Genomic DNA, 72089 nt, shown 5'->3' with positions numbered 1-72089 from the left:
GCCCCCAGAGAGAGAGAGAGACTCCCATGGGCCAAGGCCAGAGGGCATAGTCTAAACCTGAACTTATAACTGCCTGGGTATGGAGGGCTGGAGGCTAGCGCAAGGGTTAGCGCAAGGCCTCATCATACCCCCAAGGGAGGAAGGTCTGCCAGGAGGACAGGCTTCTAAACCCAGCTCCTGAGGGAAATCTGGCTGAGGTCAGAGCCTGCTCAGACAACTGCAGACCATCTGAGCTCCTGGGAGGAAGGCGGGCCAGACCCCCAACGATTGCCTGGAGACATTTGCCGGTAGCTCACCTAAGGACGGTAGGCCAGGCTGTGGAAAGAAAGGGAGGCCTGCAGCACGTTTGGGCCTGTTCACTCCGCCCTCCCCTGCTTCTTTCCTTGGTTTCTTTTATCCAGGACTCCAGAATGGGCAAGCTCCAGCAGCACCCAGACAGAAGGCTGAGTTTCCATTCCAGGATCTGTACTGCAGACTGCCTGCACCCCGACAATCAGGGGCCAGGTGCATACAGGACCCATCTTACCCCAAGGGGATTCTGTGGAGGGACTGAGCCCAGGACAGGGGCCCAGCCTCAGAGACCTTCTGGACTCAACTCCAGGCTCGTCTCTCAGGGACTGTGAACACAAGATGGCTGCACCAGGTTAATTAAAGATATGATTTTAAAGTGAGCTAGTTAAACCAGTGCAAAAGGCTGTGTGGACATTCTTCCTTTGCTTTAAGCTTATTTCACTTCACTGTAGTTGATTAGGATTTGATTTACACTAAACCAAAATACACCACTCAAAAAGAAGTCTCCACACAGCCTTTTCCAGCCACTCAACTAAAAAAAATTTTAAAACTGGCTTAACTTAAGTTAATGTGTAGATGAGCCCTCAGAGATCATTGATAGGCACACACATCTTTTTCCATCCATGACAAACAAGAAGAGCTGCCCCCATGGTTCCCAGATGCAGACCTGGCCACAGCTGTCTATGCTTTTATAATCAAACAATTAACTAACATCTTACACTTATAGTGCTGAGGTTCCCAAAGCCGCTGACAAAGGGGTGAATAATTTACAGACTAGAAGTGAGGCACAGAGTTTGAGTGACTTGCTAAGGCCACACAGCAAGTCAGTGAAGGCCACACAGCAAGTCAGTGGCAGAGAGATGAAGAGAAGCCAGGCCTTCTGAATCACACTTCTCCTCCTGATCCACTAGATCAAGATACCTCTTATTTAGCACCTCCATCCTGAACTACTGCAACAACCTGCCTCTAGCACTGATCTTGAGGGCACTACGAAAGCTTCAGCAGCTTCAAACACAATTCAGTGTATCTCCAGGCTGGAATGCACTGGCGAGATAATATATCCCACTGGTGCTCCAAGTCTGCATTGTCTTCCCAGAGATGACTAAAGCCTCTTTAAGATCTTCCTCCTTATATACAAAGCCAACAGTGGGATGGGTCATGGCTACTTCAGGAACTGCATCTTTTTACACAACTCACCAAGAATATCACAAACAGGTGCATTAATACTGATGGAGTCCGCAGCGAAATTCTTGAGAGAGACGGTATAAGGGAGTTTTCAATAGTAGTGCTCAACTGTGGAACTCTGGACCATCAGAGATCAGGTAATGCCAAGATTTCTTAGAGAAAGCCAACCCCCATTAGATGTGTCCTCCCACACCACACGCGCGCAAGGATAGGAGATAGAATGGGTCTGTAGTTTGGGCGTTGGCTTAGGAGTTGGGAGACCTGGTTCTATTTGTGACTCTGGCTTAGTGACCTTGGGCAAGGTCACTGTATCTCCTTGCATGGCATTTCCCCCGTTTATAAATTGAGAATTATGTTCACCTGTTCTATAAAGGCACTTTGAGATCTTTTTTTAAAATCATGCTGGCACTGTGTTCCCTTTCCCTAGTTATCATCCCCAGCATGTCCCCTAAAAAAACGCCTCCCCAAGGGAAAAATGGAGAAACTAGTTGGATCCTGGCTAGCAGTGGTTTCTTTTAAGTGCTGTACTTTGCTCTTAAATGTTACATTGAGCGGTGTTACAAATACCCAAGACAGACTGATTGATACACTGAGATCTGCAATTCTGTAGAAATGGTAGAGGGGATTAAAATATTTAAGAGACTTCCAACTATAGCGGTTCTACTGGAAAGTACTACACTTTTTCCTGTCCCACTATCAGTGCTGTATTTATTTTAACTAATATGTTTTAGAAGGTGCCACCAAGCTTGTTATCAGTTGTTTGCAATTCTGCCTGTCAGCATAATGAATTAGCCTCTATTTATATCTTAGTAAAGTCATATGACTCCCACCCGAGGATATTCACACCATCCCTTTATGTCGAAAAAGGATGTGTCGATGTAAGTTTTCTGTGTTACTCAGCATACTGGTCCCCCGTAAACCCACATCCCAGTATCTCAGCATCTTCCATACAGAGCTTTCTATGGAAATCATGGTAATAATGCACAGCCCATTGAAAACATGCACAGGAGCCAGTTGACTTATCCATGATGAAACCAGTTTGTGAGAACTGGACCCACAGGACCAGAACCTCAACTGGTACAAATTGGCCTAACTCCACTGAGTGACACCAGTTTAGAGCAGCTGAGGGTCTGGCCCGAGGAATCTAACAGACCCAGAGACATTGCTTGTTAATATGTTTGCCACAGCAGAGAAATAACCCTCTGGTAGGCAAACAAATTTCGGTGCCTTCAGAAGCAGCTAATTTTACTCTTGAGGGAAAAAAACCAAAACAACAAAGTCAAAATTAAAACACGTTAACTCTTAGTGACATGGAGACAATCTCCTATGGCATCCCTGCGGCATTTCATTTGTTCTCCTCTCACTTTAAGGCGATAAATCCCATGGTGCATTTTTTTATATGTTGGTTTCAGGAAACAGAACAATAAATATTTAAATGAGAGAAAGGAACAGAAGCAGATTTTCACAGCATAACTAAACACTCAGCCATTCAGTTCCCTTTGATTATCGTTCAGTACACACATTTAACTTGTAAACAAAAAACTTCAAATGAACTTTAATTTCCACACTCAGAAATATTTGCAATTCTTGGCAAGTGTACATGTCTAGGACACATTCTAAGTAATCTTGTATTTTTCTAATATGTCTCGCTACAATAAGGACAAGATTTTGTGTTCGAGGGCTTTCCCTCCCAGCAACTACAAAATTGCAGCTGTTTCTAACATGGTGTGTAGCTGTTATCCCTGAATGTGGGCTATTAATTAGGAACTGTGAATGTGTGTGAGGGTGTGTGATACAGATCTATATTTATTTTAACACTCTGGACCTTACAGCTCCGAGAAAGGCTGATTAAAGGCACTGGAAGGAGCATCAACACATCAGGATTCTATTCTCTGCCACACACTCACTGCCTGTGACATGCACTTCATGTCTGTGACTTATTTTCTCCATCTATAAAACAGATAGATTGGCTCTCTGCCAATCTCTCTCCAGTACATGAACCACAGCAGAGGCCTGTCCCTCTCTAGAATGGGCCTATCTCCAGTATAACCGTTTTGTAGGCAGGAAGCCAGCAAGGAAGCCAGCCTCCCTCTCCTTGCCCACCTGATCTCAGCCTTCAGCACAGCTTTGGTCTCCAGCACACATCAGACCACACGGCAGGATGTCTCCGACCTTGGCATGAACCTTCTGCGGATGGAAAGAGCAGGTGGGTCCCAGCAGAATGGGAAGGCAGCTTTCACACAGGGTCAGCCAGGGGATAGGAGATGGTCTCTGGAAGGGGGCTACAGCATTCCCAGCCCAGCTTCTCTTCCAAGGGGTCTTAAATCCTTCCTGCTACCAACACAGCATCCCTAGCAGCTTCAAAGAAGTGAAAATTAGACAGGCCATTGCACATATAGTTCAGATCTTGGTGCATCTGACCCATGTCTGGGATCATATCTTTTTTTAATCTACATTTTACGACACTCTCTCTCATGCTATGTAGATAAAATATGCAGCAAAAGGCAATTTGGAAACAGTGAGAATTTAAACATTTTATTGTACTTTATGGTTTCCGCCTGTCTGTTTGACCTGAGGGAGGTGAGCGGGGAACATATCTCCAGATTAATTATATGAAAGGTCACTACGATATTGCCCTATGGCAGAAAAGGCTAACGTGATCCTTGGAGACATAAACCATGTGAGTAGAGAGGTGATTTTGCCTATGTATACATCATTGGTGATACTGATAATGGAATTCTACACCCAGTTCTGATATCAGCATTTTTCAAAGGTTGTTGAAAATTGGACAGGGTGCAGAAAAGAACCCCAGAAATGGCCTTGAGAAAATGTCTTCCAGTGAGAGACTCAGAGCAAAAAGAAGATCAATATGTTACTTGACTATGGTGTATAAGTACCTTCATGGAAAGAAAATACCAGATACTAAAGAGCCTTTAATATAGTGGAGAAAGGCATAACAAGAACCAATGGCTGGACATTAAAGCCAGACTAATTCTCACTGGAAATAAGGCACAAATTTTTAACGTTGAGGGTGATTAGCCACTGGAGCAAAATACCAAGGAAAGCAGGGGGAAGGGGGGATTCTCCATCTCTTGGATTCTTAATTTGAAGACTAGATGCCATTCAGGAAGAAATGCTTTAGTCAAACAAGTTATTGGGCTCACCACAAGAGTAACTGACTGAAATTCTGTGGCCTGGGTTATACAGGAAGTCAGACTAGATGATCTAAGAGGCCTTTCTGACCTCAAAAAAAATAAAATAAAATAAAATCTATGAATAAAACTTACACAGCAAAACTCAAAGGGGTCCCAAATACGTGCTCTTTGTGAAAGCATTGCCAAACTGTGAAGTTCAACTAAGGGAAAGGAAAAGGAGTGGGAATAATTTATTACCCACATATTGGCTCAGTATGTCCCTTTCTCATAGGGAACAAAGCCAAGGATTTATAGGAGATACTATAAAATGAAAGGCCACACATCTCATCCGAACATTAGTATGTGAATGAGGTTAAAGGGAGACTACAGAGACAAAATATAGGAGTTACTGTTGCGAAGGGAAGGACCTAGTAGAGCATTCATTCAGTTCACCTTCCTCCTAATGCAGTATTGCTCCTTGCAGTACCTAATATGTCTACCCTGCACATACAGGTGTAATTGTAGTGGCTAGCCCACATTTTATACCCTATCTAGCACAGGTAACAACAGCAGTGAAAATATGGTGACACTGGCTTCAGCATGGTCTACCTGCCCCAGTACAAAGCCACCAGGGTTCCTGAATGCCCACTTGGCTGCTAGCCCACTCCAGGGTCCATGCTGCTGTGTCTTCCCTGCTGTTACTTGTGCTAGCTAGATTAAAGCATAACCGTGCTATAATTACACTTCCATTTGCAGTGTGAATGTGCCCATAGGGACCGAGGCAAGTGGTGTTACTGCCTAAAAAGTTCTGATAGGAATAGTTACAGGCCACAGTGGTACCTTTCAAGAAGCCAGGAAAGTTACCCTAGGAGTGTTATCTAGGGGATAAAATACAGGATTGAGAGTCAGGAGATGGCTTCTATTCCTGATTTTAATACTGATTTGCTGGGTGATCTGGGGCTTTCTCCGTGCTTTTTTTTCCCCTCCCACCCTTTGTCTGTTGCCTCCTGTCCCTTACTATAAGTTTGTACAGCACCTAGCATATGGGGATTTCTAGGCACTACTTTAATTAAATGAAATTGATCAGCTGTGTGGCCACACAGCTGACACCATGCTTGAGAGTTCCATTCATCCTACCTCTGGAGGCAGGTAAAGATCCTCTAGGACTTTTAACGTGAGTATTGGAATGTGTCAGCATCTCCTAATGCAGTCATACAGGTGTTACTGCATGTGAACTGCTAGTGAGTGCATAATGGCTGCTGCACTTGTCTGCAAGTCACTGTACACAGAGGTAACTTGAGAATGGGAAAAAACCCACCTATATAAAACTGCATTCTATGCTGTCCAGCTAAATGTATTCAGTTACTTACCCCTCAGCCACTTAACGCAAACTAGAAGAGACCTGACAAATCTTAGCTGGGGGAAGAGGGAGGAGAGAATCCAGTCTCAGCCGCTGCTCAGGCAACTTCTGAACTTGGGACCAGATTCTCAGCTGGCAGAAATCAATGAAGCTTCACTGAAGCCAACAAAGCTATATAAATTCTCCCCAGCCAAGGATCTGGACCGTCACTAAACTGATAGCATAAACTTCCTCAGAAATGAATTTCCTCTTCCATCAATAAAAATATCACCTCCTTTGGGTTCCAGAATTTATAATATTGTCCTCTACCTTCTGAGATTAAATATAAATAGGGTAACTGTGATTTATGGGGCTATAATTCTCAACAAAGTTCTGGTGATATAAACCCCAAGAGCAAAGCGCAGGTAGTGTCTGTAATCACCAGAACCCTTAATTCAAAGATGTGGGCAAATTGGAGAAAGTCCAGAGGAGAGCAACAAAAACGACGAAAGGTCTAGAAAATATGACCTATGAGGAAAGATTTAAAAAATTGGGCTTGTTCAGTCTGGAGAAGAGAAGACTGAGGAGGGACATGATAACAGGAGGGAGAAAAATTGTTCTTGTTAACCTCTAAGGACAGGACAAGCAGCAAAGGGTTTGAATTGCAGCAAGAGCCTTTTAGGTTGAACATTAGGAAAAACTTCCTAACTGTCAGGGTAGTTAAGCACTGGAATAAACTGCCTAGGAAAGTTGTGAAGTCTCCGTCACTGGAGATTTTTAAGAGCAGGTTAGACAAACACCTGTCAGGAATGGTCTAGATAATACTTAGTCCAGCCTTGAATGCAGGGGACAGGACAAGACGACCTCTCGAGGTCCCTTCCAGTCCCACAATTCTATGTTCTCTTGGTTTTGCTTGCATACAACATGGCTCAGAATTCCAGCTCCATGTTCTGGAAAGGCCACTGCTCCTTCTTGCTGACTCCTCTTCTGCCCACACTCTGCCCCTCCTTTCTTGCCTCTTCCTACTCTATATTCCTCACTTCTCCCTTAATGGTGCCATCTTCCCCACTGAACTCTACCACTGTCGCACTCACACCTCTGCTGCCACTGCCATGACAGCTCTCACCTCATTAATTATGGTAGTGTCTTGAGGCCCAGTCAAGGATCAGGTTCTTGTTGTGCTAACGTGCTGCCTACACAATGAAAATATGACCCCTGCCCCCCAAAAGCCTTACAATCTAAGCAATCTACAGTCGTCTGCTTCACTTCACTTCAGCTTTGTCTTGCCGCTCTGGCATCTCCCCAGTGCTACTGGAGCAGTCATTCCAGCATTATTGATTTGTGACGCTCAATAATTCACAGATGTTACATTAGACTCAAGAATTATGAGATCAGTGTTATATGGATTGTAATGTTTAACAGCTGTCTATGCATTCCATATTGTTCCCACATGTAGGACCAAATTCTGCTCTTAGCTGCTTCCATGCAAGCCCTTTGACTTCAGCAGGGATACAGGAATATAACAAAGCAGAATCTGATCCTCTGTCTTTTCACCCCAGAGAAATCTTTTCCTCTTTTTTCAAAAGAGTTGGAGGCAATCTATTTTCTCTCTCAGTGTGACGCCACTTAAAACCAAGATAATAAATGAAAAGTTCTTACAAATTAAGAGTACTGAAGGCCCTGATCCAGCAAAGCACTTAACATGTATACCTTTAGGCACATGAGAAATCTCATTGTTTTCATAGGTCTATTCATATGCTTAGGCCTTGATCCAGCAAAGCATGTGTTTCAGGAGTAGGTTTCTTCATAGAAAGGCCAAGAGCTTCCACAGGGCAAGAGTTTGCTATATAAAGAAAGCCCTGGAAAAAAAACTAGCCAAGCATTTAAGAAACTCTTTGCCCCAAAGCTCGACAATTTCAGTTTCTGGGATACATCTACAGATGTTAAATCCAGAATGATAGTTTTTAATCTCACAGCCACACACATTGTAGTTCTGCACTCTGAGCACAAGAGTCACGTCATTCTGCTCTCATCTACGCTATTTCAACTCACTGATTTCACTGGAGTTGTACAGCTCTTACCCCATGTCTTGAATTCAGCCACCAAGGCTTACTCTACTCATCTCTTCCCAGTACAGAAGATAAGGAAGCCCTAACACCCCCGTAAGCTAGAGTGCATCACTGTTTTCTGGGAAAGGCCCACCTCCCACTACTTTTAAGTCACCATCTCTATCCCATAGTCCTCAAGGCTTTGAACTTTTTTTGTATTCATTGTTTTTGACAAGCAAACAGGCCATTGACAATAGTCTTATGAAAAATAAAGTGCTATCCATCTACCCAGAAATAGTCACTAAACACAAAGTGCAGAGATACCAAAATCTCCAGCCACATGAAATATAGGAGATTTCACCCAGGGGCAGAACAGCACCCTCAAACATCCACTATGACTGAAAGAGAGCCATTTCTCCTAACAAGAGAAAAAAATGCCAAGACCCTGGAAAGGACTCATTGCAAAGTCTGCCCACAGAAATATTAAATCCAAGATCTGCACTTCTAGCAAGAAAAATATGTTACCAAACTGCATGTTTGGTTCAAGATATGCTGAGAGGATAGATACAGAAATCATGGGACAGAACATGTAGGCTTAGCTGCGTAAGGAGCAGTCAATCCACTAGAACACTGTAAACTAGGGTATAAAATTGCCAACCAACATGGACATAACTGGGTTGGTGCTAACCTTCAGCTTCCTCAGACATGCTCATCCAACAATCAATAGCAGCTCCTGCTGGGGAGGAAAAAGCTATTAGTATAAAGGGGGCAAAAAAGAACTGATTTATAGAATGTGGAAGGAGAACAGGATTATGTTACAGAAAGAGAAAACTTTAATTAATTTGGATAAATCCCACAGCTGTCACACGGTGTTTGTCTACACTTCAGTCAGGGGTGTGAGTGCAGTATGTGTAGACCTACACAAGTTACCTATGCTAGCTTGCTTAAAGCTATCGATAACTATGAAGCCATGGGTGCTGTCTTGGGCAGCTGGTCCCTCACTGGATTCCATGCTGCCATGGCTTCACAGCTATTGGTATCTGAGCTAGCTTGACTGAAGCCAGTATGAGTGCAATGACACTTCCACTTGCAGTGCAAACAGGCCCAGTGTGATGCCAAATGAACTACCAGTAGTCCAGGCAGCACAACATGTAGGCTGAGCTTTTCAAAGGTGCTGACAGGGTTTGGACAGCCAATACACATTCAAATTAATGGCACTTCTGCATCAAATGCAGCAGAACATTGCCTGACGGGCCATGTGCCCAGACTGCTGTGTGTTATTATGTGAAACCTGAGCAATGTGGACACAATGATTCACAAGGGAAGTAGGTTAACCAAAGCCGTGTGGACATGCTCTGTCACTGTAGTTAGAGCAGAAAAACACAGTGAAGAAAACTTTCCTGTGGAGACAAGCTGTAGAAGTGACTCACCAGGTGGCCCAGCCTGCTAGCCAAGTCACATAGCATGATAGTCCAGTGACCTCATGTCAGGCTCAATGGTCCAGACATCCTTTCGTCAGGTTTCACACCACCATCCTCAGGCTCTCCCTCTACCCTGGGTTCTCATCCAGGGACATTGTAGAAGACCGCTAAGGACTGATTCCTCAAATGCCTTGCTGTTTCCCTGGGCCACTTCCTAGCTCCACCTGTCTCTAGGCCCTTTTCCCCAGCCCGTTGCTGGGCTCACTCTTCCACAAACTGACTCTTCACCCCTTCCCAGGCTCGGCAGAGTTCTTCCTGGCTCTTGCCTGGGGGGCCAGCTTCTGTCTGCTCCCCCCCACACCCGGCTCTCGGTGTGTCTTTGTCTCTTCCCTCAGAAACCTGACTCCCAGGCTCCCTTCCCAGACACTGGTCCCTTGGTCAGTGTTCGCCACAGGGGCTCTCTCCGTGCCTGTGGCTTCCCGGTGCTTCTCTTGGCCCTTTACAGCTCCCTTCTGAGGAGAAAATCCCAGCATCTACGCTCCCTCCGGCCTCCCTTCTGCGCCCTTGAAGTCTGCAGAGGAATTTAGGCGTGCACCCCAGGGCCCTGACAGTGGCAGAGCGCTCCACCCTGCACGAGCACAGCTGGAAGGGGGTCGGCTCCCCCTGGGCTGCTTCCTACCCCATCCTGGGGTGTGCCTGGGTCCCAAGGTCGTCCTCTGCCTCCTCAGGGTATACAGCCAGTGGTAACCCCAGCAGTTCCTCAGCGTGGGGTGTCTCCGGTGACTCGAGTAGCTTGGCGTCATCCCTGGAATGGCCGGAGTCGCTGGCGGGCTCCAGGGCCAGCAGGAGGCACCTGTCTCCCTCAGCATCTCCTCCTCAACTGAGGTACAGGGCCCGCCTCTTATACTTCCTCTTCCTGTCCCGCCCCTCTGCTTCCGGTTTGGCGGGTGTGGACTTCCTGGTTCCGCCCACCAGGGGGTGGATGGCTCTCCCTCAGCGTCAGTCTCGGAGGGAGGCCACACCTCCCCGCTACAAAGTCCTTCTTTTATTAGTCACCCAGCTCCTCCCCTGCTGGGCCTAATCTAAACTGGGCCTAATCTAAACCAGGTGCAGTAATTGTTATGTCTTCTGTGAACCCTTTCTCTAGTTGTGTAGGGTATACAAGCCACCAGCCAAGACCAAAGTCCCTCAGGCAGCTTTGAAAGCCTCAGCTTTGATTGCCCACTTTTATGTTCAAGTATATATATATACTTAATATATATATATATTTAACCCGCCCTCCCCTCAAAATGCAAAACCTACATTGGCCAGATTCTGCAACCCTCACTCACACTGCCGGCAATGAGATGACTCCACTGAGCACAAGTAAGGGTTGCATAGTCTGGCCCTGCATGCACTTCTGGCTGTAACATTCCCAAATCCTGTAGCAAGAAAAAAGATAAGCACCAGAGAGAACTGAATGGAAACAGTCAGACTTCAATATTTTAGTCAGCACCCTGCATTCAGCCACCTCCACTTGTTATTAAGAATTGCAGGATGCTTCTGCTCCTACAGACACTGAAGAGACACCTCTTCCCTCCCCTAATTGAAGGATAAATCACTGCATATTCATGAGTTGGACGTTTGGCTGTAGGTTTGTTATTCAGTAATGCTGTGGGATAGACCAAGTAGAGGGGACAATGACTCTTAAAGCAAAGTGTCTGGACAGTCTTGTTATATTTGGAAATGAAAGATCCTGCAGCAAAGAATGGATAATTATCACATCTCCCTGACCTACTTTGGGGCGAATGAAGCTGAAGGTACTGGTAGTCCAAAATGTTGCAAAGTTTCACACAGCCCTTCGAATACACAGGCTTCTTCTCTTTTGTCTTATCCCTACAATCAATGATACATATGCTGCAGATCCCTCAAATAATTCCTCAGTTCCTTCCGTTGGTATCTGTGTCCTTGAAGAACTCACAGGGGATTCAGGAGTGGTCACATGTTTCGGAGGAGTGTTCACTGTTCTGGATGTGGCACCAGCCTGTGGTGTGTATAGTTGATTGTGTTCCCCTCCTCAGTTGCTTCCAGTGATGCAGGTTACAACTGAGGTTTGTGCTCCATATATTAAACCAATAACTTTCTCTGTTTAGGATGTTAGGTCCAGACCCTCAGCTGCTGTAAATGTACATACCTCGGATGACTTTAATGGCGCTGCACTGGTTTACACCAGCTAAGGATCTAGCCTTCAGTCTCTGTTTCCTTAGTAATACATAAGCAGGAGGACGGCAGAGTTAAAGGAAAGAGAGGGTTATTAATTATGGGGAAGAGACTCTGTAGTTTGAAAGTTAGCAGCTTGGCCTCTGCTTGCATTGCTGAGCCTCCTGGTGATACAGGAAATAAAGTCTCTCCTGGAAGCCTGACCCGCTTTCTCCACTTCCATTCAGGGCTTGTCTACACTGCGGGCTCCAAAGCAATCGATGCAGCAGGAAAAACAAGCTTGAGACACTGGAGGAGAACTCATGTCTGGACCCTGAAACAATCAGCTATTGAGCAATATAGTAATGGAGTCCCTCTGGGGTAGCAGGGCATTTCTTTTACTTAGAAGAGACTAATTAGGCTAGTCCATACTTAACGGTTTAGCCGGCATAGCTATTATATTGGCTAAGAGTATGGGCAAAAGAATCACACCCCAAACCGAACAGCAGTGTTGGCAAAAGCCCTACTGTAGGTGCAGCTATTAATTCATTCAGAGAACTCATCTGAGTTACATTGGCAAAAGAATGCTTTTGCTAGTATAAGCTGTATCTCCACTGGGAGGGTTTGCAGGTATAGCTCTGCTGCTACAGTGTAGCTCTAGTGTAGCAGTGGCCTTGTCTACAGGTGAAAAACTTTCCCCTATAACCTCAGGTGTGAATTTAAACTGAGACAGTGGCACTGGTACAGCCTCCCAGGTGGGCACTCTTATTCTGATATTTTTTCCAACAATGTGCAAGAAGCAACGACACGTATAAACGATCTTGCTTTATCGCATTCGCATGAATTGCATGATTCCAAAATGCAGGGGAGGACCCTCCTCTTTACAATCAGCTCTCACATTTGTAACTCTTTCTGATTTATGGTAGGACCATCCTCCCACTCCCGCAAACACACCTCACCTTAACTCAGAGTTCCCTGCTGCATGCTGCAGCATCTCTTTCTCCTGCCTTATAAAGGGGATCTGTGCCCGTTTGATTGGAGTAATGTTGCCACTTCCACTTCAAAGGAAAGAGTTGTTGAGGCTTCTACTCATTTCCCTTTGAAGCACATATTTCCCCTTGCATACTAAGTAGAAGGAACAAGCAACTTAAACTCAGTCCTGCAACTCAGCCTTGCCTGGCTGCTGAATAAAGAGAGTGAATATGAAAGCTGTTAGCTACATGGAGCTTTTGCCAGGCACGTGCCTGTTGAGAAACCCAGTGTGGCACTTAACAATGGGTGCTTGGCAGATTCACCACATCTTCACAGCAGCACTTGTTTGTGGACTCTCATTCAAGAGCACGCCAGGCGTTCCAGGCTCAACCAGTATAAAAACCTGCAATTATTCCAGATGCTTTTTCCTTTCTTAGTTGCTGTGGAGACAATTGTGGTCTCTGAGCTGAAGTGATAAAACAGACATATTGAACAAGTTTTAAAACCCAGGTTATTCAGCCCTGTTATTTATATATATTTCAGGACACTTAATTACACTTCTTTAAAAAGGCAGATGTCTATATTTAGCTTGGCATAGAGGCTGAGGTGTTTATTCCTGAGAAAAATGATGTGCAAGTAGGCAGCATTCAGGGTGTGTGGCTATAGAAACTTGAGTGACACCACGCCATGCATTTGGGGATCAGATTTATAAAAGCATTAGGAATGCCATTACTTGCATATACATTCCCAGCACTCCCTTGCTAAGTCAATTTCCACTTCTCAAGTCATTTCAACAGCAGTAAAGATAAAAGTCGACACCTTATTTTTATTTAGTAACTGTCCCTCAACCCATCACTTTAGCCACATTTCAGATCTCCAGCGGGGGGAGAGTATTTTCGTCAAAGGCCTTATCTTTCTCCTTGATGGAAAGAACAATATTAGGAGCACATATTCACCATGTTCACTTCCAAATGATGCAGATCATGGACCACATGAAGATCTTCTGCAGGATCTTTCTCTTGCAAAGTTAATACAGATGGAAATCCACAGTCCAGGCTGCTGGCAGAAGACACTCTGCAGCCAAGAAGATCTGGGTAGTGCAGAGAGCACTACTCTTAGAAACCAGACTCAATACATCTCAACAGCAAGATGTCTGAAATCACAGTAAATACATAGATAAAAACCAGACTGAGAACTGATGGCTTAAATGTCTTGGTGGCTTCAGTACAGGATATCAGTGGTAGGCCTGGGTTGGAAACCAGTGCATTAGTTACATTTCCAGCTGATGCTAAATTGATGGCGAAGTCCTCAAAGTTTTCCTGTTTTCCCACCAGCATGTCCTCCATTTTACCCAAATTCCACTTTAGCCAGAGGCTCTTTATCCAGGCACTGATCTCATTGAGACACTAGCTCAGCTGAGAGATGGCGCTGTTTACATTTGATGCGAAAACTTTACAGAGCACTTTAATGTCTGTGTGTGCTGCCTGCATTGAAAATGAGCTCTCCAAAGGGCTTTCACACACGTCAAAATGGACACAGAAAGAGGATAGAGCCTTGTGTCTGTAAGCAAATGAGGGCTCTGGAGGTGGAGGATTATGATTATGATACATTGGGATGAGTATTTCAGGCAAGATTTAAAACCTATTAAAGCCTGATCCTGCTCCCATTGAAAACAATAGAAGCTTTGCTGAGGTCTTCCAACAGCGGTTAATGCATTTCCTTTCATGCACATCAGCAGCATCTCACGACTGCTGTTGAGTGCTGGTGAAAGATACACTGCTGTGAGTTATCAGTGTTTTCCCATGATGGATCCTCGGGGATGTCAATGGCAAAGATCAAAGACATTGATCTGTGCGATTATAAGATACAGCCCAAGGTTCGGTACAAAGAAAAGCAAGCCGAAAGAGGGGGAAAGAAAAATGAGAAGGGAATCAATTAGAAGGGAGTCTTTAGAGCATGCCCATATCTGCTTATGTTTATGAGCGCTGAGCAGGCCTTCGGAACTATACTACAATTACTAACACTAAAAATACAGGCATTGATTCAGGAAAGCACTTAAGCACATTCCTATTCATTCCCACTTGACTTCAATGTGACTCAAACGTGTGCTTATTTAAAGCAAGTGCTTATGTGCTCTCCTGAATTGGGGGCATAATGATGACTGATCAAGCTGTAGATAGTATGCATATATTTTAACCCTGGCAAGGAATTCAGACTCACCCTTTTCTCTAGACATGTACACAGATACATCTAAGTGGATACACTAATGGGTGAAAATACATTTCCAATATAACCTTTCTGGAGAGTGAGAAATGGTCAGAAGGGGATATTTGGCAGTCTATTGCTGAATTTATCACTGGCTATTCGTTTTGTGAGTGGGTGTTTCTTTCGCACAGCAGACAGTCTGTATTTTTCGCACTTGATTCAACAAAGGGAACATGACCTGCAAACTGTCCTGCGGACTGCCAGAGGCTGCTATCTGGCCAGAACAAATATTTAGAAATCCAATAAACAATGACGATGGTGGTAACGCCCTTTTCTAACAAAGAGATCAAATGGCATGAGAGCAGGAAATACATCACAAAGACAAATACAGGAACGTGCACTATTGCCTCATGATCACAAGCATGAAAATAAAGCAGAACGGGGCAGGACTAGGACTCCCGCAGGACAGTGGAATAGTTTGATACTCACAATGCCAGAAAATGTTAGCATACAGTATTACGTGTCAGTATTTGTTACATTCTGGAACTGTGATAGAGAAACCACAATCAGATTTCCATGTCGCATCAACAAAATGTTCTACTCCAGTCTGTTTATTTAGAGACTTGTAACGTGCCCATCCGTGTGGGATTTGGGTAATCCTTTTATAACTAGTCCTAGTTGACCCGCATGAGCAATGGTTAGAGAATAGGTCCCATGGATATTAAGCTCATAGGGTATGTCTGTACTGCAGCACGTGTAGACATACCCAAGCTAGCTTTGATCTCAAGTAACAATAGCAGTGAAGCCACAGAACAAAAGGCAGAAGCCTGGGCTAATCCTGCCCCCCTGGGACATATTGGAGTGGTGAGCCCGGGTCACTGCCCATGCAGCTGTGGCTTCACTAATATTAAAGGTAGCTCAGGTGTACACGTGCTGCATTCACACCTCCCTACTGCAATCTAGAGAGACACCCGTGCAGTATTAACTATTGGTGTTTCTACTAAAATTCACATCAGTGTGGAAGGCCTGCGCAAGGATTTCTGCACCACTAAATCCCGAGGGTCCCAATCTTGCAATGACTTACGCAGCTGCTTTAACTTTACACTCTGCAGTCAGTGGGACTACTCACAGGGCATAAAATTAAGTGTGTGCATGTGTTTGCAGGATCAGGGCCTAAATGAAGGGATGAAATGGAATTTAAGTAGCACCTAAGGCCGTCTGCATTCCCTCTGCGTGGTGAATTTCACCCTCTGTCAATACGTAGTATGATCCATATAAATAAAATATAAATGTGATCAATGAGAACCTGATTCAGCAAAACACTTAAGCAAGTGCTTCACTTTAGGTACATGCTTAAGTCCCATTAAATACATGTTTAAGTGCTTTGCTGAATTGGGGCCTAAGACACAACAGGTTCTCTTGTGCTGGGATATTGCTACATTTGAGCACACTTTTAGACGTGAAGCCAGAGGCACTCACAGCACCATAAACAGACATGGGGTTTGTGTTTGATTTTTACATAGCTACTCACTTTTATACTGGAAGCCCAGGGACTCGTCTGCATTTCCCTTAAAGAAATACCTGCAGCATAAAAGGATTTTCAAAACACAACCCAGGGATTCTGACACAGAGCCAAATCCTGATCTCCTTCTCCTGCACTGAAATCAATGGGACTGCTTGTGTTAGCAAAGTGTGCAGGATATGATCAAAAGACTATGTGTAATTATTATGATGTATATAGGTCCCTGAACTAAACAGGACTGCTAGCTTCTTATGATATGAAATATATTGTATGATTCTGCCCTGTTCACATATATACATCCTTTCTCCTCTGATACTCTCAAAGAGAAGCCTTACATTAAGTTCTTTATTTACAATACTCTACAACTCAAGTGGATAGTAAATGGAATGCTGCCACCTTCTGATCATATAAATTCCGAGTGCTAAAACATCAGACATTGCAGAGAAAAAAAAAGTGACCATACAAGTAGCCCACATGCTACTCTATTAATACCCAGCAACAGGCCTTTCAATGCCAAATTGCTTCCTGTTTTCTTCACCTCAACTGTACAAAGACCCATGTTCAGTTGCTCACTCCTGAAAGAACATGATCTATATTAAAAGGATCATGTGGCCTGCAATTACCAGGATACTACCCTTAAAAAATCTGTGCATTCCATCTGGTAATCTGTTCTCCCCGAAATGCCTGGACAGGGGTAGCCAAAGTATTTGGGATGGAAAAACAATGACTTTGTTCTAAGAAATAGTACTTCATTCATGCTAAATGTTATTCCTCATTCATCTCTTTAGCCTAGTGGGAAGGAGTTTTGCTTTGATAAAGGAAAAAGCATGTGTCACCACAGTGAAAGGAAAAATAGGAATATTATATGCTGAATGTAAACCATTACTTCGATTGGAAGTTGTTTGGGGCAGGGGTTACCTTTGGTTATGTGTGTGTATAGTGATCAGCACAACAAAACTAAAGCCCCTAGGCACTACAGCAATAGTAATAAATAATAATAATAATATCCAAAGCTTTCAAAAGTAACTTATTAAGCTATTAAGGAAGCTGAGCTCCCAGGAGAAGCAGTTTGTAGATGAGATCATGCTATCACAAATATTATTTGTGTAACCATGCATAAAGCACCAATTGCATGGTCTACCACTGTTTGACATATTTCTTTCCTGACTTCTGACACCAGCCAACCACATACATCAGGGTTTTGTGCACTGAATTGTTGTTGGAGGAAGTACAAGAAATGAGGCTATGCCCACAGGGTTTTTCCAATAAATACATAAAACCTCTAAATTCGAACACCAGTTTTTCTCTTGCCATCACCAATGGAATTTTCACACCCTAACAGGATTCTTACACACAAATTGGTTGAATTTTATCAGGAAATTCCCTGGGAGCCTTATAGGCCCAGCTGCATACTACCAAAAGAGCACTAAGCTATTTTAGACACTCCAAAAATCAGAGAGAGTTAGATAGATTATCTATGGCAGGGGTGCCTAGAGTCTTGGGTGGGCCCTGTTTTATTCCTTTGCATAAATGTACGAATAATCAGCACCGAATGCAGGGTGCTGTCAGTTTGTCAGTGTGCCCTCACGGCCAAGATGTCAAGTCAAAGGCCTGCAGTCTGAATTCTACCTGACAAGGAGAAAGTGGAACGTCTGAGTTCTCAGAACTTCACTGCTGGCCGCAGCCTGCCCGGTTCTCTGCAGCGCTCGTGATGGGCCAGAACCAGTAAAGTTCTGCTCAGGGGCTGGGTGGCCATTTGGGGGCTGAGGTGGCGTTGGCTGGAGGAGGAACAAGCCCAGCACTATATAATGCTTGGGCTTCTCTTTTGAGGGGCAGTTATTAATTTTGGGGGGTTATTTTTAGTAATTTTTGAGTTTTATGTAGATGTCCCAAAATCAGGTTTTTGGGGCTTTCTCTGAGTATGTGCAGTAATGGGGCATGGGTCCCTTGCAGATTTAAACCAGGGTAAATGGTGTCTTTAAACCATGATTGGAGGACTTCAGTAACTGAGCCAGAGGCTAGGGGTCTAGTACACGAGTGGGTTGGTGAGCATCTGTGGCCTGATGGTCCCTTCTGACCTTAAAGTCTCTGAGTAATGTATATGATAGCCATCAGGGCAGTATATACTGTAATGAGTAATCTCTTTGTCATGTTCCCTAGTACGCTTTAACATAGTACTGTTTCAAGCAGCACAGTGTTAAAACGCACTAGGGAACCCCGAGCGTGCAACATCAGGGTCTCCATGGATCAATGAATTCACAACGTTAGTGCGCTTTAGGAATCCTCCCTCATAGTCCATCTTAGTGCTCTCCATAGACAAGCCCTCACATACAAGTAACCACTTCTGGTGTTTTCTGGATAAACACTGACTGTGTAGTTTTTGTAGCGGGGTGTGTTATCTGTATAATGGAAAATAACAAACCCTATAATGCCCCCGTCTGTAGCAGAGCAAGGGACGAGTGGCAGGCGGTAGCACACAGTGGATCTGCTAGCACTCCATGGCAAAGGGAGAAGAGTCCTTCCCCTCAGCCCATGCAGGACCTCTCCCACCCCAGTTTACCCTGCCTGAGCCCGAGCCTGGCGGAAGGGGAGGCGTTAGCCCCTGGAGTGAAGTTTCACAACAGCCCAAGCTGCACTTGGCTCGTTCCAGTGCACTGAAATAATCTGGGACTCTGGCTCAGCTTCACTAAGGAGATGTTTGCTTTCTGCCAGTTTATTACCCTCAGGCTCTCATTATGACAGGAATACAGAAGGTAGAAATACACTGACTGTAAAAAAAGGAAGTGGTGTCTGGATTGTGAACATAGCTTCGAAGTCCCATCTGTAAGGCAATGAAATACCACCTGCAGGGAGCTAAAAGGCAATGAATGGTATCTGACCCATCTGACCTCGTTAGGCACACATTTTCCCAGAGGAGGTGAAAACTCAACATTCATTTTGAAATAATGGTGGTAAAAACACCACATGAAGGGTCGCACTTCCTTTCACATTTTCTTTGCTTGTACGAGGGCTTCCGCCCATCACCTGCAGGGGTCAGGAAGGGACAGTCCCCACCTCTGATGTATGTTGATGGTGCTGTGTTTTGTTTTTGTCTTCTTCCTCTGAAGCATCAGAGATGTCCACAGCTGGAGATGGAACACTGGATGGGCCAGAACTCTGAGGCGGCACCAAGCATTCTCTCCCTTGGCTGGCTGGTTCTCACTCACATGCTTAGGGTCTAGCTGATCATCTTAGGTGGGGTCAGGAAGGAATTATCCCCCAGGTTAGAATGGCAGTGACCTGGGGGCGGGGAGGGCTTTGTCTTCTTCTGCAGTGTGGGGTGCATGCCACGTGACAGGATCAACTGGGTGAACCTCACTTAATCAGTTCCTTACCATTACAGGGGCTTTGGTCATTGATACACCTTCATCCCCCTTATTCTCTGTGGCACACAAAAGCTTAGCCTCCCAAGGGTTGTAACACTTTGGTCTAAGTTAGTGTGCAGGTGCTGGGTGGTGGCGGCGGCCTATGATATACAGGAGGTCAGACTGGATGATACGGTGGTTCCTTCTCGCCTTGAACTATATGACTCTATTGTCTCATCCTTTCCCGTCTAGTTTTTCATATCCTCATTCCTACAACCCTTGAGCAAAACAGAAGGAAAAAAAGGAATCTATCATCATTTGATGTTTGCAGAAGGATGCCTATATGTGCAAACATCAAATAAAGGATTATTTTATTTAAATACAAATAGGATTGGAAGGATTCGATTTTTATCAATAAATGTCGGTAAATCTTGATTTTAACTTACACACAAACCAATCAAAAAATATTTCCATCAGTGAGAATCAACATTTACTGATAGGCAAAGTAAGAAAAACGCTACTTGAGAACATATTAGAGTTTGAGTTAAAGACTTTGATTATTTTGACACGTGATATGGGCAGTTTGTTTTTAATGGTTATAGAGCTTTAACTTTTTAGATCTGAACATGTATGGTCATCAACTAATTATTGTCTGACACCTCCCCCCCCCATAATTCTGTGCAACTGTGAACATTTAAATCAATAATCTTAAATATAAACACTGATAATTATCTGTCAAAATTATTTTTTTAAAATTGATTTCTACCAATCCTAAGTATAAGGAAGGAATCATGAGGATAGGAATGGGGAATGCTATTTTGGCAGGCAAGGAGCCATGCAAACAGGAAAGCTTAGTTTTCATTTCCCACTTCAACACATTCACTTTTTTTTTTACAAATATCAAATTAGGTTAATTCCTCGTTTCACATATTTTAGATAAGTGCCATCAACCAGTAGCCATTAGTTTGGATTTGATTCACTGAAGAACTGTGCAGCTGCTCCCAGAGGTTGAAAAGCTTCAGGTTTCCTTGAAAACACCAATTTGAACATTGCTTATTCTCAAAAATCACATTTTAAAGTGAAAACTAGAGCTTCCTATTCAGATGTATTATTGTGAAACCTAACAAGTAATGTTTGATCCACTTCACCACTTCTAATATCTTTCCTACCAATGGAAGTGCTGCTAACCACGGGCCTAGTCATGTACACAATCTAGTTTTAAATAACAATGAGCCTGGCTCTGCAGCCCTTATTCCCATAAGCATGCGATTGCTGCAACTGATTTCACTTGGACGACTGATAGTGTGGATAAGGATTGCAGAACCAGGCCCAATATCTGTTATTTATGGTAAATAATTCACACAGCAATCAGACTGCAGTAGGGTCTCTCCAGCTTTGCCATCATTTTCTTAGTACAAGGAAGACTTTTTTCCTTTTAAATCTATCTAATATTTTGTAAACTACATAGTTTAGATGAACCGATTAGACATATTTAAGAGGCGACTTTAATGAGAATCAAAGGCAGCACTCAGCACAACCAAGAGCCAGCTGGACGTACTCTTTCACATCAGCCACACGTGGCGATTTTGTTTCTTTTTAACTTTATAAATGACACAGACGTAACCTTCAAACAAAACAAAACTAGGGAGGGAAGAAATACTTCTCTTGGAATATTATTCCATATGGGGGAAGATCACCTCTGTGCATAGAACCATTGTGGATCAAATGAGATGATTTTTCTTTAATGTTTGTGTCTTATGTAGAGAAGGGCCTTCAATATTTGTGCCTTCTCTATGTGATCATTCAATCCATCTCTCTGCCAGGACAGGATTGTTACTTAGACGACTTACTTAGTGTTTTTTCTGGTCTAACTTTAGAAGTCCCAAAGGACAAACTTTCCACTTCTTTCCTTAGTAAATTATATCACCATCAAGATTTTCTTGATATTCAGTCTAATAATACCTGGTTCTTACACAGCACTTTCCATAGGAAGTCAGCTTCATTCTGCCCACCTTGCAGATGAGGAAACTGAGGCATAGAGAAGGGAAGCAACTTGCCCCAGGTTACACAACAAGGCAATAGTCAAGTGGAGGCTTGAACCTAGCTCTGCTGAGTCTCTATCCACCAAGACACACTGCCTCCCGTCCCATTGCTCCTAGCTCTACACTGAATACCACAGTAAATACCTTCTCTCTGTCCTGGTTGATTACACCCATCATATAGCTGTTGATTGCTATTTTGTTCTCCTTACCCATATCGGTAGCTTTCGACTAGCCAAGCTGCACTTATTTCTCTCTCCTAATCCTTCCTCTCTCCAGCCCTTGATCTTTTTGTTGCTCTTCTCTGAACTGCCTTCAACTTGTTGGTATCCTTCGGGTTTCACGTTGCTCAGAAATGAACACAATATTCTCAATGCCATCGCACCAGAGCCCTGAAGGGAGATGGTATTACCACCCTATACTGTGGCTTGATTCTTCTGCCTATGCAGCTCCAAATAGCATTGACCTTTTCTGCAGCCATTCTGCACTATGAACTCACGTCTAATTTCCTGTTCACTAAGGCTGAGGTTTTCACAGCTGCCAAAGGGATCTGCATGCCCAGGGCCAACCTGAAATTACAAGGCATCCGATTCTCCCATGTGGCTTTAAAAATCTCAGCCTGTCTCTTTCAGCATCACTGGTTCACAAGTCCCTCCGCTGTGACCCCATTGCAGTTGACATGTTCTAGATTATTTTTCCCGGTTGTATTAGTTTGGTTTTTTCCAAGTGCAATTCATGTTGTCATTTTCTGACCCTACTTCTAAACAGCTCCCTTTGTACTACTTTCCTGTCCTACTGAGTGTTGGCAACTCTCCCCAATTTGATAGGATCCGCATATGTTGATAGCAATGTGCTGTATATCCCCTCTCTCAGGTCACTAGTAAACTTATTAAATAAGATACAGTCTAACGTCAATCCTTGTAGGACCTGCTGGACACTTCCCACCAAGTCTATAAATCTCTGTCTGTCACTCCCTTTGCTGACAGTCTTTTAGCCAGCTTTCAGCCCACATGACAGTACTCTTAGCCATGCCAGTTTGAATTATTTTTTTAAGTGAGATTGTGTGAGACACAGCATCAGATGGTTTACTAAACACCAAATACATGACATTTACTGAATTCTCATAGTCCACTAACTTTGTAATTGTTCCTAAAAAGCTCAAATAAAAAAAACAATCAAATTTGTCTAACATGGCTCAGTCTTCATAAATCTATGTTGCCTATTGTTCCTGGTTTCATTATTTAATCATTACATTCTGCTCCTAACTAAACTGCATTAAGAGAAACCATAGTCTTCCTAATTAACATTGGGATTCTGTTTCCATACCTACTGTAATTAACTGCTGCACAACAATTTAGGAACAGTGTCAACATTTTAGGTGAAATATTTACTGTGGGCTGTGCAAATTAAATATTTGCATGCATCCTATGAAAATTCTTCTCTTTCGAATGCCAAAATGGCAACAACCAATATCACGTGATGCTCTCAATGGCAGAAGTTCCTACAGTATTTGTGGCTATACCAGAGTTATTAGAAATCTCCTTGTTAAATCTCTGGAGTGCAGCGAGAACATAAAAATGAATCTGGAAAGAGATAGGAAGAATGAGCAAGAATTATCAACTGAACACTCAGCCTGGAAAAACACAACCTAATGAATTTCAGGAAAAATAATCCAGAGCACACACATACCATCTAATGAGAAGGAGAAAGATCTAGCTATGGTAATTGTTGTGGAAAAGATCACACAGCTTCTCTTTTAGGTCAACTCGAGCAGAGCTTTATTCTGACACACACACACACACAGCTATGGCCATAGGGGAGCCCTGGACAGCACAGGGTTTCTGTGCTGCTCTCAGGAGAGCCCCCCTCCTCTGCCCCCCAGGTTGAATGGCTATGGCTTATATAGAATTGCTTATCTTATAATGATCACATGGTGGAATTTTCCTTACAAGACAAATCAGATAGTTACTTCCTTATCTATCACACAAAACTAATGGTTACCCCTTATCTGCTACAAGAATCACTAAGAGCGGCTACAATAACAGATAGTTGCAAAAACAGCTTACAGCACAATCAGCAGTTTATAGTGGGTTCTTTTTTTTCCACCCATAGTTATGCTAACTTCCATTTCCATCATTTATTTCAGTACAAGGCCTACCAGGCCTTGCTTTTGTGCTTCCACATAGTGGATAGCACAATCGGTGAGAGGCCAGAATCTCAGCTGCTGTAAGTCCACGTTATGCTGAGGATCTCGTCCCTTAGCTTGCCATGTGATACAGCATTAAAGACAAGCACGTGCTATACTGGGCAAAAGGACCAGCTCACAGAATCAAAGCCGTTTATTTTTAATATCCCGTGTGATGGAACTTCCACCATTCTCTTTGGAAAACGGCTGACAGGAAGGGAGCCTTTTTCTTTCTTTCTTTCAAGGGAAAAAAAAATAATTAAAATAAACAGCAACCCTTTCTTCCTTTTGCATGGAGGAGTAATGGTGGAGAAACAGGGTAAACTTGAAAGCATGTCTCTTTCACCAACAGAAGCTGGTCCAATAAAATATACCACCTCACCCACTTTGTCTCTCAGATAGCCAATGTCATATTGCTGGGGGAAGGCAATTCACATTCATCAGGAAACTCTGAAGCATCACCAGTGTTAGGAAAGGACAATACTGTGATTTTAGATAATGTGAGAGATAATCATGCAGCTGGGTAACCTAAGAAACCACAGAGAACTATGAGTAGTCAACCAGCCACCTCATAAACTGGAGTATATGGCAACATGAATTCTCACATATTGGTTTTCTTTCTAGGGATGACATGCCCACAATTACTACACTTATGATTTACTATTTTACTGATGACAGTGTGTATGCCACTGCACAACACATAAAAGTGAAGGCATTCTACGCTCAGAAGAGTTTCCACCATAAGAGATAGATGCAAAGAAGACAAGACACTGGGAAAACCAGAGGGAGGGGATAAATTAGAGGGGATTTTCTTTCCATAAATATAATAAAACTCACTTCTTATGGCCTCAGACCCATATAGTCTTCCTTTACTGTGAAATAGCCTATAACTCCATTGCAGTCTCATACCAGATTTGCTAGGCACTGCCTCTCCCAATATTTCATTTGCTATTAGAAATTGAGACCGCCTTCTCACTGAACATGACTTCAGACTATTTTCTCAAAACACAGATTTCCTTTATATTTATTTTCCCCGACTGATTCTTATTATGTTGTTTGCTGCATGTATTTATAACCTCTGAGTCCCTTTGTATTTTTATGGCTTAATTAGTATTTGCAACCCCTCCCAATTTAGTAGCATCTGCAATTTTAATGTATGTGTTATGTACCTCGCTCCAGAACATCAAGATGTTAATCAGTAACTGGACCTGAAACTGGTCTCTTCAGGGTGCCACTGCCATTATGTTGATGTTATTACTGTTGGTCTGCAGACAGTCAGCCAGTGTATGGTCTGTGACACACATTATTAAAAAGTGATTAGTGGTTGGTTTTGGAGTCCATTTTTTTTCAGTGAAAAATGTCCTTTTAATCAAAGTTAAAATTTTAGCAGAACATGTTCACTTTGCTTAGTTGAAATTGGGAAAAACCCAGAAACTGAAAACTGAACATTTGTTAGTAAAAATGTTCAGGTTTCAGCAAAAAAAAAAAAATTGTTAATATTTGTCATTTCAGTGTTCAGTAAAAAAACAACAACAACCCAGTTTTTTAGTTTAAAAAAACCTGAAAACAATTTATAAAAACTGTATATTGGGGGGGAGGAGGGGGGGAGGAGTTGTCGCTTTTTTTTTTTGCTGACAAAATGACTTTTTGAAGTTTCATGCAATAAACAACATGCATTTTTTATCCAGCTCTAATCATTAGTGACCTAGGATGTCTTCATTTTTAGGTTCCCAATTTGGTCCATCTTAAAGGGGTCTGATTCTTAGAGAGCAGGTGCTCAGCACTTTCTGAAAATGGCGGGCTCTTTTGTTTCCCACGTTGGGCACAAAACCCCAGATCTCTAATCACTTTTGAAGGGCTAGGCCTCTGTGACAATGCATATGGCAAGACTCACTTGAAGTCATTTTCTATGTTGGATGGAAAGATATCACATGCTGTACTAAGATCCGGATATTACATCTGTGTTCCTTTCATCTGCTAGGAGGGATCTGAATGAGCAGAAGGTTGAGGCTTGGCTACCAGTGAAGAGGAAGATGTTCCATGCATTGGGGGCTAAATGGAGATGGCTAGTTCAGTGGTAACCCCCAACTCTCTATTACAGACAGGTAGTGCTGCCTATAGGCAGGATTGCCTGACTCTTTCCAATATAAACCCCAGTTGTCAGTTGCTATTATAATTTGCCAAACTTTATCCATCCAAAGTGAAATTTTCCACACTGGTCATCTTTCTCAGGCTGAACTTTTGTGAGAAGTTTCAACTAAAACAGCTCAGAAAAAGATTAGGGGGAAATGGGTTGGTTTGCCTATCTGTCACCAGGGTTCCTGTACCAGGGGCCCCCTAGATCCTGGGCCAGGGCCCCGCACTCACTCAGGGCTTTGCAGTGTCTGGGTTTTTGAGGATACTAGTCCAGTCTTAAGAAGTTCAGCCCTCGGGCTGAGCCCCGGATCGTCTGCCCCTTTCAGGGGCTGCCCACAAACAAATCATTACAGAGCTCTAGTAAAGTTCTCTTTCCTCAAAGAGTTTCTGTAAAGCTCTGGGCAACACCTAAGCTCATGGGCTAGTATAAAGGTGTCATCCCATCACAGGTGGATCTGGAACAGGTCCTCCCTTCCTTCAGAGAGAGGCAGCAAACAGCTGTGGAGTTCCTGCCTTTAGCAGCCCTTACCCCAGAAGCACAGGACTGGAGACCTGCTTCCCTCACTAGTCTGCCACCAGCTGTGTAGGATTTCTCCCTTTTAAGCTCCTCTCTTCCACGTCTGACATCTGTTATAGGTGTGGCAGGGCAGGGCAGGGCAGCTGAGCCCCCAGTAGCTTGTTAACCCCATGTAGCCCAGTGTGGGGTTTGTTTACCCCATCACACACCCTCCCTCTCAAGAGGGCACCTGGGGAACTGGGGCCATCTGACTGTTCCCTCACTTCCCTGTGGGCGGGCGGTGGAGGAAATCAACATTTCAGTGAGCCTCTCCAGCTCTCTGCTGCATTTGGAAGGCCTAGGGCTGGAGAGACAGACACCAGCGCAGACGCAGGGGGATTCCTGTCTTTCATGGCATTTAACCGCCTCAAGGGGGCATGATCGGTTTGAATGGATTTCCTAGGAGGTAACATCTCACAGAGGACACAGCCAACTCCATGAGCAAGGCTTCTCTTTCTGTCTCTGAGTTAGTATGCAGTTTGTGGCTCAGGTATGGGACAGGGAGAACAGGGGGTTTAAGAAACCCGAGGTGACCAGAGCTAGCAAGCAGGGGAGTTTAGAGAGGGCGTGTGAGAGGCATTCCTTCCAGGTCCAGCTCTCAAGCAGAGAGCCCCGCAACACAGGGTGAGAGAGCACAAGACAGGCGGGCGAGGGAGGTAAGGAAAATTTGGCTGTAGTGAGAGTTCAGCAGCAGGGGGAGTAGGCCAAGGGACTATAACCTAACTACTAGAAGGCACTAGAAAAGCCCCCTAGAAAAGAAACAAGGGGGGAGACAGAGACACACCCAGAGAAACCCAATGCACCTAACAAATACTCTAAACTTAGGACATTAACACACCCCGGCCAAAAACCCTGCTGGTGTAAAAATAATGCAGGCAGAAGTCCAGCAGCAGAGTGGGGGCTATCCAGCTTATTGCACTGAATGCAGCTTGTACTATTACCTTCCTTGTGGGTAGGTGGCATATGTGTGCATGCCAAGCAGCGCATGGCCCTCAGAGACAGAGTACGGGCTCTTGAGACCAGAGTGGCTGAACTAGAGCAGCTAAGGGAGGCAGAGAGGTAGACAGACCTGGCTTTCATGGACACAGTAGAGTGGTCCCACCCCCAGTCTGACAGCCTCCGTGCTGTTTAGGTGGATGAAAGTCTCAGGGACGGAGCACATCAAGATGGAAAGGAGGGAAGCGATCCCATAGTTGGGACCCTCCTTCGAGATGATGTCATGGTATCCTCTTGCACTTCCTACCAGTTCTGGGGAAGCAACCCGCTACTAAGAAGAGCACAGTAATAGTAAGGGGGGATCCAATGATCAGAAATACAAGTAGTTGGGTTGCGATGACTGCGAGAACCACATGGTAAATTGCCTGCTGGGTGTGAAAGTTGTGGGTCTCACGCGACATCTAGACAGGTGTACGTGCACTGCTGGGGAGGAGCTGGTGGTCAGGGTACAATACGTGTAGGTACCAGTGACTTAGGGAAAGGCAGGAGAGGTCCTGGAGGCCGAATGTAGGACCTACACAAAAGATTGACGTGCAGGATCTCCAGGATAGTAATGCTGCCAGTTCCAGGCGCAGGGCCAGTTAGACAGGCAGCGTCTCCGTGCGTGCAGGGAGGAGGGATGCAGGTTTATCAGGAACTGGGGAACTTCTGGAGGAAGGAGGTGCCTAGGAAGGAAGGCTGGACTCCACCTGAAGCAAAGCAGCGCCAGTGGCTGGCATGCAAGGTTAAGAGGGGCGCAGAGCGTATGTACATGGCAGACTGGAGGAGAGCGGGCAGGCGCGGCGGGGCAGGCTGCTCGGGGGCAGACAGCTCCTGGGGCTGCAGGAGCAAGGGGACCAAACACTGACAGCCCTGGTTGTGAGGCAGGCAGGCCGAGGGGGCCCTGGGCCATCGCAGAGCAGCGCATGAGGAGAAGCTGAATGGATTTTGTGCCCGGGCCTTCGCTGCTGAGGGGCTGGGGCTCTTTAAAAAAAAAAAAAAAAAAAAAAAAAAAAACCGCCACTCCCAACATGGCGCCCGGCTCCGCCCAGGCCGACCCGCTCTGACCCTCCTCCCAGGATGCTTCCCGACACCGCCCCCACCACCACTTCCGGGAGGGCGCTTGGCTCTGATTGGTCGGCTGGCCGCCGCGGCCGGAAGAGGCCGGGTTGTCAGGGAAATTTAAACGTTGGCCGCGGCCGCTGGCTGTTGGCCGTGTTTATCGAGCGCGGCGAGTCGCTCGCAGACCGCAGCGGCCGGGCAGGTGAGCGCGAGCAGAGCGAGCTGGGGGCCTCAATGCGCGGTCTCCGCCCCGGGGTCCCTCGCCGCCCCTCCCCCTCGCTGCCTGAGGGGGCCCAGATTTCTTCTCGCCCCTCCCCCACTCCGGTTGCTGGGGGCGCGCTGGAGTCTCGCTCCCTCCGTGCTCCCCGGGCTGCTGGGGGGGGACGGGCCCGGCGGGGGGGCCCTGTGCTGCGGCGCCGGTCCCAGATGCTCCGAAAGCCTCCGCCCGCCGCCTCGCAGTGCGTTGGGCTCTGGGGGTGACCAATGGGGCTCCGCTCTTTAGGGCCGCTCCCCGGACTGGCTAGGGGCGCCCGAGGGCCAGCTGAGGCGCCTGTCTTCTCAGGACTCCGGGAGCTGGCGCTAAGCCCCGGACTAGCCCGTGGGCTGAATTCACTGCAGCGCCAGATTTACAAAGGCCGGTCCGGGCGCTGCCCAAATGTTGGTTCCGGCGCTCTCCCTTTGGTAAAGCACCAACCCCCCGACCTGGCACAGACGGGTGCGGACTGGCCCCATGAGCCTATAACTGTGGTGGCAACTGGAGTTACCCGGCAAACCACTGACTCTGTATAAAAACTCTAATGTAGACGTAATCCTATGTCAACTGAACCAGGTTTGACTGTGACCAGCTCTCCTGTGGTAACTCCTGTCTACACCAAGGACAGTGTTGCAGTTCCTAGCCTGGTGTCAGCTATGGATCATGACCCGCTTCTAACCTAGCGAAGGCCGGGCCTGTGCTTCGAGAGCCACTGTGAATTGAGGGTTTTGTGACCCTGGTACGTGTGCGCTTATGAGCCAACTGTGGTGTGCATAGACCAGTGTTTCTCAATTAAATTTGGCCACGGAACCCTTTTGAACTCCATAAATAATTGTGGAACCCCCCAAACTCTTAGCAGTCTTCAAATGTCGAAATAAGCAAAGGTCAGCATTTCTCACTTAAATTACACTTACACTGGATACCCTCCGCCGGAAAATCCAAGACATCTTCCCTTTTTCGGTGGCGGCATGGAGAACAGCTGCTCTCGGCGGCACGGAGAACAGTGTTCCCGTGGAACCCCAGGGTTCCGCGGAACACCAATTGAGAAACACTGGCGTAGACTATGGTGATCGGCCTGGCATAGCAACTATTACAAAATCCTGCACTCCAATCATCTTGGCCTCGTTAGGAAGGAGGCTGGCACTGTTACTGAAATACTGCTGTTTGTTGCAAGCTATGCAAGGCTGTTATGAAACCTGAGTGCTGACCCCTGCAGAGGCAGGCTAGGGCTGAAATCTGAAGCTTTTCACTGGGCTACAGAGTAAGTGAAGTTCTGATTTAAGGAAATCGGTAAACACCAGGCAGATTTCTTATTCTGAATAAATTAAAATGTTCAAAAGTATCAATTGCAATATCGATGGGGGAGGTGCAGTGTGTCCGTGACCTTAATGAGATGAAAGGGAAACCACAAACTGGAGCAGGTGACCACTTTAGTTTGTAACTTAGAAAGATGTCAGAAGTAATATTCATCTCTTGGGTCCTAAAATTTGATTTGATGGAATGTGGACCTGTAGTTCAGTGAGTTTGCCATTAGTCTAACTTCAGCATGTTCTAGATATACGGAAACTGGATATTGAAGCTGATTGGCAGCTAGATTGTCTGCAGTAAATGTTAAGTTTCCGGATACATTTTGACTTTATTTTGCCAACATAATAGTGTTTCTTAAGTAGAAATATCTTAAAACATAACTGTTCATGTTCCCCTATGTCATTGTCAGGTCTTCAGAAGTACTGCTAAACTTTACCTGTCTCAACATGGGTGTAGATGACTATGAGGAGATTCTCAAGTACTATGAATTATATGAAACAGTTGGAACAGGTATGTTTCCCACCTCCTTAAATCAAAATAGTTAAGACCTTTTTCTTAATGTTTCAGCTTCACATCCAAACCAAAGGCAGATTGCTAAAGTAGCAACCTGTCTAGAGATCAGGTTTCAGGTGCTTATTTTGCTGAATAATATTCTGAGATTTTTTTTATATCCAGAAGTAATCCTCTTTAGTACATTTAGCTGTAAAAGTCTTTCTGTAAACTGTAAGACTTGTTCCTGTAGTGTGACTTTATTAAAGGATTACAGAGAAGAAAATTAATGTTCATCTTGGATTCTAACTACCTCTGTTCTAAATCCAGGTGGCTTTGCAAAGGTTAAGCTAGCTCGACATCTCCTTACTGGTGAAAAAGTTGCAATAAAAATCATGGACAAATTGGCTTTGGGGGTAAGTCTAAATAGCTTCTGAGAAGCTGCTTGAGATTCAATTTTATAATTGGAAGCATCCTCCACTTTTACTCATGTGAAATGTTTGTAATGTGTAGAACTGTTAGCTGTCATTCTATCATGTCTTTCTAGAACCAGCAGAACCCGAAAGAACTTTATTAAAACAATTGCGCTAAACTTCTCAGTGTCTGTCTGATCTGCATGCCAAATTCTGAACTGTTATAGTTCTACCAAAGCTGATACTGGGTTGACCTTAGTTATATACATGTGAATGTGTTGTCATTACTTACAGTAATGTTAATGGTAAGAGCACTGCACAAGATGTAGAAATAGCCATATTTAGCAACTCTTAACTGGTTTTCCTCTCTTAGGATGACTTACCTCGTGTTAAAACAGAAATTGATGCAATGAAGAACTTGAGTCACCAACATATTTGCAGATTATACCATGTGATAGAGACAGCCAAGAAGATATTCATGGTCTTGGAGGTTAGATTCACAGTATTGATGTTTCTGGAATAGCTGATGTTACTGTTTCATTCTTGGTATATGGGATGGCTAAAAAAACTCACCTTTGAGTCCCCAGCAATCTGTCTATACTGCTCTCCTCATAGAGCAGAGACATTGTTAAAGGGATGCTGCTTTAAAATAGGTCAAATTCAAAACTTGTCTTGTAGCCTCTGTACAAAAGCGTCTCAAATTAAATCCACATGTTTGAAGTTTTCAATAGTGACTTGCAGTGTGTGTGGCCTGAAATGGCGGCTCTGCTCTAGTGCAAGAGAGCCATTAAGTGAAATAAGAACCTAATTGACAACATCTCTCCAGCCTATCCAACAGCCATACACTCCCCCCCCCCCCCAACCTCAAGAAATGCAGCTGCATGGTCTGAGTCCAATCTGATCTAATCTTTCAAACTTTCAACTGGCTCAATCTTCTCCATTGCCTCAAACTGAAACATGGTCCTCTCTTTCAAGGCCCTACTTAAGAGCACCTCTCCATATATATCTGACCCCATCTCTTATTGCATCTCTTCTGCCATTGATAGGGTTAAGGTTCTGTCCTGGGTATTTTTTGTAAAAGTCAGGGACAGGTCACGAGCAATAAACAAAAATTTACAGAAGCTGTGACCTGTCCCTGAGTGTTACTAAAAATATCACTGTGGGGGGAGTGAACAGAGCTGCTGTGGCTTGCAGCTGCTCTAGTCCTGCTGCTCCAGTGGGTGGGCTGGAATCCATGACCAAATTGTATCCTTAGCCATTGATGCCAAATTCACTGTTCTTTCTTTCTCTTTTTGTAAGAGTTTGTCATACTGCCCCATGCATAGGAAGTGCTCTCTATTGTTTCTTGTTAAATTGCTAATCCTTCCCTCATTCGAATTGCTCCTAAAAATTCACTTCAGCAATGCTCACAATAAGTGAGTCGATATTCACTCAAACTTTTTTACTTTTTAAAATATGACCATGAAGGGCATATGCCTAAACATAGTTATTGTATAGCCAAATTATGCCACCTTCCTACTGCATGTTATGCTCCTGTTAAAAATAATCACTGTGCTCTTTCAGACAGGGTTCAGGTTGTCCTCTTTGTACAGCACTTAACACAATATGCTGTGTTCTGATTGGGGCATCTTTAGGCACCACAGCAATTGAACTAAAATGACAGTCTACTATACTAGGCTGGCCAAGGCATTTTCTTTACAAAGTCTTACAGGTGTGAGGTTACTTAATAGATCACAATTTTTGTCTCAAATACCCTTGTTTCCTGTCTTATTGCAGTATTGTCCTGGAGGAGAGCTGTTTGATTATATAATCTCCAAGGATCGCCTTTCTGAAGAAGAAGCTCGTATATTTTTCCGTCAGATTGTTTCAGCAATTGCTTATGTGCACAGTCAGGGGTATGCCCACAGGGATCTCAAACCAGTAAGTTTGACTTGTTTATAAAAATGTGACTACTGCTTTTAGTATTTATCCACTACCCTTTCAAACGGGATGGATCTATTTTAGCTGCTAACCCTCTCCTCCAAATTAAGCTACTCCTTCCTTTGCTGTCCTAACCTCGAAGTCTTTTTTTCTTTCCCCCCCTTTAGCCTCCTCTTTTCAAGATACATGCTCTCTAGCCTTGTTCCACTCTATGGGACACCCATTCGCTTAGAGTTGCATGTGGCTCTCTGGAGCCTGTAAATGCTCTTCTTTCAGAGGGGGATCACCAAAGATCTCCATAGGGAAGGAGAAAGCTTACTTATAATGAACAAGGACACACTTAATACCCAATTCCAGACTTCAAGCTAGCTGCAAACAAAGTAGTCTTCCTTTCTGCATCAGATTCCACCTCTGGTAGTGAACCATGCTTCTGCTGCCTCTCCATGTTACTGTTTTCAACTTAAACAAGCGCATGTGGAGGAGCAGCACAAGTGCCACGTTCTGCTTCTGACCTCCTAATTGGTGACAGAAGAGGGTTTGGTGGGAAGCATCCTACTCTCCTCACCCTATGACATTAGGAAACCCACTGCTTCAACATGAACTTATTGTATGAACTTGTGTTGTACGTATGGACTGACTCCTCCACTTTGAGGAGGATGACATCCCTAGGAGAGGAACTTCAGTGCATGACCGCTTACTGGACAATTCATGGAATATCGGTCTCTAAAGATGATGGGCATTGCTTGTATTCTTTAGAGGAAATGGGCTTATGGCCAAAGGTATGGTGCTGTGGACTCAGGGAGGATGGTGGACCTTACAGATTGATGGCTAGGAGATGAAAGGAAAAACTCAATCATTCTGTGCCTAGGTAATCATGAGAAGTACACTCATTACCACCATTCATTTTCTTCAGGAGAACTTGCTGATTGATGCAGAACATAACTTGAAGCTGATAGACTTTGGTCTCTGTGCAAAGCCAAAGGTGAGTGCAAAAGTGAATCATGCTAACTGCATAGTAGTGTATTCAAATACTTCAGATATTAAAAGGGTGTTTAATAGCACTCAAGTCTTCCACGAACACACTTATTAACTTGAATTCCAACTACTGACTGTAACAAGTATTGACAGGCAGTGGCTGGGGAATGGCTGGGATTCTGCTTGCCCAGTGAACTACTATGTCATCTTGTTTCCTCTTTTCTCTCCCACCCTTTGTTTTCTCTTGTAAGTTCTTCAAGGCAGAATCCAGCTATCTGTATAGCACTTAGCACATAGAGGCCCCAAAAGAGATCAGGACTTCAAAGTGGTGTTGTAATACAAATAATTGACTGGATATGTCTTCTAGAAAAGTGTCAGAAGTTGATAGGCTTTGGGTGTTCCAAAAGTATGGCTTTAGCTAGGAGGTTGTGGACCAGAAGACAATTGTCTGTCTGTATAGGTTGCGAGCAGACATCTGACTTCCAAATCTTATCTCAGAATTTCTCAGATTTGAAACTCTGGTGTTACTTTAGACTTCTGCATTTAATAATCTAAACATTAAGCAGGCTAGAATGAGATGGATGGTAATGGGAAGCAATATAATCGGTAAAATTCAGTGTAAGAGCTTGGCTTGTTGAGCCTAGCCAAAAGAAGGTTGAGGTGGGATATAATTGCTCTCTAATATATGAGGGATAAATAAGTCCTCTCCCTCACTGGTATTTAAGTTCAGCGCCAATGTGGACACAAGAACTAATGGCCATCAAGAAGTTTAGACTTTACATTAGATGCAGGTTTCTAACCATCAGAGGAGTGAAGTTCTGGAATAGCGTTCCAAGGGGAGCAGTGGGAGCAAAAAACCTAGCTGGCTTCAAAAATGAGCTTGATAAATTTATGGACAGCCTAGTTTGGCAATTGACTGATCTTTGACTACTGGTGATAGATATGCCAATGGCCTGTGAAGGGATGTTAGATGGGATGGGTTCTGAGCTATTACAACGAATTCTTTCTTGGGTGTCCGGCTGGTGAGTCTTGCCCACGTGCTCAGGGTTTAACTGATCGCCATATTTGGGGTTAGGAAGGAATTTTTTTCCTGGGCAGATTGGCAAAGGCTCTGGGGGGTTTTCACCTTCCTCTGTAGCATGGGGCACAGCTCACTTGCTAGTGGATTCTCTGTACCTTGAAGTCTTTAAACCATGATTTGGGGACTATAATAACTCAGTCATAGGTTAGAGGTTTATTAAAGGAGTGGGTGGGTGAGGTTCTGTGGCCTGCATTGTGCAGGAGGTCAGACTAGATGATCATATTGGTCCCTTCTGACCTTAAAGTCTGTCTAAAACCAAAGCAGAGGGTTTGCTGTTGTCTAGAACACCGTGGTTTAACTAACCTGCGAGAGGTTCTAATTTATGAACTGATTAAAACTACAGACTAGGACAGTTAACTAGTTAGGTATTGGAATGTCACTTCAGTCATGCTGTCTAGAGCACAGCCCTGTCAAAGTAACACACAGCTTGCTTTAATGTCAACTCTATAGATATACATATGGGCTGGTTGCCCACAGCTGTGCGCCTTGTAAAGGTGTGAAGAGCTATCTGACTGAAATTCTGTGTAGGTGTAGCTGGACCCATGACAGAAACGTTAATCTCACTTTCTAGATGAGGATCTGAGCAGCTGAGTCACAGAATAAGTGACCTGCCCATGGTAATGCAGGAATTATCAGAACTGGGAACTGCACTTAGATTTCCACCAGTAGACAATGGTTTAGCCAGATCATTTCTGTGTATTATTGTTGTATCTGATCACACAAGACACACCACAGTGGAGAGTAAGGCCCATAATCTTGTACTACAGTATGGTTCAAACTAGATATTTAAACCATTTCCAAATCTAATGTGTCTGATTAATTGTCTTGCTATAGGGTGGCCTGGATTACCAGCTGAATACCTGTTGTGGGAGCCCAGCTTATGCAGCACCGGAGTTAATTCAGGGCAAAGCTTACATTGGCTCAGAGGTATCTAATGCAATCTATAGTTTTTCCTTGATACAGATTTTTTTAAATATGCTCTGAATTTTACTTATGTAAACACTAATATAACTGGATTTAGCTTTTCCTTGTGTAATTGCCTCTACAGTTGTCACTGTAGGAGTCATGTGCATAGCCTGGACAGTGGTGGACTCATGCTAAAGTAGTACACAACACACCTTCTTTAGCACACTTCTCACTGTTCTTCTTGATTAGTTTTTTCCTTTTCAGAGTGCTCCTTCAATGTCTCTTTAGTTGTGCCATGGTCCTGCAGAGCAGCATCCTGGGCTCCCTCCTACACTGTACCCCTTCCTGGGAAATTCCAGGAGTGAATGAGCTCATCTCTACACTAACTCCCAAACTTTCCTCTGCCCAGTCTCCTCTGCTATTGTTTCAGACTTCTCTTTCTGGAATTTGTGCTGTCAGCTTAAACAGAGCACATCAAAGCTACCCCACTGAAGAGAAGTCTGTTCTGTTTCTGAGACCTACTTCTCACGGTCATCTTTGCCTCTTTCCCCTCACATTAAAGCTTCCCTTTTCTTTCCATCCCTGCTGCAGAAACAAAAGATCAAAGCAGACTAGACTGCTGTAACCTTCTTTTCTGACACCCATCTTGGACATAACCAACCTATCCCAAATGTCTTCAAACTTCCTCAACTGCTGTCTAACAGCATCAGCCTTATACCAAAGTTCCTTCACTTTCAATCTCCTGCTACACCAATGTCAAACTCGTTCTTGCTCTCATGTCTCTTTGCACCAGTGTCTTGACCTAGATTTTGACGGTCACTAGTTGCTCCTGCTTGCTGGACTCTGCTTTCCACCAGTTCAAACTCCTTTTTCCCCATCTCTGTTTCTGCTTAGCATTGCCTTTCAGGTCAGGGTGGGGAGTGCTTGCTCTGGTGCTCTGTCTAGGCTTGGCAGGATTTGATTTAAATTGATGTTGATTGACATCTATTTCAGCTGACACTGAAATGACCAAAAAAATCCATCCGTAACAATGGGCAAGGGCACAGCCTCCCTTCCTCTCCTCCCGCCAACTCCACATGCACCTTGTGCCTGCAGGGATTGCGGGTCACTGGCCCCATGGCCATGTAGGCAGCTCTCTGCTGTCATGGCTCCATTTCCTCCCATGATGGGGGCTGCAGAGTTCTCCCTATTTGGCCATGGGGCCATTGACACTGTATTCCCTGCAGGTGCAAGGTGTGGAGAATGCTGTGGTCCTTGCAGAGCAGAGATTCCTCCCGCCCTCCAGGCCATTGTTGCAAGGAGGACAAGTTGCCAGCTGTTGAGGAGACCAACACTGCTGAATGGCTCCTGCCTGGAAGCAGAGCTATTCAGCAGCAAGAGAGCCTCCGTAGCTAGGGGCTTGTCATCATCGTCCTCCTCCTCCTCTTTGCTATTCCAGCTGGGGGTCTCTGCCCTGCCAGGACCACAGCCTTGCCCCCACACCTTGCATCTGCAGAGATCAGTGTCACCACCCAAACAGGGAGCCTTTTGCAGCTCCAGTGTTGACCCCACTCACTCACCAGCCAGGAGTGCTGGGGCCATCCCCAGGCAGGAGTCCTTCAGCAGTGGGATGGCCTCCTCTGTGGCTGGTGGCTCATCCTTCTCCTCCTTGCAGCCCTGGCCAGGTGTCTGTTCTCCACTAGGCTAGGACCACAGCCTCCCTCCCACACCTTGCACCTGGGTGTCTTGGGACCCTCGACTGTGCAGGGAACCCCAAACCAAATTATGCCAAGCCTATTAATACCATCCTTGTGCAAATATAGGGCAATTGGCATCTACTACAGTACTAAATTCCCATAGAAAATGAAAGTGGCTGGGCTGGCAGCAACTACAATGACAAATAAGCAGTCTGCTCAGCTGCTCTTTTGATCAGAGTTAGCATTACCAAGTAGGAACAGTCTTTGCTTGGTACGGATGAGACCAGGCAACAATCTTTCAGTGTCAAGACTCTATCAATTTCTCGTCCTATAGAAATCAAACAAATCTGGCTGTGCTTGAAGATGTGGCGCCAGGATGAGGTTTTAATACTGCTCTGACAAGTAGCCATTACTCCAATCATGCCACTTCTGAGTGTGCTCGTCTTTGGACAATATCCTTTAGCTTCAATACCCTTTGACATATGAACATAGCTGTCATAATGATGTGTGGTCCCTGTATTGAGAATGGACAGAATATTGTTTCTCATTAAGCAGTTGTACACATCCTGGGAAAACCCTGAGCTGCCAGATCTGATAACCTCTACTCACTTTTACTTGACCCTTCATGCTGTTGGTTTTTCTTTTAGGCAGATATATGGAGCATGGGGGTTCTCTTGTATGCACTGCTGTGTGGCTTTCTCCCATTCGATGATGAGAATGTCATGGCTCTCTACAGGAAGATAATGGTATGTAGTGCTTTAGGAAATTCAAACCATCAAACGTAAATGAAGACACTTTACCTAGCAAAGAGGCAAGATGTGGTGCACCTTGGCCTCTTGCTCTCCAGTGATTGACTGTGTTGCTATTGTCACATGCGTTTAACAGAGCTTATTGGTTTTTGCTTTTGTGCTATTTATGTACTAATTGTTAGAGAAACTGATCCACAAGTAAACCTTTTCAAATCCAGTGTCATGGTGAGTGCTTCCGAAATAGGTACAGCAGTACTAAAGTAGCTCTAAAATGCATGTAGTGAAATAATCTAGGCTGTTTCACTTGCTTAATCTGAAACAAAGGATTAAAAAGCTCTCAATGTATTATATTCCTCTGGGAAAGAGGACCCTTCTAGAATAGGGCTAACTGTTCAATTATCAGATTTGTGGGAAGGGAGAGGTGTAAAGCAAGTGCAGATACAATTGGATTTAATATAAATTCTTCAGTTGAAGAGAACTCTTATAAAATACCCTCAAACAAAACTAGGTTTAGTTTGTAATGACAGGGCAGAAATCCACTTTAGGTTGGAGAAACTTTGAGCAAAGTGATTGTGGAAATGATTGTCTACGTTACAGAAGTAGTGAATGGCCGTTGAAGACTGGATTCTAAAATGAAAGAAGCAGCATTGCTTCAGAAGTAGAAAAGAGGAAGTAGGAGTTTGGGGGAGGAGGCGAGAAAGTACAGTAAGAATACTGCAGATGTAGAATGAAATGGTTCTCCAAGGAGTTACCACTGAAACTCAGAATCATAGGGTTAGACTGGACCACAATTGTCATTTAGTTTAACCCCTTGACAAGATGCAGGATTTTTTTGTCTAAAACATCCAAGACAGATGGCTATCCAGCCTCCTTTTGAAAAACTCCAGTGAAGAAGCTCCCACGACCTCCTGAGGTAGTCTGTTCCATTGCCTACTGTTCTTACAATTAGGAAGTTTTTCCTGAGATTTAATGTAAATCTGCTATGCTGAGGTTGGAACCCATTTTCTCTTGCCTGCCCTCTGTGGTGAGCAACTTTTCTCCATCTCTTTTATGGCAGCCTTTCAAGTATATAAGGCCTATCATATTCCCCCTTAATCTCCTCTTTTACAAACTAAACATACCCAGTTCCTTCAGCCTTTTCTCATATGACTTGCATTCCATCCCTTTGATCGTCTGTCACTCACCTCTGGATCTCTTCCAGTTTCTCTACATCCTTTCTATACTGTAGTGACCCAAATTGGACCAAGAATTGCAGCTGAGACCTAACCAGTGCCAAGTAGAGCGGTACTATCACCTTCTGTGTTGCTGATTTTGGGTGTTAGGCTCGCCAATGGATCTGATCAGAAAAAGATATTCTCGTCCCAGAATCAGGCTACACAGAGTTCTACAAGGCACCCCCAGGGTGCACGACAGGAATGCTTAGACTGATAGCATAGAATGATAGGCAAATGGATAATTAAAATTAGTCTTCTCCTAAAGACACTTGTGACGTGATATATATGCTTTGGATTAATATTCTCACACCCTTCCTTGGTGACCTGGTAGAAAGATGTCCAGGCACCTCAATTTGCAAGTGGAAGGTGGAGAGCTAGACAGTGTTAGAGAGCAAAGAGCCATAAGGCGAAGATTAATACTACGAGTAGTACTAAGTATCAACTAAGAACAAAGGATCCTAACAAAGTAAAGATATCTATTAGTCCTATTCTTACTAGAAGAAAGCACAAGTCCCAACCACTGACAAAGCACCCTGGGCACAAGTACTTTTTATGCCCCGAACAAAATGCGTCCTCCTAAATCCAAACTTGGCTTCATCCACAAACTATTAGGGTACACTTATTCTATAGGTTGGCAGGTTCGTGCGTATTAATAACATATCCATATTCTTTCCAGACAGTTCGCTCCTCTCACCTTTATTTCTGGCCACTTCTGTGGTTTTTGTGGTGTACCTGTAAAGTTTACTTGGGGCATAAACCGAGGCAGCCCACCTTTATATGGTTATAACCTTTGCCCTAGATATGTCCCTTATCCTTTAACTTATTACTTATCTGGGCCAAAGTTCCAGAACATATGTATGCTAATGGCCTTAGCTTTTCATACAGAATGTAGCCTGTAGATATCTTGCGTTACAGCTATAATACTTTAACAGGAATCTGTGACCCTAGTATAATAAAACAAATACTTACATATACTATTCTTTATACATCTGTGCAAGCAAGCGGGCTAGTCCCATAAGCTACATGTGACTTGCATGGTATGCCTCTGTTAATGCAACCTAAAAAAGCATTTGCTTTTTTGCGTCAGCATCACACTGCTGAATCATGTTGAGATTGTGAGCCACCAGATCTTTCCCAGCAGTGTTGCTGCCAAGCCAGTTATTCCCCATTCTGTATTTGTGCATTTGGTTTTTTATCTTGTTCATCAAGATTCTTTTTAGGACTAATTTGTGTAGTGGGATCAGTGATGAGTTAGCAAGAGTGAGTGGAACGGGGATTGGACTACTGCTCTCATTTGACAGTCTTTCTGTGATTTAATGCTGCCTGGGGCACTGTTTCATTGCACAATGACATGAAAGAAGATGCAGCAAACATGTCCTCTCTATTCTTGTGTATTTGTTCACTTTTACCCTCCACTAACGGCCATGGTATCATAGACTGGCTAGCTCTCATACTGATTGTTTGTAAGCAGCATTTGGGAAGAAATACACTTAGCACCACCTAGTGGTAGGCTGAATTCTTGCTCCTCATCCTGTACTGGATCCTCTCATACAAAAGTGTGTAAATCACCTTGACTAGCAGAAATCACTATAAAATCCTTTACCCTTCCCCATCAGCCTATATAAGCAATTACTTTTGAGCTGTAGCATAAGGATGTGGTACCAGCCTTTTTGCTATTGCACATCTCCTCTCAAAATGGAGAGGGATGAGAGAGAAACCCCGAACCAGGTAAAGTGGAACAAAGAAGGCAAGTCAGCAAGTGCTGCTAGTCTGTAATTTCTCCCTAAATGTTCCTGCTTACTTTATCAGTTAAATTTGCTGCTTGGATGCAGGGATTTGGCTTGAACATCCCAGTAAGTCCCTTTCTTTAGTTTGGCATCTGGAAGGGGAAGGCTTAGCTAATATGCAGTATAAGAACCTGGTGGGGGTATGAGTGAATCCTTCCCTCCCTCTCTCAGGGATTGGTGGCCTTGGAGTCAGGAATTTCTCCAATGAGGGAGACATCCCCATAATGATTAAGGATTATGCTGCGCTGGCAGGAGATGACCTAGGAAGGTTCTGGGTGCTCTAAACTTCTTCCTCTGAGGTAGAAGCAATGGCCTCTTGTCTGTAAATAAGCTGGGTTAATAGAATGTGTAATAGTTTGTGTCCATTGAGCTTTGGACAAGTGCAGGATAAATCAAATGGTGGTCTACCAGGCTTAGGACTAGAGCTGACTTTCTTTAATACCTTGATAAGATCTGCATTTGTAGGTTGAGGTAGAAAGTGTTCAGACTTCTAGATACTGAGTTATTAGAGGATAAAGATGAAAGATTGGAAAATTAAGGATCATTATTAACTGAGGAATTTTAGTTAGGAGTGCTAATGCAGTCAACACTTGGTAAGGGGGGATTGATAAATATTCTTGCACCTAGAAGTTCTGGCAAACAACTTAATGCACAGATGTGTATTGACCAGGTCTTCAATCCTGGTCTCCCTTTGTTCCCTTCCATGTGTAGTGCTTTTTTTGCAGGAAATATGCTAAGGATGCTCATGCATGACAAGAGGCTAACATGTGGCAGATTTGCTGTGTAGAAGTGGCCTAGCAATTTAAACTACAGAACATCTTTTGTCTTGCATGGGAAGATGTGTACCTTAATGACACTTGATGTTGTTCCTTTCAAATGGCTTCTCTACCGTTCGGTCATATAACTATATAGAATAGTGTTTTCCTTTATAGTGGAAAATTGTTTGGAGGCTGTGTTTTCTCCAACATATTTAAAACCAGTACTCACTTTTCATACCTTCTGCTGAAGGTACTTGTGGTGTATTGCCCAAAGTGGGTGTGAATGCATTAAGTAGATAGAGGTGAGTTCAGAAAACTTATAGATAGCTAAGGTATAACCTCTACAAAGATGAATCTTGCATAGCACTTTTACCGTTGTGCTGTGTGCTCTGAAGCTAGTTGACTGATCTGAATTCACAGAACACTGGCCACTCAAACTTGTCTAAATGCATTCAGAGGAACATACTTTAAGAATTTGTTTGAGGACAAGAAACAAGATGCAACCTTCCTAATTAAAAGATTATCTGCCAATGTGGGCTTGTTTCTACCACTCTGAATTTGTTTCAATTTTTGATTTATTTGCAAGTTGGAAAATTGATTCAAATTACAACTTTTATGCATTGTTGTGGAATTTAATTTCACACATTGTAGATTTTGAAATTTACTGTAATCTCAGCTCAGAACTATTGTTCCGCGTCAGTGTAGTATAGTCTGCTGGTTGAATCTAATTAGGGTATCGTATCACTTGCATGCAGTATGTTTCTTTGCCTAGAATGCTCTACAGTTCTCATTTGGGAATAACACTTGACTAAATGCTTTCTGCTTTGATTGAAAATAAAATAAAATTTGACAGCTCCTCGTTAAGAGGCAAACTTCTTTATGATTATATTGTGTGTTTTGTTGGCTATCTTTACAGAAATGCTTAACTGTCATTTCTAGCATGACTACTAATAAATTGAATGTTGATCTTATTTATTCCACCTATGTTCACATGCCAGAGCTGTATTTTAGAGCCAAACCTCAATATTACAGCTTTCCTTGGAGTATATAAAATTATATATGGGTTTCACCATAGAGTACTTCTAGGATTTAATTGCTTTATAACAGCTATAAAACAGCAATATTTCTAAAAACAAAAGCAACTAGAACTTCCACTTCTAATGTGAAACCACTGGGATTGAAGAAACGTATCTGTGTATTACCCAGACTTGACTTTAATTGAAACAGTTGTTTGCAGAAATGAAACTCTTATGATACTCAGTGCATTTTGTTCCAGCTTCACAGTTAAATCACATTTCACAATGACCCTTTACTGACTTCTTGTTGCTTTCATTTTATTGTACATGATGTCTTTGTAGCAATTTCAGTTAACTTTCATAGCCACTGTTATCTTTCCTCAAATTTGGAAGCAATTATTAGTGTTGATCTACTAGTACTAGTCAGACGTGCTAAATGAACAATGAATTGTTGAGTTAAAAAGCTCATGTACTCTTTAGGGGTTTTTAATCCTTTATGGTGTTTTCTAGTTAGTGAGTGCCAACCTCTGCTTCTAGGGATCCTGTCCAGCATTAGAAATAAATAGTAAGCAGCTAAATGCAAGGCTGACTGACTTTTGGTAATGCAACCACTCCTACTGTAAAAGCAGAATACATTACAGCCAGTCTAATTGTAATACTTTGTCTAGCAGTTGATTTTTAAATTTCATACTGTTTTAAATACAAATGATCACAATAGCACCTAGAGCCTCTCAAAAAACTAGTGTAAAGTATTATGTTTCAGAAGGAAAAATCAAATGCGCAGCCCCAAAATGGGGAATAACTGGCTAGGTGGTGGTACTGCTAAGAAGGATCTGGGGGTGATAGCGGCTGACTAATTGAATGAGTCAACCATATGATTCAATTGCAAAAAAAAAAAAAAAGCTAACCTCATAATGGGGTGTATTAAGAGGAGCGTTGTATGTAAGACAGAGTAGGTGATTCTCCTGCCTTATTACGAACTGGTGAGGCTGCAGTACTGTGTCCAATTCTGGGCATCACTCTTTAGGAAAGATGTGGAGAGTCCAGAGGAGAGCAGCAGAAATGAAAGGTCAGGTTTTCTAAACCTTTTATGAAGAAAGGTTAAACAGAGCATGTTTAGTCTTGGAAAAAAGACCTGATGAATCTTCAAATATGTCGAGGGCTGTTAAAGAGGCCTGTGATCAATTATTCTCCATGTTCACTGATGGTAGGACAAAGTCGTAATGGGCTTAATCTGCAGCAAGGGAGATTTAAGTTAGTTAACTTTCTTTCTAACTAGAAAGATTTTAATAAGGTCTGGAACAGCTTCCAAGGAAGGATTTTGAATTCCCATCATTGGTGGAGAACAAGTTGGACAAACCTCAGTCTAGGTTTACTTGGTCCAGTCTCAGCACAGGGGCTGGACTTCATGATCTCAAGGACCCTTCCAACTCTACATTTCTGATTGTATGATTGGTGCCTCGTTGCATTAGGTGCTATGTAACCACAGTTCCTGTTCCAAGAGCTTGCAGTCTTAAAACTGCCGCAAATTGGTGCAACAAAACAGAATGAATGGGGGCTGAAGAGGAGAATGTACTGAAGCGGATGGCTGAGTTACTCTTACCTAACTTGTTTATCTGCAATCTGGTTTAATTATGTTCCTGCAATAGCTTTTCAAGTTCGGCCTTCTCTCCCTGGGATTAACCTAGCATGAATCTATTTTAACCTAAATTCTAGTCACATTTGTCTTCAGTGAAAGTAACAGGAATGATGACACATTTTGTCACGTTAAGCTAAATATGCTGAAAATGCCAGTTCCTAGAACTCCAAATTCTGTTATGGGTTTTCAGATTGAAGATAGATGCCTGTAAGTCATCCAAGCAATCTAATGAAGTTGTTTGCACTAGTTGGTCAAAGTTCACTGTGAAACCTTTTTTTTTTCCTCCCCCCCCTCCCCACAGAGAGGAAAATATGAGGTTCCAAAGTGGCTTTCTGTTACCAGTACACTGCTTCTACACCAGATGCTGCAGGTAAAGCAACTTATTCTAGCCAGACCAGTTTTTACAATACTGTTCCACTACTCCAAATATTGACCCCAAAAGCCTGGAATATAGCATTTTAATGAAAAAACATTTCAAGAGAATATTCCTTGTCCCTCTGCTGAAACGTCTCCAAATGCCATGGTGCAGCTGTCAGGTTGTTAACATCAAAGTTGACTTCCAGATATCACTTATATTCAGGAGATTGTAACCTTGCTGTATAACCTTAATGCCCAAGTGGGTTTTTTATATCAAGCAAAATTTATAAAACACAAATTAGCTGGGCTACTTCTAACCGTGGTGACCCGTATCAATCATCCCTTCATCTACTGTTAGTGTAGGCTTTCTTAACTGGCCGTTGTGTCCTGACTCTTTGAGTATCTTTTTGGGGAAAGAAATTGAAGCTAAAATCTCTGTAATTTCTCCTTGAAATATTAACACCAATCTTTTGGACAAAGGACTAATCTTACTAGCTGCTTCTTTCTCTGAATAGGAATTGCGGTATCCACTTTGTGACATATAGCATTGACTGACTGGATTTCTTACTGCACATTAGGTGGATCCAAAGAAGCGAATTACAGTTAAACATCTATTGAATCACCCATGGCTCATACAGGATTACTCCTATGCTGTTCAGTGGCAAAGTAAATACCCGGTGAGTACACAAAATAAAAGTGTACTATACCATGTGGTGCCTGGAGAATTCAGGAAGAATTTATGCATTCGTGGATGGTGTATGGTGACCTAAAGAGGACAAGTTACTTCATTCAGCAAGTAGCTGATATTGAATTCTTCAGGGTTTTCTTGCTGTCAGAATACATATCTGAGAACACTCAATGTAAAATTCTTAATTCCTATGCAGGGGAAAGACCTTAATGTGCTCGCCGCAGAATTTGATATCTAGTTAATTTTCTAAAAAACCAAGGGTCTGATGGGTATTTTCATATGTAAATGGCTGGTTAGACTCTCAGCACTTGTGATACAAATGGATATTTATATGCTGTCTAGTATAGATTTTTGAAAATCAAGCACCCATGCCCTGCAGAACAGTTCCAACCTAGGGGTTGGAGTGACTTACAATATTTACATAGTGCTGCTATGCAATTTTATTAATTTCCTGTAATCTCCTATTTAGGATAAAACCTCACTTGATTGAAAATGCTAAAATTAGATCCCATTTATCAAATACTGCACTAGTCAGAGAAATTAAGCCAGCACAAAAATGAAAATCTAGCACAGATTAGGCATAGGTGACAAACAGGAGGGAAAATATCCAGGTACGTACAGCCAGAGCCCATGTTTGGCCATTGGGTGTCATTGTTTCTCTATGGAAAGAGCTTCTTTACTGTACATGTAACGTCTGTTCTAACGCATGTATAACTGCAAGCCTTGTATAGCTGCATGCATTTTAATTGTGTTTGTTCCTTTTAAGTAGGAAAGGAATTTAAATGCACTGCTTCATCTCCAATAAAAATCACATCTCTAACAGGGAGGGTAATTTACCCAGGGTCATGGTGGATTTTCAATCATTGGCAACTTTTAAAATCAAAATTGGGTGCTTTTTCTAAAAGTTCTGCTCTAGGAATTATTTTGGAAGTTCTCTAGCCTCTTATATAGGAGGTTGGGCTGGATGACTGCAATAGTCCCTTCTGGGAGATGTTGGGGCTGTCAAGCCAAGAACCATCTGGCTTCATGGGAACATCCCACTCTGAAATCTTCTCCTAGATTAGTGTTTGAGAGTCTGAAGCTTTCACATTACAAACTTGTTCTTGCAGCTTGGGCATCTTGATGATGATTGCATAACAGAGCTTTCCGTGTTTCATAAACTCAGCAGGCAAAGTATGACTAAGTTAATTTCAGAGGTAAGTAACCTGCAACTTGAATAACTCTCTCTTAAACGTTGACATTAACTGACTCCAATACTCACTGGTTCCCAAGTATGAAATTTAAAACTGTCCAGTGTAGCCTGATGCATGGATTGTATATTAATTATATTGATTACTTAAGAATTCCCAGTATCACCCTGAGGTTTGACAGGTGCTTGGCCAATGATCAGGCCCATTATTAAAATTGTTCAGTTGGGAGCCCTGATATGCACAGTTGCAACAGTCACTTTTTAGGAACCCTTCTATACTGTAATAGTTTGTGATTTTGTTAGATGTATTAATCAATGCTCTAACCCAGCAATATAGATACAGATAATACAGAATGTACATCTGAACATCTGTATACAGTCACCCTCCCTTGCAGAGCAACCTGAAATGTTAGCCAGTATCTTCCTCCTCACCAGTGGCCTTCATCCTGGCACCTCCCAAGGGTGTGTGCGCGCAGGCGCACACTCTTTCTCCTGTACGCAGGCTGGGATACAACTTTTATAACGTTACATGGATGCCACTATGCCTAATGCATATTCAGTTGGGGTTTTTCCCCTCTTCCTTCTTTGTATTTTCTCACCTTACTGATGTTGGGGTGCCTTTCTCCTATAAGTTAGCATATTAAGGATCTCAACTTACATAAGTCAATTTGTTCCAATGGCACTCTTGTGGTCAGACATCTGCAGATGTCTATCCTAAAATACCCAAAGGTGGTGTCAGCTCCTATTCCTGTGGTTGCCTGGTGTTACAAACTTCCTCTTAAACGTTCTATTCCAGGTAACCCAAAATTTAGGAGTGACCACTGAGCTATTTATCTTTGCCAAAATACATAAATCTGAAGCCTTACGCTAACTGCTTAAGTCAGGGATGTCAAACAGCCGGCCCGTGGGCCAGATACGGCCTGCCAACCTTTTTGGTCCAGCCCCTGGCGGCAGCATGCGCTGCAGTGATTTCTTGCGGCGTTATACACTCGGACAGTGTCGTGTGCTGCCGCCAGGGAATACGCTGCCGCGAGATCTCGCATGTGGAGTGCTGTGTGCATGAGACATGGGACTCCAAAAGTGCCTAGTATTTTGATTCATGGTATGTATGGCCCACTTGAAGTATATTTAATTCAAATCTGGCCCGCCAAAGTTTGACATGTCTGGCTTAAGTCAATGTCTTACAGGATAGGCCTGCAATTTCCTTGAGTTACTGCTAAATAAAATAAATGCTAAAGCTAGTTCTATGGGCTATACCAGACAGTTCTTTCAAGCTATTAATATTTTAATTGCATGCTCAGCTGAGAGTGTGCCAATTCTCCAGACAGTAGTTATCATAGAAGTTTCTATGATAGTTCTCTGGTTCATTTTGTGATTCCCCTCCTCTTCCCCTCAATTTTTCTCCCTGTATCAACCCCCTGGTACTTCCTAAACTTTGATATCAAAGTTTTAACCACAATCCTAATGTTCTATTGGGAATCCCTTGAAGATCAAGGGAAACTTACAGTGGTTCTTCACTAGTTGTGACTCCATGTGCTAGGATGATTGTTTACTTTAAAACAATTCAATAATTCATGTGAAACAACTCGAGGACTATATGAATAGGAGAAATCTCAAATGTGATGCTAACTAGGCTGTGGAGAAGTAGTGTCCTGTTTGCAAATAAAGTGGAAGTGATGGGAATAATGTAGCCATTCCGTTCATTAGCACAAGCAACATGACAATGGAATGGGTTCATGGCTAACGTGCATCTTTGTTTGACGTTTTCTAGCTGAATTCCATGTGTGTTTGTAATGATTCTGGTACTTCTAGTTTTGATGCAAGTTTTTAAATAAAATGTTAGCATACAGAATTTACTGTCTAGTCTAAGCTATCGAATGGTGCAAATACTGCAGAATTTAGCTACTTGGCAAATTGAGAACCCAAATTCATATAGAATATTACTGCATGTATTGGTATGCATTGAAATAGCACTCTTTCAGAGAGTGTGCCAATTCTCCAGACAGTAGTTGTTACAGAAACAAACTTCCGGATTAGAAACTGTGCATAGTGTGCTGCTAGTGTGATACATATCTGTTGGAATAAGAGCTGCTGGCTAACACATCTACACTTACTCCTGCTCTCAGCTATGGAGCAAACTTCAGAGATTACATTGCTAACAAGCAAAACCATCTATCTTACAGTTAAGATGAGTAGCTCTCTTCGCCCAGGATGCACAGAATGCTGCACTGACATAGCACTCTTTAAGTCCTTGTAAAAGCATTTTGTGTACCTAATTTAAGACTAAACACATCCCATCCTGGGAGACTGGCAAGGACACGCATATTTTCCAGGTTCGGAAACTGACTCAGAACTCATTTTGCCTGAGGCCCTATATATTGATTGGTTCTTTTCCAGTTGCCCTAATGTGTTCCAGCTGAAATCCTGTTCCCAGTGAATTCACTGGGAGCCTTCCCATTGCTTTCAATGGGACAAGGGTTTCACTCTTTCTAGTCTCTGATCTGATCTCTAGACCATGTCTCCCTTACCTACAGGAAGGGTGGCAGGGTAATAAGAAGCAGAACCTGATTCTGATTTCCTACACACCAGTGTAACTCCATTGAAGTCTGGAATTACAGTGGTGTGCTCATAGACCTGAAGAGTCCATAATGGGTAGATTGTCCTCCTGCAACAGGTGCTAAAAGTATAACTTAAAGCAGTGTTTCACATAACTTTCTTAAATAGTAACATTCCTCTTGATTTTAGTGGAAATATGATCAAATGTCAGCGACATACCTCTTGCTTCAATCCAAAAAGGCTCATGGTAAGGCTGTCCGTCTATGGCTTCCCTCTCTAGCAGCAGAACACAGTAGCGTCACACCATCCAGAGCACTGAAGGTAAGTTGTAGGCCTCAGGACTGTATAAAATCTAAATTGATCTGGTCTTGAACATAAAATGTTATATATAGAAGGACATATATTTTACACTGCATTTTAGAGGATTGAAATAAGCAAAGGCTGTCACTGCAAACTTCTATAGTCACTTTCCAGATTTATAAGGAACAGCAATTTGAGGCAGTATGTACCAGCGGAAACAGGCTGTTAAATTAATTTCAGATTTATAAATTTAATTTCTTCCTGAAATAAAAGCAGAAGAGGACCAGTCCAGTGTTTGGACACTGGTGTAATACAGCCCTATGGGGAATGCCATGGGAAAATGGTCATTGCATCCACCCAAATACTGGACTGGAGCACTTCAGTATTTCTGAGCAATTCAAAGTATTCAGTGCTAATTAATGAAGCCCTTCATGGGTGGGTCCCAAGAAGCAATCTTCTTACTATGTTCATTTCAGTAGTTGAAATAAACTTACAAATGGCCCTTTAGATTTAAATGTCTTAAGTTGGCAGCGATTTTGAGGGAAGATTTTAATTTAGTTGGATTTTTCTATTGATCTGATAGATTTCATCTTAAGGCATGTGTCCAGGACCTTGTATTAAAGCTGATGAAAAGCTATGTTCAATTTAACTTGGAGTTGACAACTTGTATTCTGATAATGGTCAGTCTTGTATCTAACTTGTGTCCATGAAACAAGGTGTATTTTAACTACTTCTTCCTGATCCCTTGTTGCTATTTAAAACTGCAGCTTCCAAAGAGTTGTTCAGTTGACTCCTTAAGGGTTAAACCTGCACTTCTGAAACTCAATTCATGTGAACTCTTCCTGAGTAGTCAGTCCTACATTTACATGTTTCATGTATTAAAAACTCCTCTAAAGAACAGTCCGTCTTGTGCTCTACTTTGAGATCTCTGGGCCTGTTCTATAGTGCCCAGGTCTACATTGCTAAACTTGTGTGCTGTACATACCATATTTGTGATCAGGTCAGCCACTTTTTGACTCACTGTAAATTGAAAACCACTAAAATCATAGCTCAAGACGAGTGGTGGTTATTGTAGAACTAGTGACTTCAGGGTAAAACATAAATCTATTCTAATACAAAACTACTAAATATTAGGAAAGCATTCCCAGGTTGTTGGATGGCACATAAAGAAGCATCATGTCAAGAGCAAAAAGCAACAGGCAGCCTTTCTGTACAGTTAAGGTGCAGCTGTTCCTCAAATATTGTATTCAGGGCATCCCTTATTAAAACTGCATTGACAAATGAGGAGTTCAGAGCTGCAGACAGGCTGAAGAGCAGATATCATGAAGAACCAGAGTTAAATATGTATAATGTGGCTAGCATGGTGTTAAGTGGGCATAACCGTTTGCCATTGAAAGGTAGAAATTCCATGTAAGAGATTTGTTAGAATGAGGTAAATGAGTGGATGGAATTGAGAAGGCAACCTTCCTGACATATATTACCCTGGAGATTATTTGCCAGGTAGTTATGGAAGCCTCACTGTTCAGGATATTTAAAAGTAGACTTGGCAAAACATTGCTCTCACTATCAATGGTAATCCATCAGAGATGAGTCAAATTACCTCCTCTCTTCTGTAATACAACCCATCAGTCCCACTATGGTACATGGAATACTCAACTTCTTTGTGCCTAGGCACCGTAAGTGCCCTAAAACAGGTCAACTGAAGATTTGTTGGTGGTCAGCCATTTCAGCATTGCCCCCCAACTGGAGCTGACCTACTGGCTACAAAACTAAGCTAATGGGACTCTTCTTAATTTAGAGACTCAGTGGCTTCAACATAATAAACTGTCTTATGACAAACAGCTGGAAGTACAAAGGTTTTCCAAAAGAATGACTTACCTAAATCATGACTGTGCTGTTATCTAGTAATGCTTTTAAATTTTCCACTGGGAAATAGCTTTTTCAGTGACCATGCAGTAGTATTTCTGTAATGGAGTGAACTTCTCCTTGCACATCAGGACCTGTTCAGCTATTCATAGAGTAATGGGACATAATTTCAATTACAGAATCTGGCTACTAAATTCTTGGCTGCTATTAACAGGTGTCTGATAAGGTCTTTATAGTAATCATCAGTGGCACATCTGGTCATATACCAGAACTCTATGCTTCTGCTTTCAACTGGAATGAAAAATCTGATCTTGGCAATAGCCTTGATCACTGGCCAAAAGCCATTTATCTCTGAACAAAACATGATGATTCCTTTTTATAATGGCATCCTTTCCAGCTGAGGACTGATAGTTGACTTAATTGCTTGCAATGGCATTGGAGTGGTATGTAACTCATTGGAATGCCTTGTTTTGTTTCCTGCAATCCACAAAGGGATATATTGAAAATCATTTCCTATCCAGTCACTCTGGTTTGGGAATCGAACATGTAGATTGTTAGGCTTTTACCAGTGTTTCATGTGGGGGTGGGATTCCCTAAAGCTTGGAGCTAACAGATTCAGCAGAGGGTTGGGGGAAGTATTGTTCTGGATTGACTTAGTATCTAAAGTAAAAGTAGAGTAAACCTGACGATATTATGTGATGCTAAAGTTTGTTCACACTTGTAAAACTGGAATTTCCCTTCTCCATAAGGAATGAAGGAGAATTGATTATGGATCTTAAATATTTGATCTCTGACCATGAGGGGTGCTATTTTTTGCCCATTTCACTACAAAAGGGGGTATTAGCTTATTTACTGGGTAACCTATCATTCCACTTGCTAAACTGAAGGTAGCATACAGGAAATGCCCCCAAAGAAAACAAATGTAGGTACTCTTTAAAAGGTGGGGCATGGCATTACTACACAAATGGCAATGTCTAAGGCTGCAGCATCCAGAAACATGAAAGCAAACTGTTCCTAATCTCTGGCAGTTGAGGGAAGCAACTGACAGACAATCCTCAGATTTGACATCAGTGGAAACCTCATTTCCATGAGAAATTAAAGGTTTTTACTGATGTGCTCAGCAGCTTAAATGGTTGACTTCCCATAACTATTTGTTCCAAAGTATCATACATAATATCATGGCTTTAACCAGCCATCTCCCATTTTCCTTCACTATATTTCCTTTTGGTTTGTATATTTTGCATCTCCTCTTTATGGCACTGCTTTTGTGGTGTTAGCTGGGGTGGTAGCAAACTAAGGAGCTTGTGACTTGCACATAGAAATCAATGGCAGGTGTTGCATCTTGCTGCACTTCTTGATGTAGACGCCTTGTTTTTAATGGTGCTTTCAGCATAATGTTACATCTGCTGCTGCTGCTTATTAAAACTTCCATTGCTTTCCATTAGCACCTCAAACATGATTTTCAGATGACCAGTGACCTCCATGAGAACTTCCCATGATATACTGCGCATCACTAGAAACGCTAAAAAGCAAAGTTGTAACTATTTATTTAAAACTAATGTTAAAAGTAATGAAGTTCTTTTCTGATGAAAGTTTTTGCTTTGTCTTGTTGGAATTCCAGTGCAATTTTTTTTCCCCAACAGTCTAAAAAGAACTTGACTTACGAAGATGAGCCAGACTATAGGGAAACGCCATATGAATTTGGATCTATGGAATTTCAAGATGATGATGCCTTTTATGAGGCATCTCCATTTGCAGGATTTGCTGTGTATAAGCCCAAAACAAAGCAGGTGTTTGACAAATTACAATGATTTCCTAAAACAGTTCTTATTTCAAGAGGATCTGCCTCTGTTTTTTTAAATACAGTATTTATAAGGTATCAATATATGTGCTTAGTGCTGCATAAGGTACAGTCCCTGGCCAGAAGATCTCTTAAATTAAGACAGAGCCAAGGGCCTTTTGGTGGTCAGGTGGCTTTTAACAAACTTTAACCCCTTTTCCTAGTTTGTGGGTCATCAATGACTTGATTAAGGAGACGCAGGGGACCTGATGCTCATTTTATGTGTAGGGGCAGTGCAGAAGAAACAAATGGGGGAAGGAGACAAAGGGGATGGTGAGGCTGGCATTATTGCCAGTGAGGGCACACAACTAACCAGATCTGAGATGTAGCTAGGGCAGAGATGGGCAGGTCATTAAAGGTGAAAATCAGAAGTTTGAACTCCGCTTGGTGGGAAAGCGGAGCTAGTGAGGAAGAATCTTAGCTATTTTGTGAATGGGTTGGACAGATGATCTGGGATTGGGGGGCCAGGGGAGGAGGGTGAAGACTGAGGAGAACGAGGGCACAGAACAGAAAGGGCTTGATTTTTGTGTTCATGGAGGGAATAAGTGGTGGCTTACGTGGGTGGAGAGGAAGAGGTATGAAGCAGTGAGCTGCATTTTTAGCTGTCGACCTGAAACTTATAAAACATACTGTGTATGGACAGTATACTGGCAACATTTTTAACTTGGTTTTGTCCAGACTTAATTCACCGTTCATCGCCTTACTTAATCAAATCTCTTGTAGGATTCAAAGCATCAGACACCACTGGATAGTGTAGAATTTACACCACCTCCAACGCCAGTAACAAGAAGAGCAGCATCAAAGAAATGTGAAAACAAAGAGAATTCTGACTTGACGTTATTCAAGAATGAAGAACCTTTTGTGCTTCCTGCTCCAAAGACTCCTCTTAGTAAAAGCCAGAAGGAGAAGAAGCTACAAACCACGCCAAATCATGCACTTCCCACCACAGGTGTGTCTTACTCTGGACTTCCATTCACTACATACGAGTGGTGCTTGGGGTTTGTCTAGAACATTTTCAGCTATCTTGTGATCCTAGACTATACATTATTCACCAGCCTGCTGCTCTTGCTCTAAAAGGTTAGAGCATATCACACTAAACAGAGGGAATGCTACTGCTGGCTTACTGTGAGCTGATGTGGAAGTCACTTCTCTTCCTCTTGTCATGGCAGGATTGTGCATACTTTTGAATGTACTTGAACACTTAGAGCAGCTAGCTGAAGAGTTTCCCCAGTGTACATGCTCAACTGACTGGCACATCACACTTGTGTACTAGAAGGGCTTGAAATGCAATCTCCCTTTCTTTTTTTGTTGCCTCAGGATAACTGTTCTTGAATGAAGATAGGAGTATTTTTTCACAAACTTCTGTCTGAGCTTCAACTAACTCCTTTACGTTACACAAAAACATCCGTTTCTTTTCTCTTACATTTAGTATCCCTTTTAGGTTCTCATGCACTAGCCCAATGTCAGCATGTGAAATCCAAACATTGCAGTGAAGACACTTCATACAATAAGACAGAAGTCAATTTACGAGCTCCGCTCTTCCTTCAGTTACACTTCAAGGGCTTTCTTCAAAGCAATCTCTTCCCAAAGCTTTCCACCCTAGCTAGTCTGCAGAGCCTTCCAGTAGAGGTAATGAGGGCAAACAGCCTAACCAGTGTTAAGATATAGCTTTAAGTTAATAAGTTAGAAGATGGGGTTGCCTGTGAACAGGAGACTGGTCTCTGATCGAGGAGGTCCCTTCCAGTTTCATGTCCTATTGCATCCATATAAATTATAGCTCCTATAGTCATACTGTTTTCCTCTTCCACCTTTTAGAAATGTTTGCACTACTGTGTTGATGTTTGCAGTGATCAGAAATGAAAGTGCCTTTGTAATAGGTGTGACAAAGTATTTAAAACAGACAGGTGAACCTGCTGCTCTATATTGTGCAAGGGAATAAAATTCAAACATCTTGTAGCATTCTCTATAGGCTTTCAAGGATTGTCAACTGGTAAAGGATCTTAACTTAAATGAGAATGTTCTGCTTGAGCATTGAATTAAGAATATTTCAGACTTTAATTTTATACTGATTTGATTGTACCCTAAAGGTAACAGTGATGTGTAGTGACACATGTATAGGGTTTACTTTTGACTACATTTACTGTGGAAACAAGTGTCAAACATAAGGTCTATAACAAGAACTAGGGTGATTCTGCTAATCTGAAACCAAAATGTAGAAAAGCTTTTGCCCAGTTACACAAATAGAAAATACTACTTTTTGGAAAAAGGAAATACTAGCACTCCGTTATAAAGACTGACGCTGATATAGATACTTAAGGTCGTGTGTGACGTTATGCCATATTTATTAAGCTTATCCTCAAAAGTTAAAGATGGCCTCCTGTGTGTGTGGGTGGGTATACAACAAAGTAGCTTTAATGGATTAAAGTTTGAGGGTTCACTATTGTGCCATATCTTTATTTAAATGATTTTGATTATGGCACATTTAGGATTTACCATAGGTTGCCATAAATTCAAATTTAATTTTAAACAGCTGTTTTTAAAACTTAAATGTTTAACTCCTAGAAGATTAGGGCTGCAAGGGACCTCAGGAGGTCATCTAGTCCAACCCCCTGCTCAAAGACAGGCCAGCCTCAACTAAACCATCCCATCCAGGGCTTTGTCAAGCTGCATCTTAAAAATCTCTAAGGATAGAGATTCCACCACCTCCCTAGCTAAAACATTCCAGTGCTTCACCACCCTCCTAGTGAAAATGTTTTCTTGATATCCAACCTAGACCTCCCCCACTGCAACTTGAAACCGTTGCTCCTAATTCTGTCCACCACCACCACTGGGAACAGCCTAGCACCATCCTCCCTGGAATCCCCTTTCAGGTAGTTGAAGGCTGCTATCACATCCCCCCCATTCTTCTCTTCTGCAGACTAAACAAGCCTAGTTCTCTCAGCCTCTCCTCATAAGTCATGTGCTCCAGCTCCCTAATCATTTTTGCTGTCTTCTGCTGGACTTTCCAATTTGTCCACATCCTTCCTGTAGTGGGGAAGCCCAAACTGGACACACTACTCCAATGGGGCCTCACCAGTGCGGAATAGAGGGAAACAATCACTTCCTTTGATCTGCTGGCAATGCTCTGAGTAATGCAGCCCAATATGCTGTTTGCCTTCTTGGCAATAAGGGCACACTGTTGACTCATCCAGCTTCTTGTCCACTGTAACCCCCAAGTCCTGTTCTGCAGAACTGCTGCCTAGCCATTTGGTCCCCAGTTTGTAGCAGTGCATGGGATTCTTCCATCCTAAGTGCACTACTCTGCACTTGTCCTTGTTGAACCCCATCAGATTTCTTTTGGCCCAATCCTCCAATGTATCTAGGTCACTCTGTATCCTCTCCCTACCTTCCAGGGTATCTACCACTCCACCCAGCTTAGTGTCATCTGCGAACTTGCTGAGGGTGCAATCTACCCCATCCTCCAGATCATTAATGAAGATGTTGAACAGAACTGGCCCCAGCACCAACCCCTGGAGTACTCCGCTTGTTAGCGGCTGCCAACTAGACATCAAGCCATTGATCAATACCCATTGAGCCTAATGATCTAGCCAGCTTTCTGTCCAGTTTATAGTCCATTCATTCAACTCGTACTTTTAACTTGCCAATAAGAATACTGTGGGAGACCATATCAAAAGCTTTGCTAAAGTCAAGGTATATCACGTCCATCGCTTTCCCCGCATCTACAATCAGGTTGGTCAGACATGACTTGCCCTTGGTGAATCCATGTGGACTGTTCCTGATCACCGTCCTCTCTTCCAAGTGCCTCAAAATGGATTCCTTGAGGACCTGTTTCATGATTTTTCTCGGAACTGAGGTGAGGCTGTCCAGTCTGTAGTTCCCCTGTTCCTCCTTTCCCCCCTCCCCCCCTCTTTTTTGGGGGGCGGGGGGAAAGACCGGCACTATTTGCCTTTTTTCAATTGTCCGGGTCCTCCCCAAATCACCACAAGTTTTCAAAGATGACCAATGGCTCTACAATCACATCAGCCAACTCCCTCAGCACCCTCAGATGTGTTGCATCGGGCCTCGTGGACTTGTGCATGTCCAGCTCTTCTAAATAGTCCTGAACCTGTTCTTTCATCCCTGAGGGCTGATCACCTCCTCCCCATTCTGTGCTGCCCAGTGCAGTAGTCTGGGAGCTGACCTTGTCTGTGAAGACAGAGGCAAAAAGAGCCTTGAGTACTTCAGCTTTTTCCACATCTGTCACTAGGTTGCCTCTCCTGTTCAGTAAGGGGCCCCCACTTTCCCTGACCATCTTGTTACTAACATACCTGTAGAAACCCTTTTTGTTACCCTTCATGTCTCTTGCTAGCTGTAAGTCACTTTTTCCCACCCTGTTAAGAACAAATCCTGAAGAAGCAGGCATGATGCGGTTTCTGGACTGATGCTATTAAGGCTTTTTTTCTGCTTAAAGTTTACTGGTACATTGTATGTGAGCACACAGTGTCCCATAGCAAGAGCTGGGGCTGGGGGTCTAGCATTGGCCACAGTTCCATGGCAATAGTGGCAGAGCATCCATCTGGCAGCAGAACTTGGAACTCTGCATGTAGCACTGAAGATATCATTCATTTCTGCCCAGTCTGACCTCAGCTAGGCACAGCAGGGATATTGATGATCAGGACCACCACAGGGAGGGAGGAGAACTGATCAGCTATCGGCTCTGGGAAAGGACTTACTCTCCTCCCCTTAACCCCAAACTGAGAGTGGAAAGGAAAGCAAGAATCCATGCAGTCCCTTGTCCCTGAAGGAAAATGGGACCTGAGGAGGGTTGTGGCAGTTCTTGTTCCTTTCTCCCTGCTAAAGCACAAACCTGCATTCATCTGCACCCAGGATCTACATTTTTGCAATAAGGTCTCCTGATTTCTGCTACGCGACTAGCTCCAACAGGGTGAATGCATTTCAGACTCTCAAATGGAGTTTGTTTAATTATAGCATCAATTCCCTTTTTTCATTTACTGATCTAAAGAACTACTTGAATGCATTTCTGTGTTTGTTTCAGGACCTGTGCTCCACAGAACTCTAGCAGCTGCCCTCTGTCTGCTCTTTCCATAAACAATCTAGCTATACTCCTGTTGAAGGAATGGGATATGTGCAATTCAACCAAAGGAAATATTGAGTTGCATTGAGAACTTAAATGTTTCTTGCCACCAAATGTATTGGACTTGCAGCTGCATACAGTGTGGCTCTACTTTTACAAGCCATCACTATAGTTTACATTTAGCTGTATCTATAATGAGGCAGGGATAGGGGAACAGAAGTATTACTTACATCTCAGCATCTTGGATTTCAAAACCAAACTGAAGTACAGCACTGTACTGAAAGCACTTGAATTTGCCCGCTCTATGGCAGAACCTATGGTGGTTGTGAAAAGTGTCAAACAGGAAACTTAACTAGACAAATGGATGCTTAGCCACAAATGCTGATTAGACTATATGCCAGGCACATTAATGGTGGTGATCTTGGATGATAGAAATGGCAGTCCTAGACTACTGCCGAATCCACGTGGGGGGAATGCAAAAAGACTCTTGAGACAGAGGAAGAGCCTGGGAGAGTGTACAAGCTGGTATCTAAGTAACTGATATTTTGCCTTGGTATCTACAAACAGTAATCCTCCACCCCAGGAGGTGGGAACTTTAAATATTCATGCCCATTTTACAGCTAGGGAAATGGAGAAGGTGACTTGCCCAAGGCCATACATTGAGTCAGTGGCAGAGCTAGGACCAGAACCCTCATCCTATATTCTAACAACTAAACTATACTGCTTGCCATATTTCTGAGGAGAAATGCTTCACTCAGTCTGGAGTGTGTGTGTGTGTGTGTGTGTGTGTGTGTGTGTAGAGTAATGGTGCTTTGTGATTTGTATTTAAAAGTACATTTGAGGTATTCTGTATCTCTCAAATGAAGTGGAGACAAGCAGGAATTGGTTTAAAAGATGACTGATCATGAAAATTCCTTGCTGCAAAAGATCAAAAGTCCTTTCTTGGAAAAAATCTTACCCAATTTGGATTGGGTTCCTCTTTTTTCAGCAGAGAGAAGTCAATGCACTAAAGAGACCCCAAGTAAGAAACTCACAAGCCCAGCAAGTACAGATGAAACTGCAGCAGCAGTTATTAGCCCGGAAAGACGGTAAGTATCCAGTTATTCATGCCCATTGCTGATTGAGAACTGGACTACATCAATCCTCATATAGACTCGGAAGGCTTGTTACAACAGAATCTACTTTAGTTTTTTCCTGGTTTAAAAAAAATTCCTTAACCCTTTCTACATAGTAGAAAATATTAAAGGCAGAAGAAAGTTTAAAATTACACACCTCAGTAGTCTTGGATATATTCTTATTTTCCATAATTACAAATTTACCCTTGTTCCGCTTCCCTGGAGGGCTGCTGTTTTTCTATACACAATTCCCTGTTTAAATCCTAAATGACTATTGAATGGTCATTCTCATAGCATCCTGTTAGTTGGTCTCGGTTTAGCTATAAAATGTATTCCATTTGTCTTTCTAAACATAGAGCCAGAGTCTAGTAATACTTCTAGAGATGTATCTGAAATAACTGATTTCCAGCCACTGAGAAAATGGAAGGCCTCTACTTTTTAATCTCTTAATGTGACAGGTGTCGCTCAGTAGACATGGATCTTAATCAAGTTCATGTGGACAGTGGCCAAAAGAAGAAAAGAGCCAAAATGTTTGGAAGTCTGGAAAGAGGCCTGGATAAAATGATCACAATGCTTACACCAAGCAAAAGGAAAGGATCCACAAGAGATGGCCCAAGGAAACTGAAGGTAAGATTGCTAGGAAATCTTCTTTGTTTAAAGATGGACTCATGGGAAAAGTCAGTGACATTAGAAACAGTAATGTGGAGATTTCAGTTGTCTGAACTGTATCCATTCTGCCTTTACTGCACCAAATTTATGAAAGCCTTGCTTGTTGCCGAGGACCTCTCTGCTAGTCATGGCTCAGACTAGATTTGACAACCATTTCAGTCAGCTGGCAGGCTGTGGAAATCACTGCAGTCTGCTTCCTTTCCAGCTGATCTATAGCTGTTTTTGTACAAGATGCAGCTGCATTCAAACCCCCCTCTACTGTTCGTGCTCTAAATGATCACTCTTGCTAGCAAAGTGGCAGGGTAACCAAAACCCCAAGCTGGTATAAACGCTGTATCTTGATGTAAAAGCCTTGATATGAATGAAGTAGCAGATTTCACTGAGCTATCATAAGCTACAAGATCTGTGTAAGCTATTTGAATCCTTGAGGGCAGATCTTCACCTTAAGTGAAGTTACAGGGAGCTAACACTTAATGACAGTGACTAAGGTCTTCAGACTCAAGGGCATCTGGCTTGTGCTTAAAGTTTGAATGTCCATAGGCTACAAAGGGTTTCCAGTGCTTTAGGGCGATATAGAAATCCAATGTCATGGAAAGTGTACATCTTACATTTGTTGGAGATAAGATTTATCGTTCATTAGGTTTAAGACTATTTAGGTATTGCCTTTGAATCCAAAGAAGGACCCTGCCACCCTCATACTCGAGCTGCTTGTCTGCTTTATCAGTCTACTCAAATCTCTGGATATTAGTAGTCTGTCTGGTTCTTACTAGTGTCCAAGCAGAGAGCAGAAAGTGGGGTTGGGGGCGTTGAAGAGACTAGAGAAATGTTAGTGTAAATCTCAAATGCTGTTTGGATGCCTCTTAGAGATTTAGGTCCCAGAGATATTTGAGCATATACATGCTTGACACACTCATGGAAAGTGTTAATTTTTTGGGTAGTAGAGCTTGCAGTACACTACTTACTAAAGCACTAAGGTAGTAGCACCTATGTTAAAGGTAAACTAAAAGACAAATGTGGCAGAATTCTACAAAACTACCATAATGCCAATAAACTTCAATGGTGCAGTACTGGAGACTTGTGTATGTTTAAAAAGTGACTTACTTTAAATGTTTTGGGTATGTTCTTTTCAGAAAATTCTGCAGTGTATAATACACCAGAAATATCATATATGCAGAGCATGGAGGAAAAGCTGTCTTGGTTCACAACTGTGGAAGAGGCAAGGCTTTTTCTGAGACTGAAACAAGTCTAGTCCAATAAGTGATATAGTTCTTAGCTGGCTAATTTCTTGTTGTGGCTATTGAGGCACCTGCTACTAAAAGCTGGTTGTTGTCAAAGCTGAGCTCTAAAAATTAGATGGAAGTGGTGGTGTGCTGGCGTGGCATTCCTATTTCATTTCAGCCAGCGTTTGCCAAATGACACTTGTAATGCTGTCTGTCAGCCTTTGACAACTCCAGCACATGCTGGGCTATGAGCCGACCCATCTGATAGGAGTCCAGACTGCAGTAGAAACACACAAACTTGGGCAGTAGCAGGCAAGTGGGTGCCAGGTCTCTTGGACTTGGAACGGTAGAAGCATTTGGAGCACGTTTCCCAGGCCTGCAGTATCTGCAGAGACCTGCTAGTGAACTTCGAATGCTTTGGGGTAAAGCAGTGCAAGGTAGCCCTTTAAAGTTCCTGGAGAAACTCTGGCAGTAAGCTGGCTATTAGTCTGAGCTGGGAGGCCCAGCAGCAATTCCCAAACTGTGGGTTGTGAGCCAAGCAGGGTCACTTCATCGGCAGATGGGGTCACAGCAATCCCGAGCGTGCAGAGCACACCATTTTACAGAATGGCCTCCCTTGCACAGCGTGACCTCACATACAGTGTATGCACGAGGTCATGTTGCTCGGAGGATGCTATTTTGCTCCACAAAACAGTGCCCCCCATGCAGCATGATGTTGTACGCACCGTATCTGTGGGAGGTCATGCAGTCCAGAGGACGCCATTTTGTAAAGCTTATGGTGTGATCTTGCATCTACAGTGCATGTGAGGTCACGCTGCATGGAGGACACCATATTTAAATGCAACTTCCATGCTCTCTGGAGTAGTGGAAACAACACCTCTGGAAATCTGAAGCTAGTTTTTCAAATCTACTTGTAAGACATGGCGTTAAACTGGACTAAGCACCTGTACAGCTACCTTACAGTTGGCAGGAATGATACTGCATACAGTGTACCCAGTTTCCATGTCTAACGTGGCTGAGTCTATTTTTAGAAGGGATACCTTGCATATAGCCGCAAGTCCCTTATGTGCAGCAGTAAAAGATGTAAATAACTTCAGCACTCCAAGGGTGAGCTTCTGTGCTGTGCCACTTATAGGCATAGTACACAACTTGCAGCCCTGGGGAAGGATAGGTGCTATGATGGCTCTAAGCACCTTTTTTCTTCCCAATCTTGGGCTGCTGCAGGCACTGAAGAACCCCACTCCCCTTAGGTAACTTGGGTCCCAAGTGTTATCTAAGTTTTGGCAGCTTCACAGGGTTGTCCTATGACTGCAGTGCTGCCCCACATCCCTGCAGTGTTGCATGTTGTGCCCATTCCCTTGGCAGGCCCCTACATCAGGACTTGTAACGAAGTCTACTGAGGAGAGCCTTATGACTGTCTCCCACAGTGCCTGCACCAGGGAATCCCCCTGGCATATACAGGGTTTTTAGGGCCTCTCATTGCCAGTCTGGCCCTTCTTACCAGGTATAAAAGGGTCAAAGCAGGGATGAAGATCTCATCCTTTAATCCTAATATCAGGGAGAGTTGGTTTTGTTTTTTTTCTCAACACTTAAGCTTTTGTCCCTCTTGTAACAATGTCAGGCCCTGAGACACTCTTGGAACTAAGCATTCCTTGTTGTCGTGGCTTAGTATGACTACAAGTGGTGTCCCTATGTGTGCTCCACTTAAGTGCACATGAACCTCTCAAGCCCTTGATCAAAATTTTGTTAGCAGTGTCCATTCGGCTCATGCATGTGCTCTATACACTCATCTCACATGCCAAGGATACAGGGCTGCCTGGACAAACCGCCCTTGGTTCTTTCTCTACCGCTTCAACCTGAAACAGGGCACTAGTGTGTCTGCCTTTAAGTGTGCCTGTGTGTTTTGCTGTTCAGTTAGTTTGTATTTCTTGTCAAGAGTGTGGCTGACACCCTCCAGATACCTGTTGAGGAGGCAAGGCTCACAACACAAGCTTCTGGATGTTCTGCAGTCACAACACCCACTGGGGTTGCATTACCCATTAATGAACTGTTCTTGGATCCAGTAAAGATGGAGGCAAATTCCTGCCACCATCCCACCAACTTAAAAATGGTACAATAAGAAATATATCACCTACCTCCCCTGGGGACTCAATTTATTTTCCCACCCCCACCAAATTCCCTGGTGGCAGATGCTGTAAACAATCAGGGTAAACAGCATTATTCCAGGCCTATCCCTTATCAGGACTAGAAGGTTACCCCTCTTTTGGATGAAGGCATGCTCATCTTTCAATTTCAGATCGCAAACAATCAGGCGATCATGGCCCACTAGAATTCATGAATTACAAGAAGCTGGCAACCTTTATTGAACACCTTCCACAGGAACCTAGTGAACACTTCCAGGTCATCATTAAGGAGGGTCCACTACTAGCCAGAACCTATCTCCAAGCATCCTTGGATGTTGCTGCTGGATCCATCTCCACAGCTGTTGTCATGCGCAGGGCATTGTGGTTCCAGTTATCAGAGTTCCCATGAGATTCAGAATATGGCTGAAGACCTCCTGTTTGGTGGCCAGAAGCTCTTCTTGTGTGGGGACTTATCTACAGCCCCCCCATGCTGAAGGACTCAAGGGCCACACTAAGATCTGGGAATACATACACCCCCTATGAACAAAAAAAGACTTAGTATATCTCAAACTTCCCAGCAATTGCACTTGGCTCATTTCTCTGGCTTTCACAGAACCACCAACCTGCTAGAAAGGCAAAAATTCCAGAGCAAAAAGAGCATCTCACTTTCCTTCAGCAAGTACACAGTTATTGAAACAACCATTTTGATAGGTTGGCCAAGGGCTTGTCTTCTCCTTAACCTCTAGTTTACAAGCTATAGCCTTTTGCCCACCTCCCCACTTTGAGACTCCATTTCCAATAGGCCTGGTAGCATATTTTAGACGCATGGTCATGGAGGTTAATATCAGGCTTACACCATCCATGTCATGTTCCTCTTCCTTTTTTTAAAAAGCATGAATCAAGACATCCTATCAGATCTGTCTTCAGTCTTGAACTTGATTTCAAAGCTCCCTCTCTGTGGGAATACTGCTTGGAAGTCCCCTGCAGTGGAGTACCCATAGGGATGCCACTCAAAGAAGAAACAGTTACTCATTTTGTGTAGTAACTGTAGCTCTTTGAGATGTCCTTATGGATGCTCCATTACCTGCCCTTCCTCCCCCACCCCCTACATCAGGCTGGCAGCTGTTGGACATTGAGTGAAAACTGAGGCGAGTTCGCCCATGCAGCCCTATATATCCTTGGTGTGTGTCCCAAGGGTGTATCGAGCACATGCGCAGGCCAAACGGATGCTGCTAACAGGAAAACCTTCTCTGATCAAGGGCTCGAGGCACATGCATGCCTGAAGAGGAGCAACTGAGGAGCAATGTGTTGAGGCGGACACGTCTCGAACCACAATTATTGCATAAGGTGAGTAGCCTTTTCTTAAGATATCCATTGCCACAGAACCTCTGGTGTTTGGCTTAAATATTAAAAACCAGTTTGTCCTTCTGATTGAGCTTATTGCACTCTTTCAGGCTCATTACAACGTGACCACAACTAAACTACTGAATCCAGACCATCTCTTGAATGAAATAATTACCATCCTCCCAAAGAAACATGTTGACTATGTACAGAAGGGGTAAGTAAAATGTCATGCAAACCTAATTCCAGCTTGCCTTTGCCCAAGTAGCTAGTTCTCCAGTCTTGCTAAAGAAAAGAAGTTGAATTCTTTGCTCTCTTGTTAAACATTGTGCCTACTAGACAACATCATGAGACATATTGCCCATCTGATGCAAAACAAATGTATCCTAAAATTCCTGAACTCTCTTGTACTAATGTGAATAGGCAATCTCTTGTGCTGATCTGTCATGCATGTTTGTGGCAACTTGCTTTAAAGAAGCTGAGCAAACTGAGCTAATCCTATCTCATGTGATTTCATTGACTGCGAAGACTCAGTGTGACAGCATCCCAATATCTGATAAGGCAGTTTAGTGCTATCATGATGGAGATTAGTGTGACCTTCACATAATACCACTTAAAATATCATAAATCCTAACTGACATAATGTGAACCTTAATACCTGTACATACAGCCCAAACCATTGAATAGGTATGCTTTAACTTGCAGCGTCTAGTGGTTCGGGAGCTGCAATTTGGGCTCTGTTCCTGGTTCTGCTGCTAATTGACATCAGTCAAAGGACATAATGTGTCTATATCGAAGCTTCCTAATGTGTAACATGGGGATCATAACTCTGATGCTAGGCTTCTGTTATAAAATGCTTTTGCCTTGAAGGGAAAACATTTAAAAAGATCAGGATAGCTCAGTCTCCTGGTATAAACGTCCAACTCTACGTTCCAGGAAGATACACTTAGCTGCATTAAAGTGACTATTTTCCGTGACATGGTGATTCAAAGATCTGAGCTTGGTCTGTCACTCTTCAAACTGGCGAGAGAAGAGTTGTAGTTGATCCTGAGCAATGCTGCATCTGCAGAGAGCAGGATGGCTCAATTTCTCTTCATCTGGAAGATTGCTGCAGTACGAGCCTGATGCAGGCGGTTAGGGGTAGTCTCACCAGAGGGATGTGGCTGTCATTTGTGCAGAAGATAGTCTTTGACTAGAGAAACACAAAATCATCCCCCAGGCTTTATATTCTTAGCCATAGATCCCAATTCCCAGAAGAGGCATACAGCAGTTCTTGTGGCTGGGAGACCTTGTGCTCTGCAATAGGATGTCTTGTCTCTAAATGCTCTTACAACAGGGAACTAGCTTTCATTTCACCTAACCTTATTTGAGCTGTTTGCCCCCACTGCTGAATGTCAATATGATACTTTGTGGGAAGTATTAATTGTCCCCACTTAAGCTTTCATGTTGCTAACCTCCTGATGAGTCTGATTATTCTTTCTCTCCTTACGTTGTCTACACAGCTATACCCTGAAATGTCGAACACAGTCAGATTTTGGCAAAGTGACGATGCAGTTTGAACTAGAAGTGTGCCAGCTTAGTAAACCTGAAGTAGTGGGTATCAGGAGACAACGGCTTAAAGGTGATGCTTGGGTCTACAAGAGACTAGTGGAAGATATCCTATCTAGCTGCAAGGTGTAACTGATGAAGGATTCATATCCTAAATAAGGGCGGTTTTACACTGCCTCACGTTGATTTTTAGTCATTCCTTTGAACAATTTAAAATTATTTTTCTTTTAGTTGTTTGTGAATAAATGTGACACATTCTAATCATGGAGCTTTGTATATAAACTGTTTTTAGACTTCCCTGTCTCACATGGATGTGAATGTTTAACTATTTGTGTTCTGCAAATGTCATTTCTTTCTGAAATAAACAGTCTATAAAAATAGTAAGCTGGGCTCTGCTCTTGGGTATTAAATTAAGGTCCAAATAAGAGTTAATATTTTAATTCTAAAGATTATTTTGGTATGTCTTCAGTTAAAGTACATGTTGGGCAGAAAACAGATAATTAATTTGCATAATTCTTTTCCTGTCTGGTTTAAGTAGGATTTATTGACATCGTTAACTAAGTCACAGCTGTGGTTACCAGTTAAACTATATGCTCAATATGTTGAACAAAATAGGATTGACTTCAATAAATATGTTAAGCCAACAGTGCTAGGATTTAAACTATGAACCCATACAAAATATTATAATATGGTAATTCATTAAGCCTTAGTGATCACTAACAAATGTGTGCATGCTTTCTGATCCTGTAGTGATAGCACTTTGAAGATTACAACTATATCAGGGATTCCAGTAACTTCTCAGTCCAAGCCATCCTAGAGCTATTCTGTACCCTAAAGTATGGGTGGAGGTGGTAACTGTCAGCAATTAAAACTGACCTTCTGAGCATGTTGTTGAAGTCTTGGTCTTTGGATACTATTGCTCTTGTTGGATTGTGACATACAAAACTTCAAATATGCACAGCTGGTAAGCAAAGCCCCAAGAGGTTAAAGTTCAGTAGCTGTTACGGCTCAGTGTTGGAGGTGGCTGTGTTAGGCTATCACAGATAGTGGGTAAAGCAATATCTTTTATTGAACTAACTTCTGTTGGGGAGACAAGCTTTTGAGCTTACATAGAGCTCTTCAGGAAGACGTTGCCTTTGCATGCAATGTTTGACTGAGTCACTGCTAAAGGGTAAACTGATTGATTGTTCCACCCATCCCTGTAAAATACCATATAATCCTAGTGACACAAGTATATACTAATTTAAATACCAAGAGCAGTGGTAGGGAAAAATGGATTTGTTGGGATCATCTGTTTCTGCAGATGTACACAGAGCACTGCAAAGAACTCTGCTAAAATGTCCTGTAAAGTCCAGAAGAGCAAGCATCCAGCATCAAGCATGCTCAGTAACTCCTCTGGAGCTATGTAGAAAGCCACCATTATGCACAAACAGTTCTGCAGATCTTGGATAGTTGCAACCTGAAAGCTGAATCAATCAGAGCTGGGAGAGGGAGAAAGTTATAACATTTAAGAGCTACTAGGTGTTCCTGGTAGATGCAAGACCAGATGTGGTTGCTGTTTAGAGCGTGTGTCAAATCTGCAACACTTAGACAAGATTTTTCTAGGACTCTTTGCCAATAGCTGGCTTGCTTTCCTCCAAGCACTAACTGCTAGGGGCTGAGTTACAAAACAGATTATTGTTGATGCAGAAGTATTTGGAACCGGAATGAAGAGTCCATATTCAAAGTATCCCAGTGACACATTGAGAGAGTCTGTAGTGTAGTCTAAAGAGAGTCTTTCTGAAAATCAGGAAGAATGCATTTCTATATGCTGAAGCACAAAGGATTCTGCTGAAACCCTACCTTGTGAGGTAGATGTTGCCAACTGTAGTTTATTGTATGAATGTGCATTGTAATTTGAATGCGTGCATACAGTAGTACTCTTACCACCTCCATATCTCTTGAACAAAAGCTATTTAGTATTTCAAATACTATTCAGGTGGCTTGTGTTTAAATCTGTTGTACACAAAGTTGTCCAGTAGTCTTCAAAGGTGCCTAAAAGCTGCATGGCTGATTTAGAATAATATAGAACTTCTACCCCAGCTTGTACATTTGAGTGGCAGATTCCTGCTACTCAACCCAGCTCCCACTACATAACTTTATGAACAGTGGCATGCTCTAAAGATCACAGTTGCAGTCTCACCATAGGCTACGCTTACTGGTCCTATATGGCCATGGCACCCAAAAGCGCATTGTAGGAGCTGCACAGACATACAAGCATCCATGGTCCTTGCTTTGATCTTAACCTAAATGGAAAAGTGTAATAGGCAGCAGGGAAGATGAATCTAATAATGGTCAAGTTGTCCAGCCTAATGTCAGCACAGTGGTCATCCAGAAAACTGACTTCATGGGGCTAGCAGGACCGTATGGCTGGAGTGATTTGAAGGTCACAGTAGTGGCCTTGAACCATGACTATGATACTGGTCACTAGCACAGATCTAGCCCTGGTTGCTTGTGACCACACAACATTATGATAAGGGCTTTAAATGAAAATAACTGGATGAAATTCAAACCAGTGTCATTGGACATTGATTAGTATCTGCCTTATACATAGAGATGAGACACTGCAGAAAGGCACAAGTATACGCGCTTAGGGGACTGCAGAGTACAAATATGTCAAATACTTGGGCTGCAGTTGGCTTGTTATGAACTACCATGCATACAAACCATTAATCTGTGATGAACAGAATTACATGGTAATTACTGTGCAAACCACAGACTGCTACTTTCCTTGAAAGCAAATGGTTGGAATGCAATTATGAACAGCTTACTGCTTCTTCCTGCCCCATGGCCATGCAGACTGAAAAGTGGGCTATTTTAAGCATCTCTAGATCTTAAAGTGCAAAATAGCAGTGGCTTTGCCATCATAACACACTACTTCCTCTTCAAATTCCCTAATTTTAATGTGTGAAATAAAATTACATGCATTAGATAATGCTTATGTGATGTGTTTAGAAGCACATCTTCCATCTCTGTTTGCATAATCTTAAGAATGACAAGTGTGCAAGGGTATGAAAGCACAGACAGTAAGATGTTTTGTTCCTTCCTCCTTTCTAAACTAAAAACAGTTTGGAGATAATTGATTCAAGTTGTCTTACATCCTCTGGTGTGTGAAACAAGGTTCCTCTTTACAGGCTCTGATACGGATTTTTTTTTCTCCTAATATTCCTTGCTCTGAACAAATGACATGTCAAGTTGAGAATCAGGAATGGGCCAAAAGTAAGGTTCTTTTCTGTGCTTATTCAAAGCAGAGGAAGGATGGAACGTGTGGCTATAGTTGGAGTGCTGCAGCTCCAGGTCAGCTGACTGCAAATAGGAATAGATTAAAAAAAAAAAAAATCTAAAGGCCAGTAGAATGCAGAACCCAAGCATTAGTAGAACACTTAACTGTTGTGCATTGATACAAGTGGCTTAGCGCAGTGGTTCTCAACCTTTCTGGACTACTGTCCCCCTGAAACTTGAGCCCCACTGCCCTGGGCTGAGGCATGTAACTTAGGTGTGTGGGGATCCCCATACACTTGGCCTCCTTGCCACACACTAATGCCAGCCCTGCACTTGTGACCCTCTAAACCTGTCCTGTGAGCCCCTGGGGATCATGACCCCCTCACCCCAGCTTGAGAAGCGCTCATCTAGATCAGTTGACATACCTCCTGGAAGATCGCTGCATGCCCCCGGAGGTTGGCACAGCCCTGCTTGAGGACCACTGGCTTAGAGGGTTCTGATTTGTATCCATGCAAAATTGATATTTTGACCAGCTGTAAAATGGCGAGCTCACATGGGCTTAGTAACCATCTCCTTTGGGCTTGGTAGCTGTATAATAGGCCTTGGTAACAAGCCTTGTGGATGGGGGGAAAGCAGTAGATGTGGTATATCTGACTTGAATAAGGCTTTTGATACAGTCTCGCATGACCTCGTAAACAAATGGGAAATACAACTTAGAGGGAGCTACTACAAGGTGGGTGCATAACTCGGAAAACTGTTCCCAGAGAGTAGTTATCAGTGGTTCACAGTCAAAGTGGCAGGCACATCAACTGGGGTCCTGTAGGAATAAGTTCTGGGTCTGGTTCTGTTCAATATCCTCATCAATGATTTAGATAATGGCACCGAGAGTACACTTATAAAGTTTGCAGACTCTATCGAGCTGGGAGGGGTTGCGAGTGCTTTGGAGGATAGGTTTAAAATACAAAATGATCTGGACAAACTGGAAAAATGGTCTGAAGGAAATAGGATGAAAGTCAATAAGGACAAATGCACAGTACTCCACTTACAAAAGAACAACCAGTTGCATACATACAAAATGGGAAATGACTGCCTAGAAAGGAGCACTGCAGAAAGGGAGCTGGGGCTCATAGTGGATCACAAGCTAAATATGAGTGAACAGAGTAACACTGTTGTGAAAAAAGCAAACATCATTCTGGGAGGTATTAGCAGGAGTGTTGTAAGCAAGACATAAGAAGTAATTTGTCCATTCTGCTCCATGCTGATTAGGCCTCAACTGCTGGAGTATTGTGTCCAGCTCAGGGTGCTGTATTTCAGGAAAGATGTGGACAAATTGGAGAAAGTCTAGAGAAGAGCAAGAAAAATGATTAAAGGCCTAAACAACATTCTCTATGAGGGAAGATTGAAAAAAATTGGGTTTGTTTAATCTGGAGGAAAGAAGACTGAGAGGGAACATAACTGCTTTCAAATACATACAAGTTTGTTACAAGGAAGAGAGAAAAAATTGTTCTTGTTAACCTGTGAGGATAGGACAAGAAGCAATGAGTTTAAATGGTAGCAGAGGTGGTTTAGGTTGGACATTTAGAAAAACACCCTCACTGTCAGGGTAGTTAAGCACTGGACTGAATTGCCTAGGGAGGCTGTGGAATCTCCATCATTGGAGATTTTTAAGAGCAGGCTAGACAAACATCTGTCAGGGATAATGCTTGGTCCATAAGTAGGAAAGTGGACTAGATGACCTCTCAAATTTCCTTTCAGGTCTGATTCTAGTGTGTGCCAGAATCTCATCTTAAAAAAAAAAAAAAATCTCTAGGCTGAACCAACTGTGAAGTGGGGCAGTGATTCAGTGAGCAACATAACCGCTAGCTCAGGGCTGGGAACTGCCCCAACCCCATTTCAAAAATCCCGTCAAAACGATTTCACTGCTGATCTTAGCAAGTGTGTCTGGGCATCAATAAATCTAGTACAGGGATCTCATTGTGGTGTGAGTAGGTAGAATGTGGGTTGGAAGATCATTCCACACTGGGGCACGGGGCTGGCAATGGGGAAAACCCATCTTGCCACCCCTCCTTTACTTCAGCCTAGCAGAGGCATGGCACCAGCTCTCTCTTAATTCTGATCCAAACTGGGCTGGGATCAGTATCCAAACCCTGCTTCCCTGGCTGCAGT

At 43.1% G+C, this 72089-nt stretch overlaps 1 protein-coding gene across 4 annotated transcripts; it reads left to right on the top strand.

The window, feature by feature from the left end:
* The first annotated feature begins 26917 nt into the window (after window positions 1-26917).
* On the top strand, window positions 26918-67042 carry MELK (maternal embryonic leucine zipper kinase). Of its 4 annotated transcripts, none has more exons than XM_067553360.1 (18): window positions 26918-26961; window positions 30563-30663; window positions 30973-31058; window positions 31429-31545; window positions 32832-32975; window positions 33889-33957; window positions 35866-35958; window positions 38261-38359; window positions 45078-45146; window positions 45712-45810; window positions 46931-47017; window positions 49756-49887; window positions 53376-53522; window positions 54296-54521; window positions 59638-59734; window positions 60220-60388; window positions 65228-65331; window positions 66617-67042. In XM_067553360.1, exons 1-18 carry the CDS (start codon window positions 26933-26935, stop codon window positions 66792-66794), a joined length of 2046 nt encoding a protein of 681 aa, XP_067409461.1. In that variant the 5' UTR covers window positions 26918-26932; the 3' UTR covers window positions 66795-67042. The 4 variants fall into 4 exon arrangements, with proteins under 4 accessions (XP_067409461.1, XP_067409460.1, XP_067409462.1 ...); XM_067553359.1 differs by having other exon boundaries at window positions 59635-59734; XM_067553361.1 differs by lacking the exon at window positions 26918-26961 and adding an exon at window positions 28749-28794 and having other exon boundaries at window positions 59635-59734.
* Window positions 67043-72089: the final 5047 nt, after the last annotated feature.

This window comes from Emydura macquarii, unplaced genomic scaffold (assembly GCF_026122565.2).
Source record: "Emydura macquarii macquarii isolate MOO-44397 ecotype Brisbane River unplaced genomic scaffold, CSIRO-AGI_Emac_v2 contig_1451, whole genome shotgun sequence".
NCBI classification, from domain to species: domain Eukaryota; kingdom Metazoa; phylum Chordata; order Testudines; family Chelidae; genus Emydura; species Emydura macquarii.
The sequence above is the reverse complement of the archived record's forward strand: the minus strand, read 5'-3'. Positions and strand labels throughout refer to the sequence as shown.

Excerpts from the sequence above, each read along its gene's own strand:
- MELK (XM_067553359.1), top strand. The coding sequence starts at position 26,933 with ATGATCGGTTTGAATGGATTTCCTAGGAG. Across the intron at positions 30,664-30,972 it reads ATATGAAACAGTTGGAACAG|GTGGCTTTGCAAAGGTTAAG; the intron begins GTATGTTTCCCA and ends TTCTAAATCCAG. Across the intron at positions 38,360-45,077 it reads CTCTCTACAGGAAGATAATG|AGAGGAAAATATGAGGTTCC; the intron begins GTATGTAGTGCT and ends CCCTCCCCACAG.